We start from the raw sequence: 72089 nt of genomic DNA, 5'->3' as shown, positions 1-72089 counted from the left end.
AGCTAACCTCTGTTAAGATTCCGTTTGTATGGTCACCGGTGGCCGAGGCTGCATTTTCTAAGTTGAAATTATTGTTTTCTTCTGCTCCTGTTCTTATTCACCCTGACCCCGCGTTGCAGTTTGTTGTTGAGGTGGACGCCTCTGACTCCGGGGTGGGGGCCGTGCTTTCTCAGCGCTCCCCTGTTGACCAGAAGCAGCACCCATGTGCCTTTTTCTCCCACCAGCTCTCCCCGGCAGAAAGAAACTACGACGTGGGGAACCGGGAGCTGCTGGCGGTCGTCCTGGCTCTGCAGGAGTGGCGGCACTGGCTGGAGGGATCCACGCATCCGTTTATTGTTTGGTCGGACCACAAGAATCTCTCTTACCTTCGTTCGGCTCGGAGGCTCAACTCTCGCCAGGCCCGGTGGGCGTTGTTCCTTGGTCGGTTTCAGTTCAGTTTCAACCCAGCTGCTCCTACCAGTGTGGTGGGAGCAGCTGGGTTGGAGATCGAGGGTGTGGTCCAGGGGGCTCAGAGGGATCAGCCGGTTCCCCAGGGATGCCCTCCTGGGAGGTTGTTTGTGCCTGAGGTCGTGAGGTCTCCGGTGCTGCAGTGGGGACACGCCTCCCGGATTGCCTGCCATCTCGGTTTTCGCAGGACACTGTTCCTTCTTCAGCTACGGTTCTGGTGGCCTTCCATGGCGGCGGACACAAAGGAACTCGTCGCGGCCTGTTCTGTCTGTGCCAGGAGCAAGGCTTCTCATCAAGCCCCTGCCGGACTGCTGCGTCCCCTGCCTGTCCCTCTTCGCCCGTGGTCACATGTTGCAGTCGACTTCGTCACTGGCCTTCCTCCCTCGGAAGGTAACACCGTCATACTCACCGTGGTGGACCGGTTTTCCAAAGCGGCCCACTTCATCCCTCTGTCGAAGCTACCTTCCGCTCTTGAAACTGCCAACCTGTTGGTCACACACGTCTTCCGCCTGCATGGAATCCCTGAGGATATTGTCTCGGACAGAGGTCCTCAGTTCTCCGCGAGGACGTGGAAGGAGTTTTGTCAGGCATTGGAGGCGTCGGCCAGCCTGTCTTCAGGTTTTCATCCTCAGACCAACGGCCAGACAGAACGGGCTAATCAGGATCTGGGGGCGGCCCTGCGCTGCGTCACAGCCAATCATCCGGCTTCCTGGGCCACACACCTTGCCTGGATTGAATATGCTCACAACTCCCTGGTCTGCTCCGCCACAGGTATGTCTCCATTCATGGTTGCTAATGGTTTCCACCCCCCTTTGTTCCCTGCCCAGGAGACTGACGTGGCAGTTCCATCCGTAGAGGAACATCTCCGGCGGGTTCGACGGGTCTGGCGTGAGGCCCGGGCAGCTCTAGTCCGCACAGCCGCCCGCAATCAGCGGTTGGCTGACCGTCACCGCACCCCAGCTCCGGTCTACCAGCCGGGTCAGATGGTCTGGCTTTCTTCCCGGGATCTGCCTCTACAGACCGAGTCCCGTAAACTAACACCAAGATATATCGGTCCATTTGAGGTCGACCGGGTCATTAACCCCTGCTCGGTAAGACTGAGACTTCCCATGTCACTTAAGGTCCACCCCACTTTTCATGTTTCGCTCCTTAAACCTGTGTCCTCCAGTCCCCTAAGCCCTCCTGCGGAGCCTCCCCCACCTCCCCTGGACATTGATGACCACCCGGCGTATATTGTTAATAAGGTGTTGGATGTACGCCGGCGTGGTCGGGGGTTTCAGTACCTGGTGGATTGGGAGGGGTACGGGCCAGAGGAGAGGCAATGGATTTCTCGCTCTCTCATCTTAAGCCAATCCCTCCTTGATGACTTTTATGCTCGGTTCCCGGACAAGCCAGGTCGGCCGCCAAGGGGCGGCCATTGAGGGGGGGTACTGTGGTGTTTGTGTTTTGTATTTCTAGTTTGTTGCTGTCGTCTCCTGCTTTTCTGTGTTTTCCCTGTGTGTTGTGTGTGGCAGGGGGCGTGGCTGGCTGGTGACTGCAGCAGAACGAGACACACCTGCCTCCTATTCTACTTTCCGCCCACGTGGCTCCGACACCGCCCGTGTGGGCCGCACACGTTGGACAAAATGAAGCGCACCCCACTCGGTGTGCTGTTGGACGCCACTGCCACAGTGCAGCTGTCAATCACTGAGGAAGAGGAGGAGATAAAGGAGGATTTCAAAAGTTAAAAACATCACAGAAAATAAATGATCTAAGAATAGATTCATGGCACCGACGAGCAGCAAATATCCACATTAAAGTAGTTTTTTCTTTAATTCACATTTTATCAACCAATAAAAAATCTTCTAACATCGATAATAATAATTATAATTACTGATGCTACATGATGGTGTTACTGATGATACATGATGAAGATGTTACTGATGATACAATATTAAAGTGTTACTGATGATACATGATGAAGATGTTACTGATGATACAATATGAAGATGATACTGAGGACACATGATGAAGATGTTACTGATGATACATGATGAAGATGATACTGATGATACATGATGAAGATGTTACTGATGATGATGAAGAACCAGGACCAGAGAACACGTTAGTTCCAGTTGCTCTGGTTGTTCCACACAGGTTTGACTTTAAGGTTCTCCTCCTCACACACAAGGTTCTGACCCAGTTAGACAGCTGCCTCTCTAGAGAACCATGTTCCCTCTAGAACACTGAGAACATCTGCAGCAAATCAGAGGTTCCAACAAACCAGAGAATATCTGAGATGCTACAAGTTGTGTATCAGAGAAGCTTGTTCAGTAAACGACTCTAATACATTTCTCTTTACTTCAGACCTTAAGTAGATCTTACACTTTCACTTAATGAATTTTCTCTTCGTTCCCTTTTCTTTTAAATGTAATTTGAACATGTTTTTATTTTTAATCTATATCATTTGAAAAGCTGCATTTCTTGTCTAAAAGCTTCTATACAAATAAAGTTTATTATTATTATCAACAGCAGATCCTGTAGAAGCTGAGATAAAAGTGAGTGTTTTATAATTAACATTAGATCCTATTATTACACAACTTTAATAACCAACTGCGTCCGGGTGCATGGCCATCCTCAAGGTAATTATAATTTTTCGCCGAGGCCATCACACAGAGGCTCTGGCCGCATGTCTTCATATAACTTCTCGTCCACTACTCCCGTCCCGTCCCTATGGTCCTGTCACACCCACACGTCCTCGTTACGTCACCACAACAAACAACACGTAAATCTGTCCAATCTCCGTCCCCTCCCTCTGTCCTCACAGCCTATCACAAAGCAACATCACCTGAAACTGGCTTTGCTCAACCCTCGCTCACTTAACAGTAAAAGCCTGATTCTAAATGAATTCTTAACGGACAGCAAGCTGGATTTCCTCTGCCTCACTGAAACACGGCATAGACCCCTGAACTACTTCTCACTAAACCAGTCCGCTCCCACAGGATTCACAGACATTGATAAACCTCGTCCTGAAGGGCGGGGGTGTTGCTGCTGTTTACAGGAAGGACATTAAAACCACCACCGTTTACATTCCTGCCGCTCATTCCCTTGAACACCAATGATGTTTTCTGTAAAAAACAGTAAATTATTAATATGAATATACATATTATATATAAATAATATATAATATTAATATTATAAATATTAATAAAATAAAACTAATGATAATCTCATCAGGGAGTGAAGTGTGAACCTTTGCAGGGCGTGGTTAAAGAACATCTGCAGGACTCCGGGTTCGAACCTTCACACAAATGAAGTTTGATGTTGTCTCTGTAGCTCTACCGCTGTCGCAGAGCAGGTCACTCAGTGACGTTGCACATTCCCGAGATGATCACATTAGATTCAATACCTATTGGCTGTAAATAAAAGTGGGAGTGTCCGGGGCTCAGAGAGCTAAAGTCTGTAACAACCAATTAAAGAGCAGCCTCAGGTCCCGTTGTTACCAAAACTATGAGGACCCACATGCACTCTCATCACTCTCATTTGACCGACGCCCACACCAGGACTTAAATGTATTTAGGCAAAAATGTATTAATTAAATTGTATAGCTAACTGATAGCTAACCCTAACAACTTATATTATAGTTGCTAGCACCCCGTCTTAACCAGCCGCTGCTCAATCCAGTGAACTTTCATCTGTCCAGTGAACTTTTGTAAACGCATCATTTACAATTAAAGAAAAGGGTTTTGGCATCTCCTCCTCATCCAACTCACTCATATCACAGTTCTGACCCGTCCAACCGAGGACACACCAGCAGAATTATCCGCCAATCAGATTCCGACAGGAGTTGGCGTTGACACAGGGGTCGTCGTTGCACTCGTTGGCATCTGATGCAAAAGAACAAAGAATGAGAAGGTTAAAGAAATTGCAGCAGGGTTCACAGAACACTTTTTGTCATCCAGATTTATACTCGTTCCCAGTAAAGCTTCATCACTGAGAGAAGACCACTCACTGGTCACGTTGAAAGTGCAGCAGTTTGTCAGGAGTTCTACATTATTAAACGAACATGAGGGCGAAAAAATCAGCAGCAAATCCAAAAATAACCTCCTCAGATTTAAGGCGTTCATAAAAGTTACATAGACGCTTCCCAAAAAACAACAAAATCTTTATCTGCTGAATTCACGACACTGGATCTATGAACTTTTACAAGCTCTGCTCTCACGATAGTGACTTCGTTGTGGCATTGAGGTCCCGCCCAATTAGTAGGTGGCTTTCACCATTAACCAGTCAATGAACAACCAAAGTGCCAAGGGTCAAAGGTCAGAGGTCACTGCAGGTGAAACTAATGTTTGTGGTATTCTCTGGAATAATGAAACGTAAACAGTGTTTATGGGTTCATGTCCTCGGTGACAGTCAAAGCTGAAAGCAACAGAAAACTCCGAAACAAGATCTGGCAGGACAACTCACAAACAACCTTTACAGACAGAGGAGAATGTGGTTGGTAGTTCCTGGTCAGCAGTGGATTAACAAGTCGCTCCAGGAAGCAGAGCCTCCAAACCACGGCCTTTCCTCCGGGGACCATCTTTGAGTTTAGGAACCAACGGTCTCGACTGGCAGGAGGCGAAGGACGGAGCACCGATCTGACCCACCACACTGACTGTCAGCTGATCAGTCATTTTGTTTGCTCAACAACTCAAACCTTTCAAAATAAAATGTGTGGACTGTGGAGCACTGACCTATGAGGCAGGTCTTTCCCACCCACTGAGGAGGACAGATGCACTTCAAACCATTGACCAGGTCCTGACACGTCCCTCCATGACCGCAGGGGTTCACCAGACATTCGTCCACGTCTGAGATAGACAGAGAAAAATGAGAAAGATCACAGGACGTTCAACAAAGAAGCAGCACAAAGACATCGAGAGGTTGTGGAAGGTCGTACTGATGGAGCAGGAGGGTCCGGTCCAGCCTGGGGAACAGCGACACTCGAACCCCTGACTGATTTCCACACAGCGGCCCGCATTCACACAGGGGTTGGACAGACAGGCGTTGTCGGCTGTGGACACAGACACACAAACACACATAAAGACATCAATAAGATCTTTGACCCTTTTCACTCCATGTTTTCCTTCTATTTGTTTGTCTTTCCTTGTAAAATACGTTGTTACTGCAGAGGACAGGCTGTGTCCTCTCTGTCCATACAGACAGGTAGAGACAGACAGACATATAGGTAGATCGATTTTGTATCTTCACGATCCCCCTTACCATTCAACACTTTTCTCTCCTTCTCATATTAAATTCAAAGGTTTATTATGATTTCTAAATTCTACTGTAACTCATTTTAATTTTATTTCAAAACATGACTACAGGGATGAAATCCCAGGGCAGTGCCTTGCTGGAGAGTACAGTGCCTTGCTGGAGGGCACAGTGCCGGCGACCCAGCAGCTCACCGCTTTGACAGTTGACCCCGGAGAATCCGTCGGGACAGGAGCAGTGGTATTTATCCGGTCCCGTGTTACTGCAGGTTCCTTCATTCAAACATGGCTGCCATGTCCCACACATGTTCAGATCTGGACGAAGACGACACGGAGACGTTAACAACTATTTATTAACTCTGTTTATTTGTCTTCCTCATTTTCATATGTCAGTTTGTTTATTAAGATAAAGTCTCTGATATGACGTTTACTTTGTTTTATTTTTGAGTATACTTTATAGGCTCGCCCTTCACAGAAAGAGAGAGCGGGGGGACATGCACAAAATGACCACAGGTTGGAATCGAACCTGTGCCGCTGCGGATTGTGGGCTTGTCTCGTTGGGGCAGCAGCTTTACCAGGTAAATGGCAGTTACTTATTATCTGAATTAATAAGCTCAGTGAGAGGTCGTTTGTGTGTGTGTGTGTGTGTACCTTTGTCACACAGCTGTCCTCCATAGTTGGTGTCACACAGACATTGCCACGCCTCCACACAGCTGCCGTGAACACAGCCGGGGTGAGAGCTACACTGATCACAGTAATCACCCTGCCATCCATACATACACCTGACACACACACACACACACACACACATTCACACACACACACACATACACACACGCACGAGGGATGGAGGCAATAAACATCATTGAAAAATGTCATCCGTCGTCATTTTCCTTGTTCTAAATTGATCATTGATAAAATTATGGTTTTAGAAAAGAACCACAGAAGTCACGTGACTGTTTACATCAAATCAATTAAAACAAATAAATCTGTTATTTTTGTTGCTCACAGACAACAAAAATACAGAAAATGTATTTAAAAGTTTTAAACAATGAAGTCTGAACTTTATTTAGTGTGAAACAGAAATCTAATCCCAAACTCGTTAAGTCATTGATATAGTGCATCACCAGAAAAAAGGAATTTAATTAAATACATAATTTGAAAATGTTAAATATACAGTATATACTGAAAACTAAAAACTAAATAGAAAGAAAATAATGAAGTTATAAATAGGATTAAATAAAAGCAGTTGTTAGATCTCACCTGCACTCTCAAGGAGCTTTACACGAGCCGTGGTCTGTGCTGCAGCCGAGTCGACACATCGCTGCAGTGACAGACCAGCGAATAGAAAGAAAAGGGAATTCATTTTGTTTCTGAATCTGTGGTCACTCGAGTGTCACTTGAAGAATGAAGCTGAGAACTCACCTGTGTTACAGTCCGGACTGGACCAGCCCTCCAGGCACGTCTTGTTGCCGTTGTGGTCACACTCAAAGTGTCCGAAGAAGTCGTCTCGTGGCCGGCAGAACTTGTTGCAGCCGAAGCCGAAGTAGTGCTCGTCGCAGCTGAGGCGGACCTGGAAGCGGAACTGAGCCACTGGGCCGTTATGGTTCAGGTCCTGCCACTGACGGCTCGGGCTGATCATCCCCGAGTGGACGGCCCTCTCGATCGCTGCAGAGTAAGACGAGTCAGACAAGAAACTCTGAGGTGAAGGATCTTCACAACCTGCAGCTGTGTGCTGAGGACGTCAAGGCCTCACTGGAGGACATTTATTGTGAAAGAGCTGAAGGCAGGAAGTCGTGTTTACAACTTTGTTTAAAATTCATGAAAAACAATGAAAATTAAGATGGACGACATGACAGTTCTTTTAAAGTGAAGCCAAAGCATCTCTATCGCCCCCTAGTGTCTGGCTGCAGTACAGGTCATACCGTCCTCCATGTTAGCAGATGGGACATGCACCAAACTAAAAGCTCAAAGTAGACGTTAAATAAATGTTTGTAAAGATGTTTCTGTCATTTCAGGTCGTTCTTATCTCACTGATGTTTATTCAAGTGTTTTTGACCAGTTTGGTTTTAATTTGTTATTTGATGATTAAAAACAGGATGAGACATCATGATTGACAGCTGAGGCTGACTCCTGATTGGTCGAGAGTGTGTATGGGCGGGACCTCGATACCCACGATCACTACGGAACAGAAAATATCGTCATAACCACAAGACGGCAGTGTTCATATCTGAGATAGTTTAACTTCACTGTTTCCAATGTGAGGAAGTGGAAACGCGTCGTTATTAACAGTTGTGGGTTTTTTAGGAGCTTCGAACAGACAAACCAACCTGATGCCACTACAGTTCTTCTGCCCACTGGGAAGCAGAATTGTTTGTAATATGTAACTTCTCCACTAGATATCACTAAATCCTACACACTGCATCTTTCATTCGAATGCTACCTTTATAGTGTAATGTCTCACTGAGAGCTGGAAACTGAATGTTCCGACATCCTGATGATCTTATTGATCATCTTTGTTGACTCGTAGATCAAATGAGGCCAAATCGAGTTTCTGCTTCAGACAGTAAAAGTAAATTGTAACAGCTCACTACTGAATGTGTAATATAACCAGTTTCAGCTCTACGACAGTTTCCATCGGTGAAGTGTCAGATTTGATTATTTGCTCAAATATCCTGGACGGAGCCGATCCAGCTTTGTTTACGTTAACGATTTTTCAAACCTGTTAGCTCTGTGTTATTTCCAGCACTTTTTTAATTCTCCATTGCAATGTGAAGTGTCACAGTTTGCTTCCAGGCCGAGGCCCATTGGTTTCTGGAGATGCAGCCGAGTTTTCAGCTCTTTCAGTCGAGCTGTTCGTCGGCTGAACAGACGGCGTCACCTCAGCCCGACCACACTTTCCAACCCGCCAGTGAAATACCACAGAGCACCTCAGCATTTTCAAACTGTGGAATATATCAAACACAGCAGTTCAGCTGTTTGTGTTTGAGTCTCGTCCTCGATGAACGTGATCTAATATTTTATTATTTTAGCTTCTCACTGATTATCCGAAACGTCTCAGCCTGTTTTTGTATCCTCGAATAACAAATAAAAACAAACTGATCAGAAACACCTGAACAAACATCAGTATGATAGTAACGACCTGCAATAACAGAAACATCTTTGAGAAACATTTATTTAATGTTTACTTTTTTTAGTTTGGTCCATGTCCCATCTGCTAACATGGAGGAGGTCTATGAGCTATACTGCTGCCAGCCACCAGGGGGTGGTCGTTCTGGCTTCACTGAGAATAAAACAAGTCCGTCTCAATGTTCGGTCTCAAACTCTAATGGTCTGATCCCCCACTCACCCCCCCGCCCCTCTCCACCCTCACTGCCTGGACAAACCACCAAGCTGAGGTCAGTCGACTTCACACCGGATCAATAATGGTTCCCTGTGGGATGCCAAATACAGCACCAAGCAAACACCTCGCTGAGCGCCCACTACGCTAAACAGACATAACTCCCCCCCCACCCACACACACACACACACACACACAAACGCACGCACAAAGCACACACACACGGACACAGTTCACTACCAGTTTTCTGAATGGACGACACAAATACACCTCCCCGGCTGGAGGAGGAGTAACGTCCTGTTTCCGATTCTCAGGCAGAAAGTTGGACATCTATGTTTTTTATCCACATTTATAACCTTTGTTATTGTCATTAAATACTGTGTTTATGTTCCTGTTTCTGTTGTAAGTTCAACCATTTTATATTCAATGTTATTCTAATCGTATATACCAATGGATACACTGTTGCCCTATTATATTATATATGCATATATATATATACACATTTTGCTTTTTAGTATGGTTGAGTTTGTGGCCTTAATACAAACATTTATTTAATATGAATATTTAAAACCTGGTTTTTAAACATCATGGTTTATTTTTTCATTTTCTATTTTGTTCTTATTTGACTTTTGTAATTCCTCTCAACTTTTTCTTTAGGCATAAAAATAAAATCTGATGTTAAACTGACCATGGAGCTGTTCACACTGAGGCCACAGAGAGGTCAGGTCCAAGGTCATGTTTGTCTCAGCAGGAAACTGAACACAGCTGAGTGAAAGAAGGATGAAGATGAAGATGAAGATGATGAAGATGGTACTCACCATTAGAGGACGAGTCATTGTTGAAGTCCAAAGCTTCCACTATCAACGTATAAGACCTCTGTACAACACAAATACACATAATTAACGACTTATTTTGGAGAGTCTCTCTCTCTCTCTCTCTCTCTCTCTCTCTCTTTCTCTCTCTAACATTCACACTATCCACAGGAACAAGACCCAAAAATAAAGAGCAGTGTGTGTATGTGTGTGCGTTTGTGTGCGTTCTTCTTTTGTGAGGACCTTGATAATGCTAAAATGTCAACCCAACATAACCCAACATGTCATAAACACACACACAGAGTTATATAATTATATATATAAGACGATCAACGCCTAATGTCCCTTCCACCAACATGGAGGAGGCATCCACTACTACAGCTTCACTACATTCAGCCACACGGGGGCGATGCAGATGTTTTGGTTTTACTTTTATGAGCTGTTATGTGGTCTCTCTTCAATAACAGTGTCAAACTCAGCCACAGCAGCAGCTCATCGTTCCAACAAAGAGAGACGGTGGTCTAGTGGCAGAAACTTGGACTATGGGCAGAGAAGGTCTCTGGTTCGTCTCTGGTTCAACTCCACGGAAGAGACAACAAAAAGACGAACCTGGATTGATCTTTCCAAAAATCCAAGAGTCTCCCTACCCTGTCTAGTGCCCCTGAGCAAGGCACCTTACTCCCCCAACATCTGCTCCCCGAGCGCCTGTACGCGGCTGCTCACTGCTCTGTGTGTCCTGCACCAGATGGGTCAAAAGCAGAGATTAAATTTCCCTACCTGCATGAGTGTGCCTTTGCATGACTGTGCATGTGTTTGGGACGAATAAATGCATCTTAATCTTAACAACGTTTAGACTCACCGGCCACGCAAAGCTGAACGGCAACACGATCCTGGACTTGTCACGGTTGGTGTTGGGCAATGAAAAGCTATTCCTACCGAGCACGGGCGTGGAGGCGATGCCGAAGCTGCAGGGCCCCGAGGACACCTTCAGCTGGAGCTTCTTCAGACACACCCGGAAGGAGGTGTCACATCCGTCCACCGTGCAATGCTCCTCCGTCATGTCCGGGGCTCCATCACATTCTGCATCGACAGAATGTGAAGCTCAAAGCGTCCAGAAGCTGAAGAGACCTGCAGAAAGGGTCGACAGGTGAGTGACCAGCAGGGGGCGCAACATCAACACCAGTCAATTAAGACTGAGTATTTACAGCTGAGTAGTACAACAATAACACACAGATATACACAGTAATACACAGTAACACAAATTCTCAGGATAATGTAATGTGATCTCAGCATGGAAGATAAATTAGGATAAACTAAACTAAATGAAGATAAGATAATATAAGATAAGATAAGATAAGCTCTCATAAGTGTTAACTTGAACTGAACTTCAGGTTTGAAGGAATTTAAACTGCTTTCTACCAATTAACTAAATAATCTAAATATAATAAGAACATATTAATTTAAAACATGCACAGAGAAACAACACATTTATAGATAAATATTTTACTATTGTCATGAATCCGTGTCTCGTGTGTTTTGTGTTTTGCATCCAAAATAGCCTCCAGATACTGATATATAGTATGGATATATATACATGTATATATATATATATATATATTTCAGATATAAACCAAGGACGAAGATCGTCAGGGAAACCTCAACATTTCTTTTCATCCCTCCAGGAGTGAACATGTGGCCCAGCGGAGTGAGTGGTACCTGGACCCCCGCAAAGAGGAGCAGCAGGAGGAGCAGCGGGAGGCGGAACAGCGGGTGGAAGAGCGAGAGGACCGAGCTCCGGGGCAGGGACATGCCGGCGGGGAGATGCTGCTGCGGCTGCAGCTTCAGTGGATGTCTTTGTGAGCCTTGTGTCTGGGTTCGAGTCCCTCCAGATAAAACGAGTAACAGCTTCAGGATCTGAGCAGTGATCCAGAACCAACTTATCCAGGAACCCTGGAATCTCTGTCTCTCTGTCGCGTCTCTCTCCGTAACACGCAACCCGCTGAGGCCGAGGGAAAGCAGCTGAATCCCGGGCAGCAGTTTGAGCCCGACCCGACGGAGCTGGGTCATATCCACCAGCTGGGAGGGGCTTACAGACACGTGGTCCCCTCCGATGAATATTAATGAGCAGCAGTTTGTTTACACTTAGTTCACAAGGAGGCGAAGAAGTGTGTTCACATGTGGAGTCTAAAGAGTTAAAGAGTTAAGAATAATTATATAAACTAATTATACACCATCTTCGTCTTCATCATCATCACCATCACATGGAGGCGAAGAAGTGTGTTCACATGTGGAGTCTAAAGACTTAACGAGTTAAAGAGTTAAGGATAATTATATAAACTAATTATACACCATCATCATTATAATCATCAGTCACATTCCCCCTGGGATCAATAAAGTATTTCTTATTATTATCATCATTATTATTATTATGATTATTATTTTATATCATTTTATTTTTCTGTTTCTTTTCAAGTAAAGCACATGATACTGTAAAAAAAAACACAACATGAGTCCACAACGAATCATTATGTAAAGAGAGGAATATATGATTGTGGAGGAATGAAAGGCGGCGCTGCAGGGGAAGATGGGATGTGAAGGAGGAGGTGAAGGAGGAGCTGGAGGAGGAGGTGAAGGAGGAGCTGGTGTATGTTTTTCATGAAATTGAGCGACAGAACAAAGGTTTCCTACTCTTTATTCTCACATTAGAGCAGCTGGAATCTTTCCCCAGAGGAGCCTCATGAATAGATTATTGGGGACCAAACCCATTTAGTATGAGATTTTACACTTGTCACAACAAAGTGGAACTGAACTCTGAACATAATCCAGAGGGTTTGCTTGGATTATGTGTGTAACGTGTCAGAGCGAGTCCATGTGAGGAGACAGCAGGACAATGTGTGGAAGCTTCCCAGAGAGTGAGTGGACGTGTTGATCAGGTTTCTAACATGTTGTCTACCATTTTCTTATTGTCTATTTATTTTGTGTTTTGATACGCTTTTTATATTTTTCTTTTGGTCAGCTGTGGTTGTTTTATACATCTGACTGAACTTTGACTTGACTATAATGGTTAGTATGTCAGTTTATATTCAGGGAAGCATCTCCTCCTCTTCTGTTTACTGACACTTACTGTCCTGAGTTAGTTTGAGGGGAAAAGATGAAGCAGCTCTTTGCTTTGTGAAATGAAGCAGCTCTTCAAACATCAGCAGCAGCTCGCTCCATTAACTGATGTTAACTCAAAAACCACCTAAAAGTCTAAAATATCAGGAAACTCTACATTTCTGTATAAATATAATTGACCCTTCTTTTTTCTATTTTGTGACTGCTTGTAAAATGTGTTTAAGATTATATACCTTCATGTTATTTTATCTATAACGTGGTTTGAAGTGGACAAACTGCTGCACTGTGTATTTCAATGTCCTCTGTCTGTCCTCTCTGGAGCTGCAGACCTGCCTCCTGAGCCCCTCCTCTGATTGGCTGACTGCGCTTTGAGTGTCAGGCGACCAGGCCTATCACCGCTCTCGTTCTGGTGCATCCCTGGTAAACACAGCTGAAAGTCATGTGATGTTTGCAGCTATAGAAGAGCAGCCACGTGTTTACAGTCACACCTGATACACAGGGTTCTGCTCTGGAGACGGAGAACAGGTGGGAAGGAACCAGAGGGAGAACCACTTCGAGAAAGTTTGGCTGAAGTGGCTTTAAATAATTCATAAGATGAATCCATGAGGCCTAACCCTAAGACCCTCAACCCATTCCTCAGCATCTCATCATCAACCTGGTTTCAGCTGTCAATCAAGACGTTTCACCCTATTTATATCCTCAATAATAATACAAAAAATCTGCTAACATGGAGGAGTCCTAACAAACAGAGAGCATCACCACAGCCCTGAGGAGAAACTGGTGTTGTGTATATGCAGCAGACTCTGTTTCCATGGTGACACAAAACTGCTTTTTACATTTATGACACGATCCAGTATTATTCAAGTCTTCACATTTAATATCTTCACATCAACATAAAGTTACATTTTGAAAAGGTCACAGATTCTTAGAAAGTATGAGCGTTCACCCAGGGGAATTCTGGGATATCAGAGTCCATCCCTTTCTACTGTGATGACAAGGACAGAGCTGTGTGTTTGGAGGAATTAATAGTGAGTTGACTCGCTGGTGTGGGATTATGATTCTCATGTAGGGGGCTGGAGGTCCATTACGAGTCCATTAAGGTTTAATCTTTAAAGAAATGTCTCTTGCTTTAGTCATTGATCTTTTATTACTTTGAATTACACTGACAATGTGGCAGTTTTGAACGCCTACACAGAAAACTAGAGATCTCGAAATCTGAATCAGCCCTAATCTTCGAACTCTTGTATGAGAAGCTATATCAAGAATTTGAAACTATATTTCTGTAGGAATTAACCTTGTTTACGTAGATGAATAAGACACCATGCGTATGTTTTACCTCGTTCTATTTTAGGATTGAACGTCATGTCTTGGCTCGTCGTTGAACGGGAATGATTCTTTCTTTGTATTGTTTGTTTACATCCAACACCAAACGTCTTAAAGAAGCTAAAGGATAAAGCATAAGGAGCATTACTTAATTTACAGCTGAAATAAACAACGGATCGTGGATATGAATTTCTTAGTATAAAATATGTAAGACATGTCAGTGAAGCCTTCAGCCAAACAGAGCGGAGTTGGGTCATCTCACCTTTTCTACCCTTGGACGTGGAAACAGATGAGGAATGCCATCATCAAATACGTTCCAATAACTACTGAAGATTGTAAATGCTGAGTTTAAATATGAAATGTTGTGCACTTTATGCTTTTTTATGCAAATGTCACTTACTTATAGCACTTTGTAGTTTGGCTTTTTTGAAGAAATTGGACTTCCTTGATTCTTGTTGTTCTTGGTTTATTCCCTCATGGTTGATGCACTTATTGTGAGTCGCTTTGGATAAAAGCGTCAGCTCAATGAAATGTAATGTAATCCTCTGTCTTCTCTCCTGCTTCGATCACTGGGTTATTTCACTGCGAAACCCCATAAACTGCTGCAGCTGAACTTCTGAACCTTCCCATGATCCGAATCGCGCTTATGCCAAGTAGGTTCACAAAGTGGGTGTGTTGTGAAATAAAAAATATAGAAATAGGAAAAAATAGGAAACATAAATGAAATAGAAAAATGAAATAGACAATACTATAGGCCAAAATAAAATCTAATAAAACAAATAATGTATAAGGGGGAGGGATTGTGAAAAATATACAGTTATTGTTATTGTAAAGCGAACAAATATGCAGAGTGATCCTGTTCCGGTAGAATCCACAGCTGCTGAGTGTAAACACAAACTGATCTGCAGCAACAGACTATCCCTATTACAGTAAAAGGTTCAGATGTAGAAGAAGAAGAAGAAGAAGAAGAAGAAGAAGGAGGAGGGTTGTTGTATTCTTTAAACGCGTCAAAGGGAATGCAGCAGCAGACGACTGACTCAGGAGAATAAAAACCTCCTGGAATCATAACGAACTTCAACGAGTTCAGCTCCGTCGTATCACTATTCACAGAGCCATTCACGTCCAGTGTACATGTGCAGAAAAAATAAAAACATATAATAATAAAAATGAGACACAAAAGAATAAAAAGTCTCAGATGTGACCTAAATTTAAGAAACAGAAAAGATTTAAAAGAAATAAATATTTTCCTAAACTCAATGACGCCTTTAATTGGTTTAATCTCAGACTCCGACTGAATAACCAGAGACGGAATAAAGACGTTTATTCTTCACAGTCAAATCAGAGCTTTTATTAATAACATATTCAAACATTAATTCATCTATTTGAGACGTTTTCAGCCTGGTTCTTAAGTTATTAAAGACCTTCTTTTTATTTTGTATTAAGTCCTCGTCATATTAAAGAATCAGCTTACCTAACCCGAACCCAAAAATATTTTATTCCAAAATCGCGGGATGTAAACACGGTAACCACGCAGTCGTAGACACCGACTCGAAATACTGTCGACCACTTTTAAAACTTTTAACATCAGCTCCATCGATATAAAAGAAACAGTTATTTACGCTCTGTTTTTAAAAACGTTCTCCACATGGCCAGTGAATGTGACATGTGTTTTCAGATATATTGACAGAGATTATTTCTGGTATGGAGATGAAACGATTTAAAAACGACTTCGGCCTCAGATTAGATTCACGTCGATTAACCCTTGTGTTGTCCCAGGGTCTGGTTGACCCAGCATGTGTCAACTCTACTAGAACCATCATTTGGTTCTAGTAGAGCTACTTTTATCTCCTGTTAGAAAGCCTGGATCCTTCTGGCATTTTAATGTTAAGCTTTTAAATGATTTAAATTTCTGTGAGAATTTTAAACTGTTCTGGGCCAACTGGTGTTCCAGGAAAGACTTGTTTCCCTCCCTGGGTCAGTGGTGGGAGGTTGGCAAGGGTCAAATTAAGGTCTTCTGCCAGCAGTACACTGCATACGCTACAAGAAATATTAAAAGAGCGATGGAGCAGTTGGAGGAAGACATTAAGGAGCTGGAGAGCGTACCTACCAACACAGAGAAATTAAAAGGTAAAAGACAACAACTGAACTGCTTTCTCCAGGAGAAGGCCAAAGGAGCTCTGGTCCGAGCTCGGTTCCAGGAATTAAAAGACATAGATGCACCTACCACGTTCTTTTTTAACCTGGAGAGATCCGTGGCCCAGGGGAAGCAGATGGTGGGTCTCCGGCTGCCGGATGGGAATATTACATCTGAACCAGCAGAGATGAGGAGGCACGCGGTGGACTTTTATACCGACCTGTTTGGGGCAGAGGAGTGTGACGGGGAAGCTGTGGCCGAGCTGCTGCAGGACCTCCCACAGCTGAGTCCAGGTGAGCGAGACACCCTGAGCACCGACATCACGCTGGAGGAGCCGACCACTGCTGTATCTCAGATGGCTGCAGGCAAGTCACCAGGGTTGGATGGATTACCAGCAGATTTTTTAAAACATTTCTGGAATCCAGGATCTGCTGGATGTCTTGAAGAAGGCATTTGCTAAAGGGCTTCTTCCAGCCTCCTGCAGACGGGCTGTAATATCACTGCTACCGAAGAAAGGAGATCTAACACTGCTGAAGAACTGGAGACCCGTCTCTCTTTTATGCAGTGACTATAAAGTTTTATGTAAGGTTTTAGCAAATAGACTCAAGGTTTTTATGGAAGTATTTATTAGTGCTGACCAATCTTATTGTGTACCAGGAAGGTCAATCCAGGATAATTTGTTTTTAATGAGAGACATTTTTGATGTGTGTGCAGCATAAAGCATTAATATTGGCATTATTTCCATCGACCAAGAAAAAGCCTTTGATCGTGTCGATCGGTCATTCTTGTTTGCCACACTGCAGACTTTTGGTGTCGGGGAGCACTTTCTGTCCTGGGTGAAGTTATTATATAATGATACATGTTGTGTGGTGAAGGTGGGGGGAGGGCTGAGCAGATAGGTACCAGTCCAAAGAGGGATCAGGCAGGGATGTCCAATATCAGGCCAGCTCTACAGCGTGGCCATCGAACCTCTCCTGTGTCGCCTCAGAACTCGGCTGAAAGGCCTGCGTCTGCCAGAGCTGCCTCAAAGTCCCCCTATAATAATATCAGCTTATGCTGATGATGTAAACATTCTTGTCCGGGATCAGGGGGACATACAGGAATTAGAGGGCAGTCCGGCATTGTATGCAAAGGCTACGACAGCCAAGGTGAACTGGGAAAAGAGCGAGGCATGTGTGATTGGTCAGTGGGACGCAGGGAGAGTACCCCGTCTCCCTGGGAACCTGACATGGGGAGAAAAAGGGTTAAAAGTCCTCGGTTTGTTTTTAGGCAGTGAGGGGATAGAGAGGCAGAACTGCGAGGGAGTGCTGGGGAAGGTGCAGCTCAAGTTGTCTAAATGGAAATGGTTGCTACCCCAGCTGTCCTACAGGGGAAGAACTCTGATCGTCAATAACCTGGTTGCAGCGTCCCTGTGGCACAGACTCCAGGTGCTGACTCCTCCACCGGGACTCCTGCAACAACTACAGAGGCTGCTGGTGGACTTCTTCTGGTCGGGCCATCACTGGGTGCGGGCGTCCGTGCTGTACCTCCCTGTGGCGGAGGGGGGCCATGGACTGACAGACATCTTATCCAGGACTGCTGCTTTCAGACTGCAGGCCACCCAGAGGCTGCTGTACGGATCCACACGGTGCTGGTCGGCTGTGGCCCGCCTGCTGCTCTGGAGAGCCGGGGGCCTCGGGTACGACAAACAACTATTCCTGTTAAACTCTCCTCTACACAGACTGACTGGGCTCAGTCATTTTTATACCTCTGTGATAGATGCCTGGAGGACTCTCACCATCACAAGGCCTCCTGACCCCACGCCTGGGATGTGGCTCTTTGAGGAGCCACTGTTTAACAATGGTTTCCTGGTCCTAACATCCACATCCTCATCAACGACAATACAAAACAAGTTCAGGGAGGCAGGAATAGGGAAGCTGGGCCACCTGACACGGACATCACTGGAGAGGCTGGCGGAGATGACAGGTATAAGATCTACCAGGATGGTGCGGAGCCTCGTGGATGAGGTGTGGCAGTCACTGCCCCAGCCTCTTCGGACCTTCGCCCAGAGCCAAAGCCAGGCTGACCAGTGGACAAAAACAGAAGAATACCAGTTTCCTATCCTGAATGTGAGTCCTGCAGTGGGGGAGTGGAGAGAAGAGAGCGGCCGACTGCTAACCATCAGGACTCCAGCACTGGGCACCTTCAACACCTCTGCAGGGAAACAGCTCTACTGCAGCTGTGTGAAGGTCCTGAACTGTCGCTCTCTTGAAGGAGTCAGGGAGTCGAAATGGACGGAGGTTTTTGGCTCAGATTATTCCCCTAGTGGCAGCTGGCGGGTCCTGTATAAACCTCCTGTGGAGAAACGGATGGCAGACATCCAGTGGAGAATTATACACGGAGCTCTAGCTACAAACAGATACAGAGCTCACCTGGACCCAAGCACTGAGGGGGGGGGGGTGTCCTTTCTGCTCGCTGCCAGAGACCCTGGAGCACTTAAGGCCTCAGTATGCTTCTCCGAGTCCGTTTCGGAATGACGGACGGACGGATCGGACGGACCCTTTTTGATTTATAGTTCTACGAGCCTTTTTATTGTGAAAACAATTCACCGCCAGAACAGTAGATGGCGAAACGGAAGTCGAGCTTAGACAAGCCTACCTCATGAGGTATATAGAAGAAGTCCACGCTGTTTTATTTACGTCCTCCCGGCTCCTCAAACACAGTGAACGATGGTAACAGAAAAATGATGTTGATGACGCGACAGTTTTTGCTGAATAAAGTGACACCCAGCGGGTCAAAATGCTTTTGTTATCGTGTCTTAGCGCAGCGGTTCCCCGGTCTTGTTTCCAAACTGCGTTGCTAATTCAACAGCTGCAACAGCTTGAAGCTACACGGAGGCAGCTAGCCCCCCCCCCCCCCCCCTCCCAGCTTCCACACACAGTCAGCACGGACACCCGATACTAGCTACTACCAAGTGTTTGCTTCTAACCTGACGGTGTTTGAGAAACAGTGTCATGAGAGCCGTGGGATTAAAGTCAGCGGGTTTTTGCGCTGTTCCCACCGCAGTTAGCATGGTGGCTAGCCCGCTAGCCCCGTTATCAAAGTTTGTTATAACCGTATGTGACCGTACACACATGCTGTAAGTGCTCTAACCAGCCACCGTCAGCCGGACACACTTGTCACAATAATCATAGAGTCGTAGTTGTGATTTTGGTTTATTGTGATGTAGGGAATGGAACAGGAAGTTTCCATTCCGAAATGCTGGCGTTAGCGGACCAATCACAGCCAAGTGCTATCCGTGGGCTGTCCGTCATTTCGACGTATAGTTAGAAAAATGAGCGCGGCACGAAAAGCTCTCCGAGGAGCCTCGGAGAGGCACGGAGAGGGCGTTCCACGTTGGAGAGGGCGGTCCTATCTGTCCGTGTCCGTCAAAACGCAGAAGCATACATTGGCCTTTAGTAGTGTCGTGTCCCAGGCTAGCTGACACTTTTAAACAGCTACAGGAATGGGTAGGGGGTTTAGGAGAGGCCTTCTCGCTGCCACTCTTTGTTTTTGGACCAAAGTATGTTGCCAGGAAAAAACATACTATGATTTTAATGGATTTTATTTTTGCTAATGCCAAGATAGCAATCTGGGTTAGTAGAAAAAACAAAATGGCGGGGGGAGGCTGGACAGATCCACTGCTCTGCCTGAGGGGTTTGGTGGCAGCTAGGCTCAGAATTGAACATTCGTATTTTACACTTACGGACAATCTGGAGGGTTTCAGGGCTGTGTGGGGGGTGGGACAGGTCCTTTGCTCACTGGGGGACAACCGATCTCTGGTTTTAAAATTTTAACAGAACATCTGGGAATTTTATCGTTGGTGTATGATGTATGTGTGCCTCGAATGTTTTTAACATTTTCTGTGACACATAATTTTGATAAATTAAGGATTTCTTTTGACAATGTGACTTAAATAAAGTTATTCAAAAGTCAAAAGTCAAAAGTCTTCTTCTTCTTCTTCTTCTTCTTCTTCTTCTTCTTCTTCTTCTTCTTCTTCTTCTTATTGTTATTGTTATTATTTTTATTATCACTGAGCAAGAACAGGCTCCAGTACACAACACTGGCAGCCGGGGATGCTCACGGCGCGTGCCCTCGGGTCACGGGGACCCGAACGACAAGAGATGAGCCCTACATCTTCGTTTGTGTCGTGTGCAGCTATAAAAAAATTAAATAAAAATGATTTTTTTTTATTATTATCACTGCCCAAGAGTCTTCTTCTTCTTCTGCTTCTTCTTCTTCGCAGCACCGAGCAAGAACAGGCTCGAGTACGTAACGCGGCCGGGCGGGCGGGTCCGACGTCGCGAGTCTCAGGGTCAGGGAGACCCCGAACGACAAGAGACAGGCCCTATATCTTTGTGTGTGTCGTCTGCAGCTATAAAAAAAAAATGAAAATGAAATAGTTTCTTATTACTGCGCAAGAGTCTTTTTCTTCTTCTTCTTGTTCTTCTTCTCAGGCTCGAGTACACAACGCGGGTGGCCGGCCGGGCCCGACGTCGCGACTCTCAGGGTCAGGGAGACCCCGATCGGAGAGACGGCCCTCAGCTCGAGCTGCCGGGCGAACCTAACGACGAGCGTCTTTGGGTCGCTGGGACCCCAGACCGTAGAGATGCCCCCACCGCGGGCAATCGACGGTCCCCACGTCACACCCACGCGCGTCTCGGAGTGTGACGGGCAGAGATTATTATATCTTTTTTTTGCAAGTCAGACGCGTGCCACTGTATCTCTACACGCGTGTAGAGATAAAAAAAAAAAAGATGTCAAACGCGCGCCATCTTACTGTCATTTCTTTAGTTTATTATTATTAGTAGTAGTATTATTATTAATATTATTATTATTATTATCATCACTGAGCAGGAACAGGTTCGAGTACACAACGCGGGGAGCCGGGTCAGTCCAACGTCACTAATGTCAGGGTCACGGACATTAGTGACCCCCCCAATCGGAGAGACGGCCCTCAACGGGAGCGACCGGGCAAGCCCCGAGGCGCGCATTTTCGGCCAGCGGAGACCCCGACCGGAAAGATGACCCCAAACCCGGGCGGCCGACCGGCCCCTCGTCACATCAGCGACCGCGTGGACGGCAAACCGGTCATCATCCTGGACTACAACCGCAATAAAGGAGGCGTGGACAACCTGGACAAGGTGATCGGAACGTACAGCTACAGGAGGATGACTGCACGCTAGCCCCTGGTCGTCTTCCACAACATCCTCGACGTCTCTTCCTACAACGCCTTCGTGATATGGCGAGAGGTCAACCCCGACTGGATGCCGGGCAAGCGGAGGGTGTTCCTCGTCCCCCGCACTGAGGCGTCCGCCGCGGTTGTGAAGGTTGTGAAACGCTCGGCCCGAGCGTTCGGCCACCCCTCCGGCCCTAACCCTGCAGCGACATCAACGACAGCAACAACAACAAAAACAACAACCCCAGGGTCCGGCCTCCTGTCTAGCCCAGGTCGTCGTGGCCGCCGCAGCCTCCGTGGCAGCCCCGCTCGCCGCGGGTTAGAGGAAGAGGTGTCAGATATGCCCCAGGAAAAAGGACTGTAAAAGTCACGCAAAGTGCCGCGGGTGTGACAAATACATCTGCATGGGCTGTTCGCTTTTCTATTGCCTTTCTTGCGCGTGCTGATGTGTGGTGGGCTGTGCGTGTGCACATGTGCGTAAGTCTGTGTGTTTGAAGCAGAGGGGGGACGTGTGTGCGTGCGTGCGTCCGTGTTTGTGTGGTTAGTTTTATCAGTACCCAAACGCTCACAGCCAACAGCATGGGGAAGCAGGGACAACACAAGGGTTAAGAACCGCATTGATCTTTATATCTCTACCAATGTTAACCCAGATACATCGGCAGCAGCCATATGGGAGGCATGCAAAGCTTACCTGAGAGGAGAGATAATATCTCTCTCAGCTTATCAGAAAAAGATCACCTCAGAAAAATGCTAGCCTTGCTAGAGATATATCAGAGATTCAGTCTAAATGTGTGGACTAGCCCAATGCAGATCTTTCAAAAGAATTACTCATGAAAAAAGCTGAATTTGATCTCCTGACTTCCAACGAAGCTGCAGAGTCACTGTAGAAATCACGTCATAAATATTACCGGAGATAAACCGGTAAACTGCTTGCACACCAACTCCGACAAGCATCTTCATCACAACATATAACTCTGATCAGTTCTACCAATGGGACAACTATTGACCCACAGGTGATTAATAACCATTTCAGAGACTTCTATGCCAAATTATATACCTCTGAATGCGTGGCGGAAGAGAAACAATATGACATTTTTTTTAACTCTAGAGATTCCCTCCATTGACAGCACAACATCATCTAGACTGGATGAACCCTTTTCGATTGGTGAACTCAGTAGTGCTTTAATGCTGATGCAGAGTGGTAAAAGCTCAGGCCCAGATGGTTTTAGCTCTAATTTTACTTAACATGTTCAATGAATCTATGCAAAATGGCAATCTTCCCCCACGTTAAGCCAGGCCACTATATCTCTCCTTTTAAAAAAGGACAAAGACCGACTTTCCTGTGGTAACTATACCGCCCCATCTCTCTGCTATGTGCAGATGTCAGACTCTTGGCCAAAATGTTGGCCAAGAGGCGTTTGGAGACTGTACTACCAACTATTGTAGGTACTGACCAAACAGGGTTTGTTAAAGACCGACATTCTTTTCATAATGTTAGACATTTATTTGATATTGTTTATGCACGACACCCTCCGACACCCCTGAGTTGGTTATCTCCATGGATGCAGAGAAGGCATTTGACCGTGTAGAATGGTCCTACCTGTTCTCTTTGTTAAAACGTTTTGGTTTTGGTAAGACCTTCATATCATCGATTAGGCTTTTGTATACGTTCCCCCAAGCTTGTGTTCGCAAAAACAATAACTATTCTGACTACTTCCCCCTCAAGCGTGGGACCCGTCAGGGGTGTCCACTTTCTCCACTCTTGTTCGCCATTGCCATTGAACCATTGGCGGTGGCCCTAAGGTCAAGTCAGATACGAGGTATTTCAAGGGGTGGCGTCGAACATAAAGTGTCCCTGTATGCGGATGACCTCTTTCTCTTTATTTCTGACTTAAGGCCGGTGCATGCTTCTGCGTTTTCACGGGCCCGCAAGCGCAAGAGCCCTTCCGGGCCCCTTACAAGCATATGTATCTCTACTTACGTGCTTAAGTGCTTACGTGCGTCGCCCCATTTTTCTAACTATACGACAAAGCTCCCTATCAAGGATTTACTAAACTCTTCTTACGCACCAATCCTCAACCTCTGATGCCCTGCATGGTCGGTTGATCGTAATATAGAGATTGACCCTGCGGTATGGGAGCATGCTTTGAAATGGGTCCACTCATCGTCTGTCTGTGCCAGGCATGGAGTCTTACAACAAAAGTAGTGCACAGGGTCCATTGGTCCAAGAGTAAAATGGCTCGTATATTCCCAGGTGTAGACTCAAGCTGTGGCCGGTGCCATTTATGTTCTTGGCTTGTCCTGTACTTGCGCCATTCTGGAAGGGTGTCTTTGACACTCTTTCCGCCGTCACTTCTACCAATGTCTGTCCATCACCATTAGTTGCCCTGTTTGGTGTCCTACCTTTTGGGAACTCGCTACCATCTTACTTCTGTGAACTTGTGGCCTTTCTCTCACTTTTAGCGAGGCATGTTATCTTGCTACATTGGAAGAACTCCCACCCCCCCTCCCACTCTCAATGGCTTAGAGATGCCCTTAATTTTATGACACTAAAAAAAAATTTAGGGGGTGGGGGGGGGGGGGGGGCTGTAATGTGTATCCTCACCATTTGGCTGTCTGATATGTTATCCTCTCATTTCTTATCTGTGAGGACTATTGTACATAAAGTCTTGTTTTGAAATTTCTACAAATAAATCATATATAAAAAAATAAAAAATAAGGTATAGCGGGTGGAATCATTCACTTACAGCCACATCAACCTGAATACACCCAATCTCGTCTGATCTCAGAAGCTAAGCAGGTTCGGGCCTGGTTAGTTCTCGGATGGGAGACTGCCTGGGAATACCAGGTGCTGTAAGCTTTTTCCACTTCTCTTTGCAAACAGCAGAGGGTCGAGTAGCTGACTTATCAGTCAGCTACTCGACTGCTAAGTTAACGTGCTAGACACTGGCTATGCACTAGCCTAGACAGCATGCTAGCGTCATTATCAAGTTAGCATCGATCACTAGCTTGATATTATAACCATCACCACGTATACAATAGGCTATGTAGCCAGACCCAGACATGAATTATACATCAAGCTAGTTGACATCTGTCACACTAAGATAAAATGCTCACCTTGACAGACAATCCGTTGAACTTGAAAATCTGAAGACTGAACATATGAACAATATTTTGATTCGTGGAGAAAGTATTTTGAGTATTTTAAATAGATAATTATTCCACTCTAAAGTATTTTGTTACAAATTATGTTAGATTTTTTATCGGCCCTATTAAATACAAATTTCAAAATACTCAAAAGTAATTGAAATAGATATTTCAAATACAAATAATCTCGGACTGTGTGTGTGTTTGTTTGATTGATATATGATTGAATATTTTTTAATGGGTTGTCCTGTATTTGTGTGTCTTTTCAGCTTCATGATTTGTTTTAATCTTCCTATTTTTTTAACCATAATTCTATTTTTCAATGTACGTAATCTTGATAAACAGCCTCCTACATGTTCCTCTTTTAGTTATTTGTCCTAGAAACGGAGCCTGCACCAGGGTTTTCTCTTGTCTAATGGCGCCACCTAGTGTCTGCTTCGGGCCAGTTCGCTGGCTGTGATGCTGTTGGTCCACCACAAGAGGGAGCCCCGACACCAACAGTTCCCTTTTTCTTTTTCTCTAATTCTTAGCAAAATTAGGACAAAATGAGGACAAAGAGGATGAAATGAGACAAAATGAGGAACGCTGCACTTTGCTTCAGGTCCTATTATTCTTCGAAGCCTCACCTCTCCCTGTCATATTTTTAGCCAATCAGAAGAAGGCCGAATTCTCGCAACGTTCGATTCTGCCGGTAAACTTCACAAGAGAGACCGTAGAATAAAGATCATCATACCAAGCGAGATGTGAGTAGCCCACGAGCAAGATGCATGTTTAATGGTCTTTTCTCTGCTGTTTGCTTGTTTCTGTCTTGTGTCACGGTTCAATAATGCATATCCGTAAGGTCTTTGTAATGTCAGCGCCTTATTCCGGCCTTATTTCCCCGTGAAAAGGCTGGGTTTCACGGGGGGACATTGTAACTATAGAACGCTGATGTCGGCCCCGTCGCAACCTACGTTTCCCCCGTGAAAAGGCAGCTTTTCACGGTAAATAATGTCCATAAAGACCGCTAGCTTCGCTGCGGGCTCCATGTACTTTTGGACCGCTGACCATAGCACCGGTTAAAAGTACTTTTGCGCCGAGAAAATGTTTTGTTCCATGGTCAATACTGTAGTTGTCAAAAAGGTTTTAGGGTGACAGTTGAAGGCCAATTTGGTTCACCAAATATATCCAGAATAAACGGGACTGGAGGCTGAGATTTCAGTATTATACGATTTATTCAATATGATGAAATGATTTAAAAAGTCTGATCAAACAGCACAGGATCATGTGCAAAGGTTGAAGTACTGGCCTGGACTTGATAAAAATAACAGATTAAAAAGAGAGAAGTTAAAGGCTCCAGGCACACTTTAAGAATCCTAACACTGCAAGCAATATAATACAACAAAATGACAAAAGAGGGCCTCTAGTTTATGGAGCCAATAACTCACCAATATTCAAGTCATTAAACTCGGATTTCACAGTACCAGTCAACCATATTGCACATTGCCATAGGACAAAATAAAACAAAGAAACCAATAATTACATTACATTGCATTACATTTCATTAAGCTGACGCTTTTGTCCAAAGCGACTTACATTAAGTGCATTCAACCCCGAGGCTACCGACCCAGGACGAAAGGAATCAAGAAAGTACAATTTCTTCATAACAAAGCACAACTACAAAGTGCCATGAGTAAGTGCCATTTAAGTGCTACTAAAGTGTTAGTTTCAAAAAGCTGTTAGTATATATATATATATATATTTTTTTTTTTTTATTCAAGGTAATAATCAAACCAATTAATCAGAAAGAAAATGAATCTAAACAAGGCCTTTAATTCATTAAAATAAAGCAGGGACCCACTTCGTCCTTATTGTCTTGACGACAATTACTAAAACAGGAAAAGACAACTTAACTTAATGTCACGTAAACAATAGTGAAGACTGGTAAATGTTCGGGCGCATTACTTACAAGTATTGTTCTTATGACTAGAGGAGATTACAGCGTGCATTTATAGCGACGCTGATACTGTCTCACCCACACGCACACACAAACAGCCGTACGCTGGGCTCTATGGACAGAGTTGCGGTTAATGTTTGTGGAACGTTTTCTCCGTGATCTCCATTAACATTATAGTGACTTTCAGCAAACTTACCGCAACAAACAATTTGCATTCACACCTGCTGCGCCCACGCTACACTTCCTCACACACACACACAGGACCGGCAGTTGGGAGAGAGAGGGAGAGGGGGAGAGCTAAGGTGTCCCTAAATTGATTTCGCAGACTCCCCGCAGCCTATAGGCATCGCCGTCCTGTCAGGTCAATTAAAACATCAGCAGAACGGGGAAAATAATACTGTTAAAACTATAAAACTTTATTAAGAATTGACCCAGTTACATTTCTACCTGAAATCCCTGATCAGATCAATGATAATAATAATAATAACAATAATAATGATAATAATAATAATTATAATAATAATAATAATAATAAAAGACATTAAGAAGGATTAAGACCTTGTGTTTCCTGAAGGTGTGAACCAGTGTGCATTGTATGTAGTTGATGGTCAGACCAAGAGCCAGAAGAAACACATTCTTGGCAACAACTGTGCTATGAGAGTCTTGATCATTCATCACATTAAAGTTATAAAATGAGGAATTCATGGTGACAATGTGAGGATGCATCTGCAACTCTCTGTTACAGGGAAACATTTCAAATATTTGCAGGTAGTGTTCAGATTGGTCCTGTAAATTCAAGCTTCAACACGTTCCTCTTTGGACCAGAAACCAAAGGAATACCTTTGATCAGCTGTTCCAGTTATCATGCACAGACCTCGAGTTTCAATCTGAAACCAACATTCACTCTGACAGACGTTGTCTTGTTAGAGCAGTTTAGAAAACACGCCTGCAGGAACTGATACGGAATAAAAAAATACACACTCGTCACGTTGATGGATTTGCCTTTAACATTTTATCAACCAGAAACAGATCCAGTGTGCTTATTGGAACGGATGCAGCAGGATATGTGCTATAGTAAGGGAATAACCATTATAATGAAGGCAGGGATCATAGATGTTACGCTGACAGATGTGAGCTCATCCCGAAGAGGAGGACTGATTTCCTGAAACATGATTTGTAACAGTAGAGCTGAATCAGTCCTTTGGTTTGACGGTGAAACAATTCAAACCCAATAACATCCATCTCAAACACACACCTACACTTATACTGGTCTTGAAGGTCTCTTTAAACTGACACCGTCCATTATTAACTAAATACATGATCCTAAGTTTGTTATCTACATCATAACCATCACAATAAAACATGAACCACGAACCACTTCATCTTCATGGGTATGACCTGGACCTTGAACTGGGAGGTTTCAAGTGTGAACTGGTTCAACATGGAGGAGCATGAGAACAAGGAGCGGTCAGACTCCATTTTCACCTGGATGAGCAGAAGGAAGGAAAGTGAGCAGGTGAGTGTGAACACAACTTTCTGAAAGTTTTACTGTCTCACTCTCACACCTGCTGTTAACATCCGTCTGCTGATTACACCACTCTAAGTTGGTCAGCTCACACCTAATGACAGACGTAGTTTCATGTGATCGGATCCCAGAGACAGATGTGAACAGCAGGCCTGGAACAAAGAGCCTTCAAAGGACCTGCAGAGCCAGGTACACACACACACACACACACACGCACACACACACACACACACACACATATAATACTTTTTACTGGTTTTATGTGAGTTTTAAAGTGAATATAAAGTTGAAGAGCTTGTGTTTGACCTTCATTTGGGAACAAAGCCATATATCTGAGTGGAGTTACAGAGTGCTGCTTCAAGCTGCTGACTGATGTGCTCTCAGTGTTACTGTCTATAAAGTTCTGTAAATCATTTACAGCCGTTATGACGTGAACATGATACTAGGTTGAGTTACCTTCTCTTAATGGCAGGGGTTTGAAGGACACATGAACTTTTACAAGCTTGTTTTGATTCACTTTAATGTAGTTGATTGGTCTGAGTATAGATTAGGAAATTCTCAAGTTGCAAAAATACTTTGTTATTCAACGTTTGTTTGTGGCTGAGCAGGTCTATTGGTGGATTTACAAATGACATAAACCAATATTACATGAAAGGGAACTTTATTATTGAACTTGTACAATAGTCATCTCCATACCCTTATTAGCTGGTACCATAAAAGATATATTCATATTATCAATTAACATTAACTATTGTCCTTCACCTTAAGTTTTACTTTTAATGTAACTACAGCCTTCCTGAGGTTTTTGATGTGATCACTGTATTTCCTTGTATATAAGTAGTCCTGTGTGCTCAAATAAATACCAGTACTACAAACTATGAAGCTGTGCGTCTATTTCACAATAAAAACATTAAAAAAGTAAATTAATTGATTCAGTCAACAGAAACGCTGGAGTGCTTTTATTTTGAAATGGGTAGGCTACAGGAAGTGTTGCAAATATTTGTGTTTGTGACGTTTTCAACAGATATAAATTGAAACTGGTGTGAAAGATCATTTCACTGTGTTCTGCTGTAAACTTAGCACAGAACCAGAAGGAAATAGACCAGACCTTAAATATCTAGAAGAGCAGCGTGGCCTGAACCACAACTGGCCGCAGCCGGCCCGATGCAACATGGACGAGGACATTTCAGAGCAAGTTGGACCCTCACAAACAAAGTAAGAGACCTGCTACAAACATGTGAACATCCAAACTGGATCCTCACATAATGACACAATGAATGATGTGTTCTGAATAATGTGTTTGTGTTTGCAGAGGTCAGGACCACAGACTGAGAGCAGAGTCTCCTGGGTCCAGCTGTGTGTCTCTGAAGAGTGACCGGTCCAAAGAACTTCCTCCAGGCTTAAGTAATGAACCTGGACCCTCAAACACAGAGTAAGAGACTGTTTCTACTGTGACCTGCTCTGAAGAGGATTTTGCTTCCTCTAGTGTGGCCCCTGCATTAGGACACAGCTTCATTGAAGTTAGTGACTAATCTCTCAGAATCACTCAAAGAGCTCAGACCTCCACCAGGAACCAACACGCTCCTTATGAAACCACTTAGAAATCCACTAGAGACTCATTTTGATCTGCACCAAATTCCACAAACCGGTAAACATCAGTCCTCTGAACATGTCTGTGAAAGAGGAACCCCCCCCCCCACCCCACGATCTGGTTCACAGACCACAACCTTCCACCAAGTTTACTGGTAATCTGTTGTTTTTTATAATCCCACCAACGAACTGACCAATTTACAAACATACTGGGTGAAAACAAAACCTCCTTGACAGAAGTAATGACAACCTGTGACTGTGAAATGTGAGTTATCAGGAAATGTCTTCACAGGGAGAGGAAGAGGAGTCATGTTTCTGAGGAGGAGCAGTCGTCCTGCTGTGCTTCGTGTCAGGACATCCTGAAGGATCCAGTCTCCAACAGCTGTGGACACTGGTTCTGCAGACAGTGCATTCCCTCATACTGGGACCAGTCTGGTTCTTCCGGAGACTCCTCCTGTCCCCAGTGTGGACAAAGATCCAGAACAGGAGCTGGAAGTCAGACAGCCGGTCAGAGCAGCACTGTACATGTGTCTGCTGATGTCTTCAATTCTGACAGCACATGTGGTTTTATTTGGTTACTTCATGCAGCATCAATATTTAACATCGTTATAAAAGCACAAAGTGAAAAAGCTTTTATTTTCTGTAGTTTTTCTGTATCTGATGAAAACAATCAGCAGATTCTCAGATTCTCCGTCTCTGACATTGTTTCTTGTCTTTCAGGAGATTGTGGTCTGCAGGAGGTTTTAGATGAACATAAGCTCAGGCTGAGGAGGAGATGTGAACATGTGACTGAAGGAACTGATGAAACAAGAAGTAGAACCCTCCTCAACAGGATCTACACTGAGCTCTACATCACAGAGGGAAAGAGTGAAGAGGTTAATACTCAACATGAGGTGTGGCAGCTTGAGACGGCTTCCAAGATGAAGAGCCTCCACGACACTCCCATCAAGGTCCACGACATCTTTAAAGCCTCCACTGACCAGCAGAGCAGCATCAGAGTCGTCCTGACCAACGGCGTCGCTGGCGTTGGAAAAACTTTCTCGGTGCAGAAGTTCACTCTGGACTGGGCCGAGGGTTTAAAAAACCAAGATGTGGGTCTGCTGACTGTGCTTTCGTTCAGGGAGCTGAACCTGGTGAAGGACCAGCAGCACAGTCTTCTCACGCTGCTCCGTGTTTTCCATCCAGCGTTACAGAAGCTCACTGCAGAGACGCTCGCTGTCTGTAAACCTTTGTTCATCTTTGACGGCCTGGATGAAAGCAGACCTTCTCTGGACTTCAACCACAGGGATCTTGTGTCTGAGGTCACACAGAGGTCATCAGTCAACGTGCTGCTGACAAACCTCATCCGGGGGAATCTGCTTCCCTCGGCTCTCGTCTGGATAACCTCCAGACCTGCGGCGGCTAATCAGATCCCTCGTACATGTATTGACAGGGTCACAGAAGTACGAGGCTTCACTGACGCCCAGAAGGAGGAGTACTTCAGGAGGAGATTCAGTGATGAAGAGCTGTGTAGCAGAATCACCTCACACATTAAGACGTCCAGGAGCCTCCACATCATGTGTCAAATCCCAGTCTTCTGCTGGATCAGTGCTACAGTTCTGGAGCACATGTTGACCACAGACCAGAGAGGAGAGCTGCCCAAGACCCTGACTGACCTGTACTCACACTTCCTGCTGGTTCAGACAAAGAGGAAGAACAACAAGTACGGTGAGGGACATGAGACGACTCCACAGCAGCTGACGGAGGCTGACAGGGACGTTCTTCTGAAGCTTGGGAGGCTGGCACTTAAACATCTGGAGGAAGGAAACATCATGTTTTACCAAGAAGACCTGGAGCTGTGTGGTCTTAATGTTCCAGAGGCCTCAGTGTACTCAGGAGTTTGTACTGAGATCTTCAGAAGAGAGTGTGTGATCTTCCAGAATCAGTCTACTGCTTTGTTCATCTGAGCGTTCAGGAGTTTCTGGCTGCAGTCTACATGTTCCACTGTTACACAAAGGGTAACACAAAAGAACTTAACAAATTCTTGGGAACATATTGGAACAAAGACAGTACCTTCTCCCTGGATGACTTCCTGAAGAGAACCATCGAGAAATCCCTCACCAGTACAAATGGTCATCTGGACCTGTTTGTTCGCTTCCTTCACGGCCTCAGTCTGGAGTCCAACCAGAGAGTCTTAGGAGGCCTGCTGGGTCGGACAGAGAACAATCCAGAGATCATCCAGAGAGTCATCAACAACCTGAAGGAGATGGAGAGTGATGACATTTCTCCTGACAGAAGCATTAACATCTTCCACTGTCTGACTGAGATGAACGACCACTCAGTTCATCAGCAGATGCAACAGTTCCTGAAGTCAAAGAACAGAACGAAGGAGAAACTCTCTGAGATCCACTGCTCAGCTCTGGCCTACATGCTGCAGATGTCAGAGGAGGTTCTGGATGAGTTGGACCTGATGAAGTTCAACACATCATACCAGGGTCGACGGAGACTGATCCCAGCTGTGAGGAACAGCAGGAAGGCTTTGTGAGTCCAGACATGATCAATAACATGTTCAATCAGTGGAGATGAGTCATTATTCAAATACACTCAGTGTTAAATGATTCTCATTGTTTTTGGCAGCATGGTGTTGCAGTGGTCAACACTGTTAATGCAGCCTTTCTGTTAGGACTGTGTTTATACGTATATATATGAGCAAACAGCTAGCATAGTATGAGGAGAAAAACACTGAATAAGTGTTTTAGATGAGAATCGTTGACGGTTCCTTTAAACTGTTGAACTGAGAAGATAAAGATTGAACAGATGCTGTAAATATGAATGAATATTAATGTGAATATTGTGCAATGAACAGATAAAGTTGTACAACTGCATTTCTGTGTGTGTGTGTGTGTGTGTGTGTGTGTGTGTGTGTGTGTTCGTTGCCACCCTGCGTTTGTACGCCACCACCAACCACTGCAGTGTCAGTCCCTCCAGGTTCCTGACATGTTGCATTCACAATAATATGAGGTCACTGTAACCTTTGACCCTTGACCACTGAAATCTCAGTTTATCTTTGAGTCCAACTGGTCAAAATGTGAAGAAATCCCCTAAAGACAGACTTGAGACTTCAAGAGGCCAGAAACATGTTGTGTGACCTTGACCTTTGACCACCTGAATCTAATGAGTTCCTCTGTCAGTCTAGATGAACGCTTGTTCCAAATCTGAAAGGATTCTCTTGAGGAGTTTTTAACATGTTCATGAGGCAAAAAGGGGATTTACCTGGGTGAGGGTCAAATTATCACATTTTGTATGAATGTTGGGTTTTCTGATTTTATTCTCACAGATATTTTTCTTTAATTACAGAATTATTGATCTTGGACTCTCAGAGATTCACTGGGAAGTCGTAGCCTCAGCTCTGATGTCAGACCCCTCACATCTGAGAGAACTGGATCTGAGTGGAACCTCCCTGCAGGATTCAGGAGTGAAGCTGCTGTGTTCTGGACTGGAGAGTCCAAACTGTCGACTGGAGAATCTGAGGTCAGACATCATGTTTTATTTTTAAAGGTTCAGTATGTAGAATTTAGTGACATCTAGTGGTGAAGTGTCATGTTGCAGCTGAACAACACTCACCTCACCCTCCTCTTCCAAACATGAAAGAGAACCTGTTGTAGCTTCAGTTGTCATCGAAACTCAAAAGGTTTATATTGTCCAGTCTGGGCTACTGTAAAATGTCCATGCCTTTATCGTTTCACCACTAGATCTCTGTCCTGCCCTGTACACACGTGTTCCTCAGGCTCCCTGCACCACTTTCAACTTGTCAAACTGCTGCTCAGATCATCGCCACTTCAAGAAACATGATCATAGAACTGCTCACCCTCTTCACACATCAACTTTAGAAAAAGCAATCAGAACCGAATAAACTTTCAAACGAGGCTGCACCTGACGAGAAGCACATGGCTGCTCAGCCAACACCGGTGAATCTAGATGCAGCCGTGCCTCAGCCTACACCAACTGTCATATTAGCTAGAGATTCAAGGTATGGAGATGAGGAAGTTGATAGAAGATACCAAACACTACCCATTCTGCGTTGGAAGGTGAACGATTTAAAGAGCTGCTCCAGGCGGTTGAATCTGAAGTTTGTGGGATTCACAGAAGGCGTGGAGAAGGGACATCCTACGGCCTTTTTGTATGAAATGATCGCATTCTGAAACCCCGACTGACATCACAGGGAGAACGACCACGGATTATTGCAGAAATGCACCGCGACCAGACTAGGAAGCTGATATTGCGATTAAGTTGGGAGAGAGCAGCCATGTATTATGATGGTGGATCAATCAGCGACAAGCCTTCGGTAAAGTCATCAAGACACTTTGTGGGGCTCTTGTGAAAGCTACTCTCCGCTTCCCTGCCAAGCTGCGCGTTGAGCATATTGGAAAGACTCCAACGTTTACTCTAGCTGATGCTACAAACTCATGTGCTCGTAAATCGAACAGAAGTTAGCAGCAATATGGACCAATCGGTTGTTATCTGTAATAGTCTGAGATACTGTTTTGTTTACTCGTTATTCATTTTAAAGCTGAGCAAACAAAGGCTTAAGTATTGGTTACCATGTTGGTTTTGAACATGGGTGAAGACGTAGTGAATTCATATTGCTGCCTTGCTGTTTCCCTAAGAAGACGGGGGCACGGCCAACCTGTTTGGCCTGACGGTGGGTTAGGGTGGGATGGGGTATGTTATATGTACCAGACTGGGGAAGGTTTCAAATATTATTTTAACGTGATAATCTTACTATTTCTGTTATATTTGGCATATATGTTTATTATGGCAGAAAGACTTAGCAATATGCCTACTCCTTGAAACGGGGACCATAAGGTTTGTTACTTGGAATGTCAATTGTATGGGAAGTCAAGATAAGAGGGGGAAGGTGTTCTTGCACTTGACATCTCTGTCTGCTGACGTTATATTTTTTGACAAGAAACATATATTAAACCTTCTGATCAAAGTAGACTCAGGTCAAATTGGTTTTCAAAGGTTTATCAGTCTACATTTTCCCCCAAGGCTGGGGGGGATTCGATATATTGTTAAAGAAATCATGTCGTACATTTGAACGTAGTCCACTTGTTCACATGTATGACTCCTGAACATGTCCACCAAGATCTAGTGGTGAAGTTACATATTACAAACAACTGAACCCCGAGAACACGAAGACTTTCAAGCTGTTTTCAGTCATGAACTCTGTGAAATAGTCTCTGGACATTTTCTGGAGTTTGACTTTCACATATGAAGAACGGGTTGAGCAGCTGGTGGCCAAACATGACGTATAAATCCTGCTGTGGAAAGATCAGTGTTGTTGTTTACAGCTCATCCACACCGGCGTCGGCCCTCATTACCAAAAGCTCTGGAATCTCCTCGTGTTTCCAAGTTTACGTCTTCGTCTTCTACGTGAACGGCTCCTCTTCTTCGTTCTGGGATATTTGTTTTCTTCCAGTTTCACGTCCGTCACATGTTTGTATCATCAACATGTCCACTCGCTCTCTGTGAATCCTCTGGACATTCTCCTGCTTTATTCTCACATGGACTCACCCAGAAACAACTGTCTGAAAACAGAGACAGTGATGTTTAGTCAAAGTCCTTTATTTTCACACATGGACTCAGTTTAAATAACAGTTTAATTGAATCCTTTATACTTTATACTAGTCTTCTCTAGACTGGACGAATGTAACTCCCTCCTCTCTGGAATAAGCCAAAAGTCTCTCTCCTGCCTCCAACCAGTTCAGAATGCAGCAGCTTCTCACTGGTATTAAATGGCAACATCACACCTCCCTGATCCTCCCTTCTCTCCATTGGCTCCCTGTCCATTTTAGAATTGATTTTAAAATTGTACTGATCACTTTTAAAGCATCTGGCCCCAAACTACATCACAGAATTAGTAAGCCCCGTATGTTCCTGCACGCAGCCCTAGATCATCAGGTGGATCCTGCTGTTCCAAAGTCCAGGTTGAAAACTAAACCGTGACCTTGTTTTTACCATCAGGTCCCCTTGGCTTTGGAACGGCCCCCTGAGGAGATAAGACAGAGTCAGTGACTTCTTTTAAATCACTTCCTAAAATACTTTTTTTATAGACTTGCTTTTATGTGATGTTGTGTTTTTACTGTGCTTTTATAATTTTCACCTTTTATGTACTTGTTCATTTATCTCTATTGTCATTTGACTGCTTTTATGGGTTCAAGTTTTTATTTAATTTTCTTGTTTTGGTATCTAAGCACTTTGTAAACTCTGTTTTTAAAAGGTACTATATCAATACAATTTTCTAATATGACTTTATCCAGGTTAGAGGGCTGCAGACTGTCAGAGATCAGCTGTTCTTCTCTGGCTTCAGCTCTGAGGTCAAACCCCTCTCATCTGAGAGAACTGGATCTAAGTCTAAACATCGACCTGCAGGACTCAGGAGTGAAGGAGCTGTGTGGTTTTCTACAGAGTCCATCCTGTCGACTGGAGACTCTGAGGTCAGTTCACTGATTGACTTTTGTAGATCTCATATCTATGATACAGCATTTATACACAATTTATCTCATTTAATTCTAATTTAACATAATTCCTCTTCATACATAACTTGAATCCATTCATTCTTTGATATTTTAAATATTCAGCTAATTTTTAAAACACAGAGTTTAGTTCTGGATTTCCTAAACTGATATGCAGGACAGAGACCGGGTCCAAATAATATATTTGTTTTAAGTCCAAAATGTCTGATTTCATATTTATCTTACATGTTATGAGTCTGTGCTGACATGAATATGTGTCTGTTACTTTCACACATGAACTCAGTTTAATTCACACTTAAGTTTTATTCTTTATCCAGGCTGGAGAGCTGCAGTCTGTCAGAGATCAGCTGTATTTCTCTGGCTTCAGCTCTGAGGTCAAACCCCTCTCATCTGAGAAAACTGGACTTAAGTGACAACAACCTGCAGGACTCAGGAGTGAAGGAGCTGCTTGATCTAAAGCAGAGTTCAGGCTGTCGACTGGAGACTCTGGGGTCAGTAGATGGTTGGAGTCAGTCCACGCTGCTTTCATCAGTATTTTACTAAACAGTATCACAGTACAAATCCAGGGTCTGTGCTACCAAGCAGGATGTGTAAGGTAAATCACCATGGTAACTTCTGATGAACGGCTAACCTGCTCCAGGTTAAGTTGGAGATCAACCCGTATAAAAGCTCCGCCCACTGACCACAGTGACTCTCCTTTAAGGGACGGTTAAGGGAGGTTCAAATCAACGTCTGGTTGGTTCACTTGATCTCTAACTCACACAGAACATCTCAATCTCTCCAGACTCATCCTGTCACCAAAACACCAAATGCACTCAGTCAGCTTCCTGAAGATGGGTCCATGTGTTTTTATTGAGTAGTGATGTCAGATGTTTCCACCACAGTGTGTCCTCAGAGTCAGTGAGACAGTGTGTGTCACATCCTGGGATTCAAACGTTTCTCATCAAAAATCTTCTTCTCTCCCACTCGTCTTGTTAGTAAACAACAGATTCAGATCTTGTGGCCTCGAGTTATTTATCTTGTTCACACACGTTATTATGTCATGGTCACGTAATATCTTTTTACCAAATGCCACCAGGGGGCACTGTAACTTACACATTGACACAATCCCAGATGTTTTACCAGCTGTTCTTCCTGCATTTAGCAGCTGTGACTGAGTTTCTTTTATTCTGGATCATGTGTTTGTTCTTCTCTGATTTTTATTATAGAACAGTTTGATCCTGGTTGTGAAATATGAGGCTCTGCTGTCAGTCAAACTGTCCATGTCTGTGATTGGTCATACAAAGTAAACCCCGCCCCCTTTATGTGCACGCTCTGATCTCGATGAGGAAAACCTGAGTTAACTTAACGAGTTGATAACCTGTGTCCTATGACCACTTAGCCTGACTGTGTTTGTCAGGCTCAGTTGATCTGGATCTCAGAAAGATCTCCTGCACATGTTGAAGTGTCTTTGTAGTTCAGGCCTTAGTGTTTCCTCAGTGAAGCTGTGAGAGGACAATGAGCACAGACGTCTGGATTGGACAGAATCACAGAGAGTCAACAGTCGGCCAATCAGACGAGCCACAAGATGCTTGGGATCATTTGATTGAGTTGACGTGAAGACGACAGTTGTTGTTGTTTTCATGTGAACAGGAAATGAAGCTGGACCACAACTGACAGCCTCACATGAGGAACAGAGACGGTGTCGTCTTCATCTGATCTGAGACACTTTGTTCTCTCACTTCATCTGTGAACAACTGATCAGTTGGATCTTTGTCACAGCTCTGAGATCAGTGGGAATGAAGCCTCTCCTCATCAACATGGCAACCAGGAGCTCTTTATACAGAGCAGAACCTCTGCTGAAATCTATCTGTCTCATCTGGTCCTAGTTTGTCAGAAGCAGATGTTCATCAACACACAGTGAAACATGGCTTCACCTTTAACGGCAGTAAATCCACCTCTCAGGTGTCCACTCTGCACTTTGACATGCAGAGGACACACACTGAGCTCTTAGCGTGTTCATTCCAACACGTGAACATGAAGCAGAGAGGAAGCTGCTCCACCTCTGAACAGGACTGAAGTCCCTGCTGCTCTTTCTACTGGATGTGCTGCATCAATGATCCACAGCTGATGAAGTGAGTCTCTGTGACACTGATGTCTTCTTCTCTCAACAGGTGGGAGGGGTAGTCTATGTTGAGCTGGGAGTGAAGAGGACAGTGTGTGTGGACAGAGGCTGAGATGTGTCCTGAGGATCCAGAGGCTGAAGCAGCAGCAGCTTGTGTGTAGTCTCCAATCTATAAAACCCCTAATCTGCATGTGTTTGTGAGATGAAGCCGGAGCACCTGGAGAAAACACAGGGAGAACATGCAGACTCCACACAGGAAGACCCCATCTGAACCGCATTCAAACCAGCAACCTTCTTGCCCCGATTGTGTTTATTCACATGAAGAATGTGTTTATTGAAATGACACAACACAAGCAGAATATATAAACCCTCTGTAAAGAGTCACATACAGTGTGTGCAAGTTTGTCATTATTATTGTCCAAATTTTCCCTCAGTATGTCTCCATGTGTGTAGAACCACATTGTGTGTATATGTTTGTTTATGATCTTAAAGTTCCTGGATTCACGTCACAAATTGATTTAGTTCAACACAAAGTAAAATACATTGAAATCACTTTGAGTTTAAAATCTGAGTTTTGTCTTTGACACAAAAGATAAAAACTCTGGACTTAAAAATGGGACGTTTTCATTTCTGCATCAGGTGCAGAGCGGTGGTGGCTTTTCTACTTTTAACCCACAGTTGGCGCTGCAGTATAAAAGCAGCACATCCCAGTAAAAGCCTTTATATTTAGTGTTTGAGTCAAACACATGGATCATCTCCTCTGAGGAACATCTCAGAGAGAAAAGTTCTGTTTCTACTTGTCTCTGCTTTAATGCTCAATAAAAATCCTTCCACCGACTTCACTGGAATCATGACTCAGCTTTTCTTTCCTGGTCAAACAAATAGGTGGAAAAATCTCGCCCTTGGTGCAGGTAAAAGAACAAAATCACCAGTTTGACATCATGGAAACAAGCAGAAGAAAAGTGAATGAGACATTTACAGTATGAAGAAGAGTCGATGAAGAGCAGAGCTTCTTTAAGTCTCTGAGGAAACTGTTTAACAAACATTTTACCATATTTAATAGAAAACTGATCCGAGGACGTTTTATACAAACGTAGATGAAGATTCTTGTTGTACGTTCTCGACCACCACCTCAGAACAACCACCAGAGGGAGACTGTAGCAGCCTCTGGGAACAGCAGCATGCTGGGAAATAATTGATGATGGGAGGTTCACAGCAGAGACAAGGGACAGAAAATCTCTGAGAGATGATGTCCTGAAGACAGTGGACATTTTGGGCCTGTAGTGTTGAACAGTGTGTTATTTTGTGGAGACACTTGTCTCAACATGATGGTTTCACTTCATGTTCAAGCCCGTCTCAGTTCTTTGTGACTTCAGGATAAGAAATGTTTGACAGAGTCAGTTCCTGACAGGCTCAAGTTCTCACTGTGTGGAGAGGTCATCATGTGACTTTGTGATGATCCTCAATACACGTGTACTGAAACTTGAGTTTGACCAGTATTCCCAGTTCAGCATCACAACATTGTGCAGAAAGCAGAGTTCCACAGCCAGTTTATTCAGGACAAACATTTGTGCGGCACTTCCTGTTACCTACCTGTTTCAAAATAAAAACACTCCAGTGATTCTGTTGACTGAATCCATTCATTTGTTTTTAAAAGGGTTTTATTTTGCTGGTATTTATTTGAGTAAAACAATATTGATGTGTATTGGAAGTGATTTAAACTTGTGCGGCTGCACTGTTATCAACACACATTTACATGACTCGCAGCAAATGAGAGCATCGAGAAGTAGAAGTAGAAGTTGTCATAGACTGTACTACCACTTGGGGGAGAAAGAGCTCCACTTAAGGAAATCCAGTGGAAATGGAAACCTGCAGAGTCGAGGCTCGAATATGAGACTGTAAATAAAGATGGACGACATGACAGCTCCTCAACAGTGAAGCAGAATCCTCTTGACTTCTAGGTCGTTGTGTTCACACTGATGTGTGTTCAAGTGTCTTGATAAATTTGGTTTTAATTAGTTATTTGATGATATAGAAACTTTGTGAAAAGTCATGATTGACAGATGAGACTGAAAGTGAAGAATCTGTTGTTACCATTGTCGTGATTGAAAACCTTGTTGATGAGTCCCTGGCACCACTGCTACAGGACACTGGTCATCTATTTATTAATAGTTTATTAATAAGATAAGATGATAAGATGAACAGTTCTCAGTACATATGAGACACAGAGAGACAGAGACTTCTGGAATTAATATGCAACAAGTGCTGGAGGCTCATGTCTGGATCTGGATCTGTTTCACCGTCGGACTTTGTGGTTTGTGTGAGTTCAGTTTCTGTGGTAAATACTCCAGCACTCACTGGGCTTATTAGCAGGATATGAAATAACCACTGCTGATATCCTGGTGATTAATTTGCATGTAAATGAAGCCTCTGCTGTTCACTTTATATTTCCTGGAGATCTTTCTTTTTGGAAACCCACAACCTAATAGTTGCACTGGGAACTGTCACATTCAGCTCACAACAGCACAGGTTGGAAGATTCACATCCTGCAAAGTTTCCAGAAAAGTTAACGAACCTTTTAAATGGAATAAAGACCAACTTACAAAAGGCTTCACAAATTAAAAACACAAGTAAAAATACATTAAACATACGGATGAAAGAGTAAAAGTATAAAAACACTACAGGTGACAGAAATGTAATCATGACCACACTTTAAAAACTAGAATTAGATGAAGTGAAGTTTGAAGTTTTGATTTAAAGGAAGCTTCTGACTCATCCTGCTTTATTTCCTCAGGTTGTTTCAGAGACTCAGACTCTGGTTTCTAAATCTCTGTCCCCCTCAGTGTGAAGCTGAGCTATGTTGTGCAATAGTAGTAGTAGATTTGATGTTGGCTAATTATTAATAATCATGAGAAATGATTATTAAAATAGAAATTATTTATTAAAAATAATTAAAATGATAAAGCTAGTAATTAAGAATAGTAAAATAATTAATTAGAAATGATACGGTTATCAATTAATAATGGTTAAATAATTAATGAAAACAATAAAATTATCAATTAAGAATGAAACAATCTGTAATTAATGCTTATCGTTGCGGGGCACCACCCTGGTTACAGGGACCAATTAGTCAAACTATAGTTATCAGTCTCAAGTGATAAAAGTTAAATTAATAATCTCAATATTTAATATTAATGATTATATAATAAACAATGAAGGGTTTTAAGTTCGAGTACAGGCTATAGTAATCCAGCTGTATTCACATACACATGTACAAATAATCACAGAAATACAAATACTTTAATTACAAAAGTATTTATTAAAGGGAAATAAAGTTAATGTTATTTCAATGATTCTTCATTTAACAAACTCCAATATTTCAAAGATGGCAACAGCAGCAGCAGCACTTATCACAATGGTCAAACATGTAATACTGAGTATCTACTGGTGTGTGTGTGTGGTCGTGTGTGTCTGCCTGTCTGTGCCTCTATGTGTGGGTGTGGGTGTGTGTGTCTAAAGAGAAAGGGGAGTGGCTATGGCGTAATGACGAGATCACGTGGTGACGTAGTCTGGCCAGGATCAAGATGTTACGTTCACGTACTTTCAAGATGGAGGTTTATGACCCCGGTGACGACATGAGGTCGAAGACAAGATGGCGGTCGGTCGCCTGTTACACAAAGGAACTTTAGACAAAGAGATTTCTTATCTCCTGGTTCTGGCGCCGAATGGCGTCGAGATGTATTAAGCTCTTTAAATCTAGAATTTTCTATGCCACATGAAATATGTAAGTGTAGGTCGGGACGTGTGTAAGAAACAGGTTTAGGAGAAAAGAGAGAGAGAGAAAGAGAGAGAGACATCAAAAACATCGTCTGAGACCAGCTACAGTGACTTCACCACTCAGTACACAAATTAGAGTTGTGCACCGATCTTTTAACAGGTTAAGTCTCTGCAAACTTAGTCGGACGATAACAGTGCTGCCGGAGGCTCTCTGTCACGGCGCGAGGCACTTTAAAACATTCGACAATGTAAACAAGGAACCGGAAGTGACGCATCGTTCCCTCGTGTTACACGGCTTAAAACAGATCAGCGATCTTAAAACAAACATACAATCAAATAAATGACACGCTAAGTATTGAAACTAGTCTCTGCCCAGACAATAAAGCCTCTTACTGTGACCTTCGCGGTGTTGCTTGCGCGTGGCGCACGGATTTTCCAGAAGTCCAGTGAATGATCGTGGCCTCTCAAGCTCGGTGGCGCTGGTTCCTTGGTTGCAGCGGCGTCGGCTGGGCCGAATAGGAACAGATTCGCCTTGCTCCTCGACGGGATGAAACATCGTCTCTTCTGCAGGGATGATCAGCTGTGGCGCAGTTGTGGGGATCGTGAAAAAGAAAGTCTTTGTCTCGGCCTGCGAGTGGACTTCCTGTGGCGATCTCTTTCAAGTTAAAATAAAAACAGTCTTTCAAAATAAGATTCAACTTAAGATAAAAGAAAATATTAGAAAAATGGCGATTGCCTCCTTTAGCAACTAAACCATCTAGCTAGAACGGGAACGGTCTATTGATGTCTTCAGAGAGCAGGAAATGGCAGCGATTTTTGGGGTGCCAGGGCTTTTAAATTACCTGAGAGGTCCTCCTCCTTGAGGAGTTGGTCTAAGATGATGCTGGCTTTAAGCCAATTGAGTGTCAGAGCTGGACCTGAGTGGGCGGGGCTTGGAACTCAGCGGGGGTTCCAAGGCATTCCCAGAACATTTTCCACCACCAGGGGGAGATTCTTGAGCCTGCTTGAGAATGGTTTTCCCGCCGAAACAATCCTTTGTTCACCCTCGGCTCCAGTGTCTGGTGGCCCCCCCCTTTGGGCTCTTCAGACCCAGCAGGGGTTCCGTGTTCCTGCGGGGGCCTTGAAACCTGCTGGGGTTTCTCGAAACTGCCAGGAAAAAGTAATCACAGGTGGATAGGAATGTTCCACAAGGCCTTGATTTACACAGGCCTTTGTTTAGATTTTCTTTGTGTTGACCTCTGACCTGTGTCTTGTGGTCATCCGCTGGGCTCTGGCCCAACAGGTGTGTACTACTCCCTTCAGAGAACAGCAAAAACGGGTTCTAACCAGAGTAGAAAGAGAAGTGGGAGGCCCCGGTGCACAACTCAGCAAGACGAAAGGTATATTAGAGTCTCTAGTTTGAGAATTTGACACCTCACAGGTCCTCAACTGGCAGAGGCGACTCCGGGATGCTGGCCTTCTAGGCAGAGTAGCAAAGAATAAGCCATATCTGAGACTGGCCAATAAAAATAAAAGATTGATATGGTCAAGGAACACAGACATAGACAGAGGAAGATTGGAAAAAAGTGTTATGGACAGACGAATCAAAGTTTGAGGTGTTTGGATCACACAGAAGAACATTTGTGAGACGCAGAACAGGTGAAAAGATGCTGGAAGAGTGCCTGACGCCATCTGTCAAGCATGGTGGAGGTAATGTGATGGTCTGGGGCTGCTTTGGTGCTGGTAAAGTGGGAGATTTGTACAAGGTAAAAGGGATTTTAAATAAGAAAGGCTATCACTCCATTTTGCAACGCTATGCCATACCCTGTGGACAGCGCTTGATTGGAGCCAATCTCCTCCTACAACAGGACAATGACCCAAACAACACCTCCAAATGATGCAAGAAGTATTTAGGGAAGAAGCAGGCAGCTGGTATGCTGTCTGTAATGGAGTGGCCAGCGCAGTCACCAGATCTCAATCCCATTGAGCTGTTGTGGGAGCAGCATGACCGTATGGTACGCAAGAAGTGCCCATCAAGCCAATCCAACTTGTGGGACGTGCTTCAGGAAGCGTGGGCTGACATTTCTACAGATTACCTCAACAAATTAACAGCTAGAATGCCAAAGGTCTGCAATGCTGTAATTGCTGCAAATGGAGCATTCTGTGACGAAAGCAAAGTTTGAAGAACAATATACATTTTTCAAATAAAAATAAAGCTGGTCAATGTCTTGAATATATTTTCTGATCATTTTGGAACTCATTTGATAAATAAAAGTGTGAGTTTCCATGGAAAACAGGAAATTGTCTGGGTGACCCCAAACTTTTGAATGGTAGTGTATATATATGTATATGTGTAAATTTTTGTTTTTGCTGTGGCTGTTATTATTGGTTTTGTGTATTGATATTGTCACTGTTTAGAAACGGGGCCGTTTCTTTTGCTAGGGGGAGGTATGTAAGCTATTTTATTTAGTGACTCTTATTTTGTAGAGGGGTTTTACCGGAAAGATGTTCTGTGAGGAGTGTTGTGGAAATGTGACAGGTAATAAACGGGTGCTCTGTCCCGAGTTGATGACCCTCTCCTGTCTTATTTCGGCTTATTCGATACAACTAAACACTCGGCTACACTGTATTGATCTGCCACACGTTGAAGGCCAGTCCGTGAAAATAATGCCTACATTAAACCAGTCCGTGGTGCAAAAAAGGTTGGGGACCATTGATTTAGAGGACTGGTTTCTATGAGTGATTGAACTCTGGTGCAGCTTGATTGAACTTAGGGAGATTGAATTGATGGAGGCTGGCATGTGTACACATAGACACCAAAGGGGGCTGGAGCCGCTGCCCTTTTCCTTCCTCGAGAGAAAGTGCCCTTATTTAAATACATGAATATTATATTCCTGTTTGCTCACAGCTTCCCTGTCAAACAAATATATGGAAATATAATAAATAGTCTAAATATCAGGTGGGGAGATTAGACTAGTCTCTGTACCCTCCCTCCCTCCACGTGTCCTGCACACAGCTTAGCACTGCAGCTGTGGACATTTCTCCGTTCTTAGAAGCATCGCGACTCGGACCCTGAATAATTCTAACAGCGCTGCTCCAGGACAGACACTCGTTAAAGATCCTGTCTTTGTCAGAGTCTCTTTCGGAGTCTGCTTCCTCCTCATTCCTCCTCTGACCTGCGCTCACTTTAAACTTTAACTTTAAACACCAGCAATGATCACAAGTTATCAGGACACCTCTAGGACAGACGTTTACTTTGTGTTGCTTTGATTCGCTTTAAAGTTCATGAGACACATGTTTAAACCTGCGAGACAACACGAGTCGTGACGCACACAGTCAGGACATCAGGGTTAAAGTGAGAAAACCATCCGGAGCCATGATCCGACATCATCGATTAATAAACTAACTAACTAAATATACATGTGGTTATCAGTTTGTGTGAAGAGGGACAAAGACCAACACAGACACACACACACACACAGTCCCACACACATACACAAACACACACATACTCCTGCAGACAGAAGAGTTCCTCCATCAGATTCCGATGTAACACAGTGTTTTAACTTCCTTGTTGCAGAAGAAGCGACGCCGCGTTCATCCAGGAACATAATATGAATTCAGCAAGTTTTTATAAAGTTCAGTTCTAAATGTGATGATTAGAAAACATCAGAGGAACAAAAATTTAAAAACTGTATTTACAAAATTTTGTCAGATTGTTCCAATTTAACAACAGCAGGTGAAGTTAACTCTCAAAGTAAAACTTAACTGAATAGTTGTGTTTACTACAACCATATAACTGCATTTTTTAACAAAAACGATCTCTCCCCATGTTCTGCGTGTTCTTTAATGAAGTATCAGACTAATCGGAACAATCAGTTCCAGAGTTGAGGTGGAGTTCAGGTGAATTTCACAGTCGGGAACTAATTCTTCTGATTATTCCAACTCCACGTTAACGCACAACCAGAGCACAGTGGGAGGCTCCGCACATCCAACCCAACAGCCGATGGTTCCTGTGTCGCTCTACTGCTCACGTGCACCTGTGCATGAGCTCATGAAATCCAGTTTACACAAGTGAATAGCTTGACACATGTATCAGACAAAGTTTGACTCACTTGAGTTGAATCCTCATGAGAAATGAGTAAAGAACACTAAAGTAATGTAAGTGTAATAGGTTGGAAAAGCTATGCATTTAGTTTTTATTTTAACAGATACCCCCCTATTTTTTGAAAGACAACTGAAGTATTCTAACAGTTTCACATGACAAGTATACTCCACGTCAGTAGGTGTTGCTGCTGGTACAGCGGTGGATCCTGAAGGGAGACCGTAAGCAAAGGCTCATAATAAATGGGTTCAGCCTGAGCAAGACGCTAAACTGAGTCTCCTCCCTTCTTAAATCCACAGAGACTATATCTATGTATCTATTGGTTACGCACAGGGGCGGTTCTGGCTAATTGGAGGCCCTGGGCAAAGAACAATTTTGAGGCCCCCCCCCCCAAAAAAAAAAAAATCTATTTTGACTATGTGTGTGTGTATGTGTGTGAGAGAGAGAGACAAAGAGAAAGAGAGAGAAAGTGATTAAATAAGTGTGTGTGAAATGGAGACGTGTGTGTGAGTGTGTGTGAGAAAGGGAGACATGTGAGTGAGTGAGTGAGTTAGTGTTTGTGTCATACTAACCCTGGGGTAGTCAACCTTTAGTATCGAAAGAGCAATTTTGCCCCCTCTTCCCCCAAATTAAATCTGCCTGGAGCCAAACAAATATTTGATTACACAGGTTATAAAGTTATATATATAGTTATACATAAAAACTATAGTTTGTTGCATTTATTAAATTATAGAACGACAATAAAAAAACTGTTTAACTGCTATTTTAACCTGTTACAAAAAAGGAAAACACCAAACTCTTATGAAGAGGAGAACATAATACATGTGTAGGCCTACTTTGAATTAAATGAAACACAGAACTCTGCTTTTTTTGCTCATCTCCAGCTTGGTACTTTTCAGCAGATGCTGTGTGCTCGCTCTGGAAATGTCTTTCAACATGACATTCCTTATTGCTTGCTAATTCCTCGCCACATATCAAGCATACAGGTGTATGACAATGTATGGTGAATTGTCATACACCTGCATCGTTGGCAGTGAAAGCAAATTAATCTGTCCACGCAGAATTAAACTCTCTATTTACCTCATCTTCCATCCAGTCTGCATCTGAGAGCTCTGGGCTGTCCTTGCTTTTCACAAAACTCTTGAATCTCTGCTCTCAGGTCCCAAACTGTTTTAAGCACTTTGTCCAGACTGAGCCATCTGACAGCTGTGTGGGAGCCTATGTCCCCATGTTCAGTCTCATGCTCCTCCAACAGTGCAACAAACTGTCTGAGATTCAGCTCCTGCGCTGATAAAGTTAACTAATTTAGTTACATCAGTAACATGATTCATTTTGAGCACTGACTTGCACAATACTTCCTGATGTATAATACACAGGGTTCATACACATTTTTAACCCATGGATTTCCATGACTTTTCTATGACTTTCAATATCTTTAAACCAACTTTCCATGACCAAACATTTTGTGAGATCTCAGTGTATACACATGCAAAAGAGACTAAATTAAGTATTTAAGCTAACAATGAGAATTTCAAAGCATACAGTAAACCTTGAATTACGCAAATGAGTGAGACAATAGTTTGATTGACGTCTGTTGTAACATATGGCATGTACTTTTCCATTTGTAGCCAAGGATGGTTAAATACTCCTGCACTCTACTCTACACTTCCCTGGCGTAGTGCATTATCTCACCTGCTTCCCCACCGAACATTTCAATTAGTATGAGATAGTATGCCTACTTATATTTTGAGCGTATTTCTTTTAAAAGCATTTGAATTAATTCAAACTCAGCGTAAATGAACGACATGAAAATATGAATATAACAAATCTCCATGACTTCTCCAAAACTTTTGGGATTTTTTTCAAGCACTTTTCCAGGACTGGAAAATAAACATTTAACAATTCCATGACTTTTCCAGGTTTTTCATGACCGATGTCCTCGATCCTTCTCGTTACGTTTCGTCCGTAAGAGTCTCTCCGTGCTTTGTCTCGTAATGGCGGTTCAAATTGTAATCCTTAAAAACAGCGATCTTTTCTCCACAAACTAAGCACACGGCTTTCCCATTGACTTCAGTAAATAAAAACTTAGCAGTCCATGTCTCGTTAAAAACTATCTTTCTTCTCTTAACGTGGGCTGACACTTTTGCGGACTTTAACAGCTAACTCACATCTCTTCTTAACTCCGTTCGCCAACACATCATCCGCTCGCGGCATTCAGGATGTACGTCAGGTAAATGTTAAAAAAAGGCACCTTCAAAATAATAGAAATGTTGTATTCTCTGCATGATGTTCACTTATTTACATGTGATTCCTAATATTCCGTTGACCTCACGCGGGCCGGTCACAGACAGCCAAAGGGCCGGATGCGGCCCGGGGGCCATACAATGCCCAGGTCTGCTGTACAGTGTTGTGCGGGCGAGTGTGTGCGTGTGTGTCCCCAGACATCACACACACACACAGGCCCCTGGGCTCCGCCCTCTCACATTCGCTCAGAGACACAGAGTGAGATCAGAGCTCGTTCCTGTTAAGCAGCCGGTCAGTGACAAACAAGACACAGTGTTCAAAAACCAAGTTGAAAAGAAAGTACGATGAAGCCTGTCTTGCTATTGGGTTCATATTGAATGAAGGAGGACATGAGGAGTGATTTATTTGAAAAATAAAGAAAAAAATCATAAATAAGACGAGGCCCCCTGGTGGCCGAGGCCCTGGGCAACTGCCCGACTTGCCCAATGGGACGCGCCGCGCCTGGTTACGCAGCGGTCCAGATTTCCCCCAAGGTCTGGCGCCGGTAACATAAGTTTGCATAATTGTGACCTTTTACGATGTATTTTTATGACCCAGTCTTCATATGGACTGGAGCTGTAAATAAACAGGAACTGACTTCTAACATGAGGTTAAATGAAATAATAATTCAACATGATTTTTTAAGTCCAGTCTCAAGAAAGTAAAGAAAGTGTTAGATTCACTGTCAGGCTGCAAAACTACTCTCACTGTTATTTGCATGAAATATATTTTTCATTTCCAAAATAAAAGAACATTCGTTCATTTTAACGATGGGATTTACTGGTGTTTTTCCTTTCGTGCATGTAAATGATGTAAAGAGGAAGGAAGCCAAGCTGTTAACTGATCTATGATTTCTATCATCGTGACTGGCTGACAAACATCGTTTTTCAATGGTGGAATCTAGCTGCTGATGTGGCTTCACCACAGAGACGTATGAAGCAACGATGGGTTTGAGAGAAGCAGCAGGTTGCTTCCTCATCTTCCTTCTTTCTGTTTCAGGTACATCTACATTTACACGAAAGCACTTTGTGTTATATAGTGTTTGTAAGAAAAGTGTTTGAATAATTGTTCCAGTCTTTCTCATGGTTCCAGCTTCTTAATGTTCTGGGTTTTCCTGCATTTCTCTTTAATTACTTTGAGTAATTGTGAAGTTTGGATCATTGATTGGACAAAACAGTTATTGTGAAGATGTCACTTTAGTCTCTGCTCTGCGTAGAGGTGATGTTATTCTGAGTTACTAGATATTTGTATGCCTCAGTGCTGGTGACACCCAGTGACCTCAGGCATCTTGTTTTCCGGTGGTTTCGTTGTCTGATTCTTGTGAACCAACATCTAAAGATCCCTTTGAGGGAGTTTCTTCAAATTTGGTACAAATGTTCATCACTTGACTCAAAGATGAACTGATGAGTTTTTGGTGGTTGAAGGTCAAGGTCACAGTGGCCTGTCAAAACATGTTTTTGGCCTCTCGATCATGATAGAGTTAGGGGTTGATTCTCTCTCTCTCTCTCTCTCTCTCTCTCTCTCTCTGTCTGTCTGTCTGTCTGTCTGTCTGTCTGTGAGTGTAGTGCGTGCGAGTTGAGAGCGGTGGCGGTAAATGAGCGGTTTGTGCAATTTTGATATCTTTCTTGATAATTCTGATTATAGTTATATAGTGTATTGTTGGTTATAGTGTTGGTGGTGTTGCGGTGTACACGGAGGAGGTGTTAGGTGGTGTGTGTGTGTGTGTGAGTGTTTGCAGTCGGCCACGGGCCGGCGTGCTAAACGCCATGGACCTCGCCAGGTTAACCCGGAAGCACGGCATTAAGATCGCTCCAGCGTTCCCGTGCTCCGTGGAGGAGTGTAGTCTGGCCGTGGGGAGGGTGGTAGGCAACAACAGCGTGAAGTCCGCTGCGAGGATGAACAACGCGGTTGTCATTTTTCTGGACAGCGTAGATAAGATGAACACTGTGGTGGCGAACGGGATTGAAGTGAACGATACGTTCGTGTCTGTTCTGCCTCTCGCCACACCGGCGGTAAAAGTGACTCTGTCCAACGTCCCCCCCGTTCATTAGGGATGAGACGTTGTTAAGAGAACTAGCGAGACACAGTAAGATTGTGTCGCAGGTTAAGAAAGTGTCCTCAGGATGCAAGTCCCCGCTGTTAAAACACGTGGTGTCCCACAGAAGACATCTATTTATGATTCTTAATAACAGGACTGAGGATCTGAACCTGGTGTTCAAGATCAGAGTGGAGGAGTTTGATTATGTGATTTTTGTGTCTTCAAACAACACAAAGTGTTTCAGCTGTGGGAAAGAGGGACACCAAGCAAAAGGGTGTCCTCAGAGAAATAAAACAGCTGACACTCAGGAACAAGAGGAGGGGACAGGGGGGGGGGGGGGGGGGGGGGTTGGCAGGAGCGTCAGGGGAGTAAGGAGGGACAGGAGGGGACAATTGGAGTCCAACAGGAGGTTCAGGTAAATGAGGAGGGGACAGGGGAGATCCCAAAGGAGGGTCAGTTGAATGAGGAAGGGACAGGGGGGATTCCGAAGGAAGGTCAAGTGAGTGAGGAGGGAAAAGAGGGGACAGAGGTGGTCCAACAGGCAGAGCAGGTGAGCGAGGAAAGACAAGAGGGGACAGAGGTGGTCCAACAAACAGTTCAGGTGAGTGAGGGGGAACAGAAGGAGACAGGCCAAGTTAATGATATTGACATGGAGAGAGACGAGGAGGTGCTCAAAGTTCCTCGTCTAAAGAGAAAAACCAGGAGCGACAGGAGAACCTCCAAAGCTAAGAAAGGGACAGTGAAGAAAGGAGGGAGAGGAGCAGCAGAGTCTGAGTCCGGCATGGAGACCGACTCTGCTGACAGTGAATCCTCCGACTTCAAGACAGGAAACCAGAAGAGTTCAAGAAGCTACAGTGCGGGGAAGATGAAAGTGTTTCTCCAAAAAACCAAGAATATGAAGGGGTTGAAATTGGAGGATTATTTCTCTGATAAAGAACAGTTTTCAAACTCTGCCCGGCTGCACATGAGCAGCAAAGGCAGAGGAGGTTTCACTGACCAGGAGATATACAGACTCAAGAAAATTGTTCAGAAAATTAGACAGGGAAAAAACAATGATGATGATGATGAATAAAGTACATCCTGATTACAAATCAGTCCTGTTTTTGTGTGGGTTTTTAATTTTTTTCAACATAAGTCTTTTAAATATCAGTTCTTTGAACATAAACGGAGCAAAAGATGCTGTGAAGAGATCTCTGATGTTCCAGCAAATGCAACTGAAAAGAACTGAAGTGAGTTTCCTACAGGAAACACATAGTGACACTAATAATGAGAATGACTGGAAAAGAGAGTGGGAGGGGCAGGTGGTTCTTAGCCACCTAAGCACAAGCAGTGGGGGGGTGGGCATCATCTTCTCCAGGAGCTTCACACCGGAGTCTTTAGAAGTGGAGGAGGTGGTGGAGGGCAGACTCCTGGTGGTGAGGGCAAAGGTCGAGCAGTTTTTTTTTGTATTTATGAATGTTTATGCTCCGGTCTCAGGACCTGACAGAGTCTGTTTTTTAAAGGTTTTAGACACGGCTTTAAGCAAAATAAAAACTGATGATTTTTTATTTTTAGGAGGTGATTTTAATTGTACAGAAAATGATGTTTTAGACCGGAACCACCTGGAGCCCCACAGAGCTTCACAGAATGCACTGAGACAGCTGCTGCAGGCCCGAGATCTGTGTGATGTGTGGAGAAGGATGAATGACAGTGAGAGACAGTACACCTGGACTCATTGCCGAGGAAATCTCATTTCCATGGCGAGGTTGGACCGGCTTTATTGTTTTAAACACAATTTTAGCATCTTCAGAAAGTGCAGTATACTCCCAGTTGGTTTTACAGATCACGCGCTGGTTGTGTGCAACGTTTTTATTTCAAAGCTAAAGTCTAGAAGCGCATACTGGCATTTTAACACGTCTCTTTTATGTGATGCACATTTTAAGGATGTTTTTAAGTTTTTTTGGAGCGGTTTTAAAGAAAGAAAGAATGATTTTATTTCTTTAAAACTGTGGTGGGACTGTGGTAAGGTTGAGATAAAGCAGCTCTGTCAACAGTATACCCTCAATGTAACAAGAGACATAACCAGATCTATGGAGGATCTAGAGTCGGAAATTATGGTGGTGCTGAATTTAATAGATTCCACTGGAAATCGAGATCACATTAAAGATCTCAAGTCTAAAAAATCTGCTCTTACAGACCTACTGGGCACGAAGGCCCAGGGGGCGCTGGTCAGGTCACGGTTCCAGACGGCAGCGCTCATGGATGCACCAACAAAATTCTTCTTTGGACTGGAAAAGAAAAACGGACAAAGCAGAATCATCCACACTCTGCGATCTCCTGAAGGAGAAGAACTCAGCGACCGCAAGGAGATCCGGAAGAGAGCCGTGAGTTTTTATAAGGATTTGTACGAAACAGAATACACTGAGAACAATGCCCTGTTTGACTCCTTCTGTGGAGAGCTGCCCAAGGTCCCTCAAGACGTGAACGCTGGGTTGGACGGCCCCCTGTCGATGCAGGAACTATACACGGCCCTGCAGAGCATGGGGGGGAAGGCCCCAGGCATCGATGGCTTTCCAGTCGAGTTTTTTAAGGAGTTCTGGAGCGAGATGGGGGAAGATCTTTTAACTGTTTTTAACGAGAGTTTTAGAGACTTGGTGCTGCCGATAAGCTGCAGGAGGGAAGTGATAACTCTCCTGCCAAAGAAAGGAGACCTTCAGGAGATCAAGAACTGGCGTCCGGTGTCGCTGCTGTGCACAGACTATAAGATCCTGTCGAAAGCGCTGGCAAACTGTCTGAGGGAGGTGATGCAGGAAGTGATACATCAAGACCAGACTTACTGTGTGCCTGGTAGGTCTATCCTGGACAATGTGTCCTTGATTCGTGATATTGTGGACTTCTCTAGTTCATTAGGCATAAAAACTGGGCTCATTTCTCTGGACCAGGAAAAGGCTTTTAACCGGGTTGAGCACCTTTACCTCTGGAAGACTCTGGAGAGGTTCGGCCTCAGCCCAGGTCTCATAGCTATGATCAAGGTTTTGTACCAGGACATTGAGAGTGTACTTAAGATCAATGGAGGCCTGAGTGCACCTTTTAAAGTATACAGGGAGGTGAGACAGGGCTGCTCGCTCTCAGTGATGTTATACACACTTTCTATTGAACCAATGCTAAGTAAGATAAGAGCTAATATTAAAGGGTTGATTTTAAATGATTTTTAAAAAAGTCACATTTTATCAGCATATGCGGACGACATTATTGTTTTTGTAAAAAATCAGGAGGACGTCCAGGAACTGGGAAAAATCGTCAGTGATTTTAAAACAATGTCAGCCGCTAGAGTGAACTGGGGGAAAAGTGAAGCACTGGCAGTTGGAAGGTGGGAAGGGGGTTTACCCAGTCTGCCGGGGGGGTTGACGTGGAGGAGAGACGGTCTCAAATACCTCGGGGTGTATGTCGGCAATGAGTCCATGGGTCAGAAGAACTGGGAGGGTGTGGCTGAGAAGATACAAGGGAGGCTCAACAGGTGGAAATGGCTGAAACCACAACTATCATACAGGGGCAGAACACTGATCATTAACAACCTGGTGGCTTCTGGCTTGTGGCATCGGCTGGCATGCCTGGAACCACCGAAAGGCTTAGTACAGAAATTACAAGCCATTTTAACAGACTTCTTTTGGGACAGGTTACACTGGGTGCCACAGTGTGTATTGTTTTTACCAAAGGAGGAGGGGGGGCAAGGGCTGGTGCACATTCAAAGCCGAATATCCACTTTTAGATTACAGTTTTTACAGAAGTATCTCGTAGGTCCACAGGATGTTGTTTGGAGACGAGTGACAAGCAGCATCCTGAGGGGGGCAACTGGGGTGGTTTTAGACATGCCACTGTTCTTAATGGATTTTAAGCTTTTTAAACTGTATGGATTATCTACTTTTTATCAGTCACTTTTTAAGGCATGGAGCCTTTTTAAATGGAAAAGGCTGGAACCTACAAACGCTCTGCACTGGCTTTTAGAAGAGCCGCTGATCAACGGAGCCAGGCTGGATGTCCAGAGCAGCTCCACACCAGGACTCACCAGCATGCTGTGCACCACCGGAGCTGTGACCCTGAGGGCGATCGTCGATGCAGCGGGTCCTGGACTAACAAACATCCCGGCGGTGGCGACCCTCATCGGGCAGAGGTCCAGGCGTCAGACAGCGTGTGTGCGGTGAGAGATCAGAAGACAGAGCGCAATTAAATGAATAGTTTCATTTCAGAGCACTTGATCTCCACTCTTCAAGGCTGCCTCATTAACCGGTGGTGTTCTGCATCATTGTGATTTGATGAGAAGGGTCAGACCATGAATATCTTGGGAGGTCATATTCCTTTACTCTAACAAAAAGCTTAAACTCCACAAGGGAGAAACTGACTGGATCGCTTATGCCTCTGTTGCGGCGACAGCCAATGGCCAGAGGCGTTATGTCTACAAGTCGTCCGTCTGACCGATGGCAACTGTGGAGGTCAAAGATCAAGGCCAGAGTGGCCACACCAACACGTTTGGGCCTTTTGAACATGATGTCTCAAATCTAATGTATGTTATAAATGTATGAATATTGAAACTGCACTGGTTGGAGGAGTAGGAATATTGAAACTGCACTGGTTGGAGGAGGCGCATAACCGAAAGGGCAGTAATTCTAGTTAGGGAGTAAAATGTAGAGTGAATGTTTCATGGTGGTGACACTGGGTTCATCTGCTGCCATCACAGTTTGATTCAGCAGAGTAGGATCAGGCCCACAAAAAAGAGAAACCCTTCAGTACCCAACAGAGTTAAAGAGTAAGACACATATTCCTGATCCTAGCTAGTATTTTACTGTACGAGCAGATTTCAGCTGCAGCAGACACAGGACCAGCAGAGCCGACGATGACGTCCACTACGCCAGCGCCTGCTTCACCCAGAACCGGGCAGATGCCATCTACTCCAACATAGGTTGAATTCAACCCCAGAGATAAACTGAGGAGGACGAGGAGGAGGCTGAGTACAGAGCTGTTCGATTTGACAGTGCAACAGGTTGAGCAGCTCCACATAGCTCCCATCAGGAACATTTTCATCACTTAACTTATTGAGGTTAAAAATTGTGGGTGTGAGTGGTTTATTCTGCCTTCACAGAACAAGACGTGAAGAAGAGGGCACGACAAAGTCGTTTGTCACACTCTGTTAAATTAGCAATTCACAGTTTGTACAAACCACAGTTTAATCTAACACCATCAGGCTCACCATACATGTAAGTGTAAAGAGGAAGGAAGGTGGGGGTGTGTCTTCAGTTTGAATTGTTATTTTTCTTCCAGAATCTGTCTTTATTCTCAGACTCTTCTGTGTTGGAGGTAGACGTGACTGTGATGTGACTGAGTTTCATCTTGTGCACATTATTTATCTGTGGACGTTTTTCTTGTTTGAAGTCACAGACGAGAGCAGCAGCTACTATGAGTGTAACTGCAGCAGCGAGTGGGATTGTTGTCCTTCTTCTCACTGTGACAGGTACTGTACGTCTACATTCATGTTGTCCCTCTATTTTACGCTCTGACTTGAAATTCACCTGAAGTGAGTTTGAGAAAGAAAGTAAAAATATAAATGAACCATTCATTATTATTATTATTATCATCATGACTGAAGTCCTCTTCTTTCAATGCAGGAATTGTCATCAGTGTGTGGAATCATTAGTTGAAATGCAATGGAATGCTGCTCATGGAAATGTGTTTCTTTTCTACAAAAATTAAAAATTAAACTGAGTGTTCTCTGGTGTCGTTATGAATCTGATTCTCTGTGTTACAGTGGTAAGGAGTCAGAAAGGCTGGGATGTGAGTTACACTTCTACTGAGATCTGTGCCGTCAGAGGATCAACAGTGGACATTAACTGTACCTACAAATACCCATCCACAGTTAATAACCATGATACTTCAGTTCAGGAAACTTTCTGGTTCATTAAAGAGAGTAATGGGATTCACGTTGATCTAAGGACTGATCCAGAGTATGCAGGTCGTGTGGAGTATCTCTGTGGAAACAACACGTGCACTCTGAGAATCTCTAGCCTGAGAGAGAGCGACTCAGCTGTGTACAAGTTCAGGTTCACAACAAACCAACCTAATGGGAGTTTTACTGGTTTAGCTGGAGTCACGCTGTCTGTCACAGGTAACATTTACATTTGAACATTCATTCAGTTATTTCCTACATCTTGTTTGGTTCACTTGAGTGTGTCTGTGCACTTTAATATGCATGTGGGTGTTGTCAGTTTGGACTGAAATGATTTCCTTATTCTCACGCAGGTTTGCATGTGCAGGTGAGCACATTTACGAGGGGTAAGTCTTATAACTATGCAGCGCTCAGGTGTCAGAGCACTTGTCGTCTTCCTGAACATCCGAACTACGTCTGGTACAAGTATAGACACAGGGAGAAGTTTGAAGGAGCATCTTTTTCCGGTTCTTTTTATTCTGCAGACAGAGTTTCCTGTGCTGTTAAAGGACAAGAGGATTTCCGCTCTCTGTCAATGTGTGAGTTTAATCTTCAGTATTTTACTAACAGCACCATCTGCTGGAGTATTTGAGATAATGCATTGTACCATAACTTCATGTGTCTTTAAATACTTTTTTCTGCATGGGCACATTAAACTCTTGGGATACTACTGTCGGTTCTGACAAACCGGTTTCGTACTAGTTGTTATGGATTGTTTTTGGTTGGAACCCAAGTAGAGTTTAATTGTACAAATAGGCAGAGAAGACAGGTTGTGGTGGCAGGGTGCTGGCTGGCTGGAATATCCACGAGAGGACAGGAACACAGAAACGGGAAAACAAAGACAAGGACGAGCTGCAAGGCACACAGGAGGTCTGCTTAACACGGGAGGAAAATACGGATTAGTAAATAACAAAACACAAGGACTAGAAAGGTGAGGGAAATACATGCGGGGCGCTACGGAACAAGATGGAATTATCTGGCAGCATAGTGGAGTCAAGACCAGGCTTTTATGAGAGGTGAATTGATGAGTGAGAGCAGGTGTGCCTTGTCAGCTGCAGTGGGGAAGCCAGTCACACCCAGGGAAACAACAGAAAGGGGAGAGAAAGAACACCAAAACAACCAAACACAGAATCATCGCACTAGTAATAGTAGGGCAGAGCGGGGTAATGTGGGACATCGGGTAATGTGAGACACCCCCTGTACCTAGGCAACAGAACACATTTGTGGTCATTTGACCATTATCTTTCAAGCCCCTCCCATTCCCCCCTTGCCATGAAGGGGAAGTTGGTGCTGGTGCTGTGGAAAGTGTGTTTTTTCACAAAAATGTGTTTTTTGCATGTAAAAGTAAATTTTCTTGCTTTGAACTTAATCAACTGTTGTGTCAAAATAAATTGAATCAGGTAGAAAACGTATATCATACATGTTGGTGCACTTCCAACATATAAAACCACGTGATTGATGCTAGCTGAAGATTAGCCTGAATTGCTAAGAGATGTTGTTTTTTCTAAAACGGTGGCTGCGGGGTAAAGTGGGACAAATGCTGTGGGGTAAAGTGGGACACTGTCTCACTTTACCCCACCATGAAGCACAAATTAAGTTTAGTCTTAAACATATTTTAGTGTTATATTACATTATATGTTTTATTTTTAATGTCATAAACATTGTAGAAAAGCCATCCTGCCAAGAAACTATACACCAGGAAGACAACCTGGGGGCCAAACACCCCACGCAGAGATGGAGAGTGTAGCCGCTGAGTTCATGCAAGGAAAGAAGTCCTTAAGAAAAGCTTGAAGGGATAGAAATATTGATGAGACAACTCTATAGACAACCCTCACTTTACCCCGTAGCCGGGGTAAAGTGAGACACAAGACCACTTTTTTAAAAACAATCATATTTTCACTGCCCTTTGTCCTGAAGACATTCTGATCATTTCCATTGCTAGAAAACATCCTGAATTAATGGGAAATGTATAAATTTGACTGATATATCATTTTAGCTCACCTAGAGGGGCGCAAATGTAAAACAATTCCCACATTACCCTGCTCTCCCCTATTCTGCTTGTGTAAATAAAGGTGGAAGACATGACTGTTCCCCAGAAGTGAAGCCAAAGCATTGTGATCGCCCCCTGGTGGCTGGCTGCAGTATAGAACATACATCCTGTCTCCTCCCTGTTAGGGGGAAGGACATTGACCAACCTAAAAAGTCAAATACATTTTTCTCAAAGATGGTTTGTGCCATTTAAGGTCAATCTGATCACACCCTATTGTTCATGCTTCTCATAAGTTTAGTTTTAATTTGTTATTTGATGATATGAAAATTTGATTAAACTTTGTGAATGACAGCTGAGGATGACTCAGGATTGGTCGAGCTCATATATGGGTGGGAACTTGATACTGTGGCTCCATCTCCGGATCACTACTGTGCAGACTGTGATTCCAAATGTGAAAGATGGAAGCATTGGTATCCAGGATATTTTGGCTTAATTTCTGGAGAGTGGGAGGAGTGGAGACGTGTCGTCCATCTTTGGTCGACTCTGCATGTAAGACACAGATAATTTCCTCCATATTGGCCAGTTTGCTCCATTATAAAAGCAACTTATACAAGGTCCCTCATGTCCCTCACCTTTTTTGTGAACTGAAAGTTTCCTCATCTTGGCATCGTCATCATCTTAAAATGAAAACCTGCCGACTGGTGATTCAAAAGAGAAAATACAAGGAGTTAGTTTTATAAATGTATAAGTTTATCTTCTGATTCTCTGATGTGCTCTGTGTTACAGTGGTAAGGAGTCAGAATGGCTGGGATGTGAGTTACACTTCTACTGAGATCTGTGACTTCAGAGGATCAACAGTGGACATTAACTGTACCTACACATACCCATCCAGGTTGAATTACCTTGTTACTAAAGTTCAGGAAACTTTCTGGTTCATTAAAGAGAGTAATGGGGTTCACGTTGATCTAAGGACTGATCCGGAGTATTCAGGTCGTGTGGAGTATCTCTGTGGAAACAACACGTGCACTCTGAGAATCTCTAACCTGAGAGAGAGCGACTCAGCTGTGTACAAGTTTTGGTTCACAACAAACCAACCTACTGGGAGTTTAACTGGTTCAGCTGAAGTCACTCTGTCTGTCGCAGGTAACATTTACATTAGAGTCAGTTTGAAAAGTGTGTATGTTGAAATAAAATCTCATGTTTGTTCACAGCCCCTCAGCTCCAGGTACATGTGAGGAGATCAACAGCCAATCCATATTCTACCTGGACAGAGCTGAGCTGCCACAGCAGGTGTAAGCTCCCTGATCATCTTTCCTACGTTTGGTACAATAACAATGAACTTGTTGGACGAAAAAAATACTTTCACCTCCAACACTTTAATGCTGAAGACAGCTATCACTGTGCTATAGAAGGACAGGAGCGTTTCCCTTCTCCTACAGTGTGTGAGTTTACTCCTCCTCATGGAGCTACAATAATGTGGAAATAACTCCAATTTAAACTTTTAACAAATAATACAGACAGTGTTTTGATTGTATCTCATCCTGTGTGTTAATTCAAACGCTCCTTCAGATGCTCCAAAGGTTCCCTCTGTGTCAGTGAGTCCCTCCAGAGAAATCATGGAGGGCAGTTCAGTGACTCTGACCTGCAGCAGTGATGCTAACCCAGCAGCTAAATACACCTGGTACAAGAGAAGTGGCGATAAACAAGTTCAACCTTCCAGTGAAGAGACACAATTTGTCCTCAGCTCCATCCGGACGTCAGACTCTGGAGAGTATTACTGCACAGCTGAGAATGAGCTGGGAAGGAGTTCAGCAAACACCTCTATTACTGTGACATGTGAGTGAAACACAGGTTATTAAGTGAAGATATATTGAATCTGTGCCATTCTTTGTCCTTTACATTTTAAATGTGCGCAGATGTGGGTCGTTTGACTTCTGCCCCATAAATATTCACAGTCATTAACAATTTAAGAGACACACCCACAAACAGGCCACTCTGAACAGGGCTCTTCACACGTTTTATTAGGAACAAATATGTCACGTTTAAGTCCACGTTACATACTGGACCATGTCTGGAAATCTGTGGACATTCAGGGGAGTCTGGAAGCAGTAGTGCAACAGGAAGTCATTTAAAAAAACTCTCACTTAACAAGAAGAAGAATTTACCTGTGTCAGTTTAACAACCTTGCTGTTGTGACTCCACTCAGCTGAGCAACTTTGACTTTAACACATCATATCATATATGTACCCAAATGTTAAAAACAATGTCTGTCATATGTTATCATCATTCTGTTTCCACACATACAGATGCTCCAAAGCCTCCCTCTGTGTCAGTGAGTCCCTCTGGTGAGATCATGGAGGGCAGCTCGGTGAATCTGACTTGCAGCAGTGATGCTAACCCAGCAGCTAACTACACCTGGTACAAGGAGAACCGAACTCTGCTTCAAGGACCAGAGGGCGTTTATCGTCTCTCCTCCATCAGCTCTTGGGACAGCGGGGTCTACTCCTGCAAGTCTGAGAATCAGTACGGACAGATCAACTCCACGTCTCTATATTTAGACGTCCAGTGTGAGTAGAAAACATCCACATATCCATGAAACCAAGCACTGTCTCGCAATCTTACAGAAGGTTCCTGGGTCCGCCCCCTTATCTGGATTCACACAAAACTTTACTGAGTTCTTCCCTGAACCATACCTCATCCTTCCTCCAAGTTTCATGCTAATCGACTCAGTAGTTTTTGTGTAATCTTGCTTAAAATCTACAACCAACAAACACACGGACTGGGGGGAAAACATCTGTTGTTGCATAGCTACACTATATGACGTCATTTTCTAAACTCGTAGTGATGACATTCCCATCATATGATCACAGATAATTTTTCTATGTATATAAGCTTTAGGGCATCTCTATAGTCCTATTAGAGGCAGGATTACAGCAGAAAGGCAGTTTTAAGGATGCATGATGTAAATCTCTAACTTTTTTGAGACATCATCCATTATATGATGGGGAATAATGTTCTGATCAGTATATGATTTCGTCTCTCTTAAATCTTTGCTCGTCTTGACCTCTGACCTTTGACCGATCAGCTGCAAAAGTTAATATTCACGAAAAGAATCAGTAAGTTTGGTTCATGGGTTGAGTTATTTTGTACATTCACGCGCACAGGCTGAAAACAAAACCCTCAGTACCTGCTTCTGTCTGTGCTGGCTGCCAGGGTTAATAATGATCATCTATATTTAAGAAGCACTTATCAAAACCAGAGATTGGAAAGTTCTTCACTTTGGTTAATAAATATTTCTGAGTCGATTTCATGATCTTGCATGTTTTACACCAGACGCTCCAAAGCCTCCCTCTGTGTCAGTGAGTCCCTCTGGTGAGATCATGGAGGGCAGCTCGGTGACTCTGACCTGCAGCAGTGATGCTAACCCAGCAGCTAACTACACTTGGTACAAGGAGGACGAGGCCTCAACAAAAGCATCAGGACAAATCTTCATCATCTCTAATATCACCGCTGAACATGGTGGAAAGTATCAGTGTGAGGCCCAGAACACACAAGGACGTAGTAACACCACCTTACATCTGACGGTTGGAGCAGGTGATCTTTTCACTCTGACTTTAGCAGCCTACACCCCCCCCCCCCCCCTTTTCATTGCACCAGAACCGTAAACCATCAATACTCAGGATTTCCAGATGTGTAACAGCTGTATATCAAGCCCATCATATTGCACATGAACAATACTGACTGACCAACAGCATCACCTGGCAAACTGAGTAATCAGTCTAACCACACTGCTCATGTCTCCTGTCTGTTGTCTAGGGAAGTCAGTGATAATCATGAACACCATCAGGGTGACTCTGGTGGTCGTGCTGGTTCCAGTGCTGGTCTGGACTCTGAAGAAAAGGTAAAACAACACAAATCCATCAGTTCACCCTCTGCTCTTCTACTGTCTTCTTCAAATGTCTTCAAACACTAGTTTCAGGGTTATGAAGTTAATTTTGTCAAATATTGTGTTTGTTGTGGTTTTCGATCCAGGATGAAGAAAACTCTGAGCTTGAAATCAGAAGTGAATGAAGCTGTGGAGATGATAGAGGTGAGAGACAGTGAGGCCAAAAGAATGACTCCATATCACTGTTTTCATCTCACAATGATAGAGGAAGAGAGAAAACATTTCTTGGATCAGCTACTTTGTCTGAATCTGCCCCAAAATATAAAAGGTTCTTTCCCTTGACCGTATATTAAAATGGATGTAGACTCTGAGTCTAGAAAGTGAAGTGAACAATCCATTTAGAGTCAAATAGACAATAAAGCACCGCAGGCATTGGGGCATGGATACCGTGTGATTGACAGCTAGTACTGGGTACAGGTCGCAGGTTTAGGTGGGTGGGCAGTGTCTTTGGGCCCTGAGTCAGGCTCCACCCCCTCTCGTCCAAATATGGTTACTTCTGGTTTCAGAAAACGCAGATGGCGCTAGCCAGCATGTCAAAAGTGGGGGCTTCAAAATGGCAGCTCACAAACCAATGGGTGACGTCATGTTGACACTTCTTTCTTGGCCCATGTCCCATCCTTCCACCAAGTTTTGTGGAAATCAGTTTCTCAGTTTTTGTGTAATCCTGCTGATGAACAAACAAACGAATGGACAGGGGGCGCAACAACGTTCAAACTGTTTTGAATGAACTGTGATTATATGCAGGTTTCATGAATAAAGTACAGTGAGGCTTAATATTTTCTCCTCTCTCCCCCATCAGTCACACAACTGTCCTGAGTATGACGACGTTGCTGCTGCAGCACAGACAGAAGACACAGAGGACCAGGAAGATCTGGTGTGAGGCAATTTGATTGATTGAAGCATCAGGTCAGAGCCACTGGGACAAACAGAACAAAGATGGACGACTTCAGAGCATATCCGTACAAGCGAGTTTTACAGAAACCATAGTGTGTAGTTATTAAATACAGGAAATCTGTCCAAGCAACAACATATATGAGTGCAATCGCAGAGTTTGAGCACAAGCAGAGCAAATCTAAGCACCAGCAGGAGCTTTGTGAGTGCAAGCGCAGGGTTTTGAGTAAAAACACCACGAAATCTCAACGTGCAAGTCCAGCTCTCAAACTAAAAGACCACGCTTTTGAATAAAGAGGAAAACCCCCGTACATTTTCTTTCTACTCATGGTTTCCTGTTTTCTTTTCTCCTCAGGTGCACTGTGATTGGTTGATGAAAGTATTTAGGAGGGAACAGGAATTCTCTCTCTTACCATCCCCGGTTGCAGCAGCATCAGTTTATACAGCATGACCTTTAGAGCAAGAGTATTGTTTTGTTGTCTTTTTTCTTTCTCTTTTCTGATGGGACCAGTCGTCCAGTTTCCGCAGCGAAATTTCTGTGAGCTTTAGTTCTGATGTTGGTTTAGGTTTGGGGAAGATTCTCAGATCCTTCGATCCTTTGTGGGCTGGTGTGTTGAGTTTTCCTTCTTTTGTCCATTTTGCCGGCCTTTTGCTGAAGTTGTTGTCTTTTCTACAATAAATATATTTTATTTTTGCTGTTACCCTCTGAACTGTGTTGGACGTCTTGGTGATGAGCCTTTGTGGCTGTGGTATCACCACGTGACTCGTATCTTATACATGATATTAATGTGGTTATTACATAGATAATGAATTATTATGTACAGTGATTTTATGATTCTTTCTGTAATAAAAGGTTTTTGGTCTTTTGTTTTCACTCCATATCTATTTTATTCTGTTTTTTAGCATAATCACACCAGAAAACTAAAAACCAAATTTTTCCACAAAACTCATCAAATTTGGGCATGAATCCTGATAAAGGGGCGGAGCCAGGATCCTGTTTGTACAACTTTCTTTATAATTGTGAGACTGTTGAAAACAGTCAGGATCATTTAGAGGACATGTTTCTATGAGTGACTGAACTCTGGTGCAGCTTGATTGAACTGAGGGAGATTGAAGTGATGGAGGCTGGCATGTGCACACATAGACACTAATGGGGGCTGGAGCCACTGCACTGCCCTGTTCCTTTGAGAGAAAGTGCCCTTTTTTAAATACATGAATATTATATTTCTGTTTGCTCACAGCTTCCCTGTCAAACAAATATATTGAAATATAATAAAACATCTAAATATCAGGTGGGTAGATTAGACTAGTCTCTATAAACAAGCCTCACCAGCACCTCGGACACGGAGACCCGAGACTCCTCCTCGCTGATCGACCCGGGTACTGAGCAGTACCCGCCCTCCCCTGCCCCTGACTCTGCATCCTCTGGAAGCCTGGACTCCTCCCCCAAGGAGGAGAAGATGGAGGCTTCTTCATCGTCTTCCTTCTCCCTGCTTCAGGAGACGTTTGTTCAGGGAGACAAACCTGGGGTCTCATTTATAACCGTTGCGTAAAATGGGGCCTGAAACGTGTGTACGCCACTTCTCACGCAAACGTTTGGATTTATAAAAACAAACTTGAGGGGCAAACTCTGACCCATGCGTACGAACGTTTTGGAGACGAGAAAGTGCAGATGCAGACGTCAGGTGGTGAACTGAAGCAGATTATTGATCTAATTCATAATTTACATTAAAACCAACAGCTTAGTTTTGCGCATTACGTTCAGATTCGATTTAACCGCGGAGTTACGGAGCCGGCTCATTAATAGGTTTTAATAATATCTTCTAACACTTCGTGTATCATCAAATCACTGCAGTGACTGTGCCATGATGCGCACAGAGCGCACTGGAGATCACTTACAAGTGTCGTAAACTCAGTTTATGGATCTTTCTAATATGGTTATAAACCATGATGACATGTTACCATCTTAGGTGTGTTGATCTTTGACCTAGGGAATAGTCTCTGATCTGCTAAGGGATGGGTAAAGATTTAGCAGGCATTTCCTTCAACTTAAGGAACCAAAACATGTCCATATTTAGGCAGAGACCCTATGTGCCACGTCATTTTATCTATAGTTTTGTTGTCAACACCTATCATATAAGAGTCTTCGTCTTGCAGAGGCAAAGAAGATTTTCACTTATTCGCTTGTTGTAATCTCCGAGTTTTCTATAAGCTCGCCCTGACCTGTAATACTCTTGTGTAATAAACATTATACTTGTGAGTACTGGGTCCGTCATGGGTGTCCGACAGCGGCCCGCCATCCATTTTTAATTGGCCCGCATCAATGTTTTGTAACTGTCAGACAAAGCTACGCAAGCCTCACACAGCCTGCAATGCTGTGATTGGTCCGCTAACTAAATCCTTTCCGGAGTCACATTTCCGGTTTCATGCCTCATAATACCAGCAGAAACCACGGAAGATTTAGAAGAACAAATATGGACCAAATAGAAGAGCCTTTGGCAGAAGAGTTCCGAAAGTATAACCACTTATATAACCCGTCATTGACGGAATACAAGGACAAGCAGATGGCCTGCAATTCCTGGAAGGACATCTCGGCTAACGTCGGTTTGCAAGTCGACGAGTATAAGAATCTGTGGAGAAAGTTCAGGGACAAATTTGTCCTCCAGAAAACGTAATAAAATAATAAACAGTCGACAACAACTGCCCCACACAAAGAAGGTGTCTCTAAGGTCGTCTTCGAAAAAAAAACGTTACTCCACCTGGTGAAACTTGATTCTGTAAAGAATCCTGTCTAGTCATTGCCTGAAGGTGTGACGATTCTTTACTGGCTGGGACACAGATGCAAAAGGAAGACTGGGAGACAAAAAATGTAATTCAAAATAAAACTTTACTTTAACAATCCAGAGGTCATACTCTGGCAGTCAGATAATCAACCAAGTCCATTCAGGGAAAAAGCACAAAATCCAAAGTCCGTAATCCAGGCAGTGTCCAAAACCAGGCAAGAAAACACAGAACTTCAGGTTGACAGGCTTGAACTTGGAAAATGGACCCTCATGGTCCTGGGGAGCTTCAGCTGCAAAAATATAGCTCAATCTGTAATTTAAAATAATTTATTAGATGTTTCAATGTCGATGTTAAAAATAGTTCCTAATAAAGTTGTTTCAAATGTTTTAATTCTGTCTGTCTGTCTGTCTGTCTGTCTGTCTGTCTGTCTGTCTGTCTGTCTGTCTGTCTGTCTGTCTCTCTCTCTCTCTCTCTCTCTCTCTCTCTCTCTCTCTCTCTCTCTCTCTCTCTCTCTCTCTCTCTCTCTCTCTCTCTCTCTCTCTCTCTCTCTCTCTCTCTCTCTCTCTCTCTCTCTCTCTCTCTCTCACACACACATTAACAATAGGGGGGGTGATAATAGAGGACCTTATATTCATGAACTGATCCCCACCCCCTCCTCCACTGTCTCTTTTTGTCACTGCTGATACATTTTCTAAGACTTTTCATTGGTGCCGCTTTGAATGGACCATTTGTGTGTGAGTGTATGAGGGAGTGTGTGTGTGTGTGTGAGTGTGTGTGTGTGTGGGACTCCAAGTTTGAAATTGTGACAAGGATGACGTCATCGTGTGTGTTCCCGGACGTGGCGTCTCTACTAACCCCTGACCCTCTTCTACCCTAACCTTCTTCTAACCCTAACCCTAAACCTAACCTTCTTCTAACCCTAACCCTCTTCTACCCTAACCTTCTTCTAACCCTAACCCCAACCCTTCCCCCTCCTGAGGTGAACAGTTTTCTTTCTCCTTCAGCGTCAGATCAACGACCTCCTCCCTCATTCGGATTCATGGCCGCTGCGGTCGGCCGTCGTTCATGAAAGTCTGCATGGTGGAGGTGAGCCGGAGAAAGGAGGCCGTAGCGGCTTGCGGTGGAAACCATCTGTTGGCTCCGCCTCCTGTCGCTCTGTGAAAGGATAAGTGAGAGGAATATAGGTCAGAGAATAGATCCCTCTGCTGCTGATTTGTATTCTTCAGGAAGAAGCAGGGTTTCACTTCACATCTGCCCTCCGCTCCATTTACAACCATTCACTGTTCCGTCGATTAGCACACTCAATTAAACCATCATAATCTCCTGATCCACACCGCAGAACTCCATCCAGCGCCCCCCCCCCCCCCCCCCCCCCCATCCAGAGGAGGCAACAAATGACACTTTAGTGGCTCTTTCAGAGTGGGGCAGACAATAGACTGATGGTGGCGTGAGTCTGTCAACACTTCAGAAGAAGAGTCGATGGTTTAAGAGCAGCTGCAGCTGGCAGTGAGCCGCTGTCGGCCATTGTTCTGCAGATTAGGAGCTAGCTTTTCACTTTCACTGATACAATGTACGAGGGGAGGTTCGGAGGATGAAGCTCTGCATGTCTGAGAAAAACCTTCTGAATACCAACAGTGAGGTGGCACCGATGAGAAGCTGCTGCTTTAATCGACGTGAATCTAATCTGAGGCCGAAGTCGTTTTTAAATCGTTTTATCTCCATACCAGAAATAATCTCTGTCAATATATCGGAAAACACACGTCACATTCACTGGCCATGTGGAGAACGTTTTTAAAAACAGAGCGTAAATAACTGTTTCTTGTATATCGATGGAGCTGATGTTAAAAGTTTTAAAAGTGGTCGACAGTATTTCGAGTCGATGTCTACGACTCTGCGTGGTTACCGTGTTTACGTCCCACAATTTTGGAATAAAATAGTTTTGGGTTCGGGTTAGTTAAGCTGATTCTTTAATATGATGAGGATCTTTAATAACTTAAGAACCAGGCTGAAAACGTCTCAAATCGATGAATTAATGTTTGAATATGTTAAATAAAAGCTCTGATTTGACTGTGAAGAATAAACGTCTTTATTCCGTCTCTGGTTATTCAGTCGAAGTCTGAGATTAAACCAATTAAAGGCGTCATTGAGTTTAGGAAAATATTTATTTCTTTTAATTCTTTTCTGTTTCTTAAATTTAGGTCACATCTGAGACTTTTTATTCTTTTGTGTCTCATTTTTGTTATTATATGTTTTTATTTTTTGCTGCACATGTACACTGGAAATGAATGGCTCTGTGAATAGTGATACGACGGAGCTGAACTCGTTGAAGTTCGTTATGATTCCAGGAGGTTTTTATTCTCCTGAGTCAGTCGTCTGCTGCTGCGTTCCCTTTGACGCGTTTAAAGAATACAACAACCCTCCTCCTTCTTCTTCTTCTTCTTCTTCTTCTTCTTCTTCTACATCTGAACCTTTTACTGTAATAGGGATAGAGTCTGTTGCTGCAGATCAGTTTGTGTTTACACTCAGCAGCTGTGGATTCTACCGGAACAGGATCACTCTGCATATTTGTTCGCTTTACAATAACAATAACTGTATATTTTTCTCAATCCCTCCCCCTTATACATTATTTGTTTTATTCGATTTTTTTTGGCCTAAAGTATTGTCTATTTCATTTTTCTATTTCATTTATGTTTCCTATATTTTCATATTTCTATTTCACAACACACCCACTTGGTGAACCTACTTGGCATAAGAGCGATTTGAATCATGGGAAGGCTCAGAAGTTCAGCTGCAGCAGTTTATGGGGTTTCGCAGTGAAATAACCCAGTGATCGAAGCAGGAGAGAAGACAGAGCATTACATTACATTTCATTGAGCTGACGCTTTTATCTAAAGCGACTCACAATAAGTGCATCAACCATGAGGGAATAAACCAAGAACAACAAGAATCAAGGAAGTCCAATTTCTTCAAAAAAGCCAAACTACAAAGTGCTATAAGTAAGTGACATTTGCATAAAAAAGCATAAAGTGCACTTACTGCTGGGAGCTTAAAATCTAATTAAAAACTGAGCTACAACATTTCATATTTAAACTCAGCATTTACAATCCTCAGTAGTTATTGGAACGTATTTGATGATGGCATTCCTCATCTGTTTCCACGTCCAAGGGTAGAAAAGGTGAGATGACCCAACTCCGCTCTGATTGGCTGAAGGCTTCACTGACATGTCTTACATATTTTATACTAAGAAATTCATATCCACGATCCGTTGTTTATTTCAGCTGTAAATTAAGTAATGCTCCTTATGCTTTATCCTTTAGCTTCTTTAAGACGTTTGGTGTTGGATGTAAACAAACAATACAAAGAAAGAATCATTCCCGTTCAACGACGAGCCAAGACATGACGTTCAATCCTAAAATAGAACGAGGTAAAACATACGCATGGTGTCTTATTCATCTACGTAAACAAGGTTAATTCCTACAGAAATATAGTTTCAAATTCTTGATGTAGCTTCTCATACAAGAGTTCGAAGATTAGAGCTGATTCAGATTTCGAGATCTCTCTTTTTGTGTAGGCGTTCAAAACTGCCACATTGTCAGTGTAATTCAAAGTAATAAAAGATCAATGACTAAAGCAAGAGACATTTCTTTAAAGATTAAACCTTAATGGACTCGTAATGGACCTCCAGCCCCCTACATGAGAATCATAATCCCACACCAGCGAGTCAACTCACAATTAATTCCTCCAAACTAAGACACACACAGCTCTGTCCTTGTCATCACAGTAGAAAGGGATGGACTCTGATATCCCAGAATAACCCTGGGTGAACTCTCATCTACCTCCTAAGAATCTGTGACCTTTTCAAAATGTAACTTTATGTTTATGTGAAGATATTAAATGTGAAGACTTGAATAATACTGGATCGTGTCATAAATGTAAAAAGCAGTTTTGTGTCACCATGGAAACAGAGTCTGCTGCATATACACAACACCAGTTTCTCCTCAGAGCTGTGGTGATGCTCTCTGTTTGTTAGGACTCCTCCATGTTAGCAGATTTTTTGTATTATTATTGAGGATATAAATAGGGTGAAACGTCTTGATTGACAGCTGAAACCAGGTTGATGATGAGATGCTGAGGAATGGGTTGAGGGTCTTAGGGTTAGGCCTCATGGATTCATCTTATGAATTATTTAAAGCCACTTCAGCCAAACTTTCTCGAAGTGGTTCTCCCTCTGGTTCCTTCCCACCTGTTCTCCGTCTCCAGAGCAGAACCCTGTGTATCAGGTGTGACTGTAAACACGTGGCTGCTCTTCTTTAGCTGCAAACATCACATGACTTTCAGCTGTGTTTACCAGGGATGCACCAGAATGAGAGCGGTGATAGGCCTGGTCGCCTGACACTCAAAGCGCAGTCAGCCAATCAGAGGAGGGGCTCAGGAGGCAGGTCTGCAGCTCCAGAGAGGACAGACAGAGGACATGGAAATACACAGTGCAGCAGTTTGTCCACTTCAAACCACGTTATAGATAAAATAACATGAAGGTATATAATCTTAAACACATTTTACAAGCAGTCACAAAATAGAAAAGAAGGGTCAATTATATTTATACAGAAATGTAGAGTTTCCTGATATTTTAGACTTTTAGGTGGTTTTTGAGTTAACATCAGTTAATGGAGCGAGCTGCTGCTGATGTTTGAAGAGCTGCTTGATTTCACAAAGCAAAGAGCTGCTTCATCTTTTCCCCTCAAACTAACTCAGGACAGTAAGTGTCAGTAAACAGAAGAGGAGGAGATGCTTCCCTGAATACCAACTGACATACTAACCCTTCTATAGTCAAGTCAAAGTTCAGTCAGATGTATAAAACAACCACAGCTGACCAAAAGAAAAATATAAAAAGCGTATCAAAACACAAAATAAATAGACAATAAGAAAATGGTAGACAACATGTTAGAAACCTGATCAACACGTCCACTCACTCTCTGGGAAGCTTCCACACATTGTCCTGCTGTCTCCTCACATGGACTCGCTCTGACACGTTACACACATAATCCAAGCAAACCCTCTGGATTATGTTCAGAGTTCAGTTCCACTTTGTTGTGACAAGTGTAAAATCTCATACTAAATGGGTTTGGTCCCCAATAATCTATTCATGAGGCTCCTCTGGGGAAAGATTCCAGCTGCTCTAATGTGAGAATAAAGAGGAGGAAACCTTTGTTCTGTCGCTCAATTTCATGAAAAACATCCACCAGCTCCTCCTTCACCTCCTCCTCCAGCTCCTCCTTCACCTCCTCCTCCTCCTCCACCTCCTCCTTCACTTCCCATCTTCCCCTGCAGCGCCACCTTTCATTCCTCCACAATCATATATTCCTCTCTTTACATAATGATTCGTTGTGGACTCATGTTGTGTTTTTTTACAGTATCATGTGCTTTACTTGAAAAGAAACAGAAAAAGAAAATGATATAAAATAATAATCATAATAATAATAATGATGATAATAATAAGAAATACTTTATTGATCCCAGGGGGAATGTGACTGATGATTATAATGATGATGGTGTATAATTAGTTTATATAATTATCCTTAACTCTTTAACTCGTTAAGTCTTTAGACTCCACATGTGAACACACTTCTTCGCCTCCATGTGATGATGATGATGATGAAGATGAAGATGGTGTATAATTAGTTAACATAATTATCCTTAACTCTTTAAGTCTTTAGACTCCACATGTGAACACACTTCTTCGCCTCCATGTGAACTAAGTGTAAACAAACTGCTGCTCATTAATATTCATCGGGGGGGACCACGTGTCTGTAAGCCCCTCCCTGCTGGTGGATATGACCCAGCTCCATCGGGTCGGGTTCAAACTGCTGCCCGGGATTCAGCTGCTTTCCTCGGCCTCAGCGGGTTGCGTGTTACGGAGAGAGA

The 72089-nt window shown here is 43.6% G+C and overlaps 2 protein-coding genes and 1 pseudogene across 5 annotated transcripts; 2 read left to right on the top strand and 1 right to left on the bottom strand.

Annotated features, from left to right (window-relative positions):
* Positions 1-4245: 4245 nt before the first annotated feature.
* On the bottom strand, positions 4246-6456 carry LOC128430786 (protein jagged-1a-like). Its single transcript, XM_053416833.1, has 5 exons — positions 6330-6456; positions 5874-5993; positions 5366-5479; positions 5163-5276; positions 4246-4313 (listed from the first exon to the last, which is right to left on the bottom strand). The coding sequence occupies exons 1-5, from the start codon at positions 6454-6456 to the stop codon at positions 4246-4248; spliced, it is 543 nt and encodes a 180-aa protein (XP_053272808.1).
* Positions 6457-24339: 17883 nt separating this feature from the next.
* LOC128435566 (uncharacterized) lies at positions 24340-24458 on the top strand (annotated as a pseudogene).
* Positions 24459-55923: 31465 nt separating this feature from the next.
* Positions 55924-64246, top strand: LOC128431081 (B-cell receptor CD22). 4 transcript variants are annotated; one of them, XM_053417299.1, is made up of 12 exons: positions 55924-56085; positions 56380-56736; positions 56871-57095; positions 59333-59689; positions 59758-59838; positions 60116-60382; positions 60853-61113; positions 61880-62140; positions 62363-62447; positions 62579-62636; positions 63292-63398; positions 63739-64246. In XM_053417299.1, exons 1-11 carry the CDS (start codon positions 56031-56033, stop codon positions 63370-63372), a joined length of 2088 nt encoding a protein of 695 aa, XP_053273274.1. In that variant the 5' UTR covers positions 55924-56030; the 3' UTR covers positions 63373-63398; positions 63739-64246. The 4 variants fall into 4 exon arrangements, with proteins under 4 accessions (XP_053273274.1, XP_053273273.1, XP_053273275.1 ...); XM_053417298.1 differs by having other exon boundaries at positions 59758-59988; XM_053417300.1 differs by lacking the exon at positions 60116-60382 and having other exon boundaries at positions 59758-59988.
* Positions 64247-72089: the final 7843 nt, after the last annotated feature.

Source organism: Pleuronectes platessa, chromosome 24 (genome assembly GCF_947347685.1).
Source record: "Pleuronectes platessa chromosome 24, fPlePla1.1, whole genome shotgun sequence".
NCBI classification, from domain to species: domain Eukaryota; kingdom Metazoa; phylum Chordata; class Actinopteri; order Pleuronectiformes; family Pleuronectidae; genus Pleuronectes; species Pleuronectes platessa.
This window is presented reverse-complemented; position numbering and strand designations above follow the sequence as displayed.

Coding starts and splice junctions, on each gene's coding strand:
- LOC128430786 (XM_053416833.1), bottom strand. CDS start 6,456: ATGTATGGATGGCAGGGTGATTACTGTGATCAGTGTAGCTCTCACCCC. Junction 5,480..5,873: donor CGGGGTCAACTGTCAAAGCG/GTGAGCTGCTGG, acceptor CTGTGTCCACAG/CCGACAACGCCTGTCTGTCC. Junction 4,314..5,162: donor GGGAAAGACCTGCCTCATAG/GTCAGTGCTCCA, acceptor CTTTTGCATCAG/ATGCCAACGAGTGCAACGAC.
- LOC128431081 (XM_053417298.1), top strand. CDS start 56,031: ATGAGTGTAACTGCAGCAGCGAGTGGGATTGTTGTCCTTCTTCTCACT. Junction 56,737..56,870: donor AGTCACGCTGTCTGTCACAG/GTAACATTTACA, acceptor ATTCTCACGCAG/GTTTGCATGTGCAGGTGAGC. Junction 61,114..61,879: donor TCTATATTTAGACGTCCAGT/GTGAGTAGAAAA, acceptor GTTTTACACCAG/ACGCTCCAAAGCCTCCCTCT.